Source organism: Marmota monax, unplaced genomic scaffold, assembly GCF_021218885.2.
Source record: "Marmota monax isolate L192 unplaced genomic scaffold, Marmota_monax_Labrador192_F-V1.1 WCK01_AAM20220418_F8-fsc00187, whole genome shotgun sequence".
Taxonomy (NCBI): Eukaryota; Metazoa; Chordata; class Mammalia; order Rodentia; family Sciuridae; genus Marmota; species Marmota monax.
The window spans coordinates 3,034,610-3,098,725 of NW_026694837.1; the positions used below are offsets into that span (position 1 = coordinate 3,034,610).

Consider the following 64,116-nt stretch of genomic DNA (forward strand, 5'->3'; position numbering starts at 1 on the left):
CAAGTAGAAAATTTAAATGTGAAAATTTAAATTGTGAAGATTCAGTGTAGACTTTTTGTTTGTAGACTTTTTTGGTGTGTGTATGTGTGGGGAGGTTACTGGGGATTGAACCGAGGGGTCCTTTACTACTAAGCTACATCCCCAGCCCTTTTTTATTTTGAGATGAGGCCTCACTCTCAGTTGCCCAAGCAGGCCTCAAACTTGTGATCCCCCTGCTGTAGTTTCCTAAATCGCTGGGATTACAGACATACAAACCACTCTCAGCTGTTTATATTCTTTCTTTAAAAAAAAAAAAAAAAAAAAAATATATATATATATATATATATATATATATATATATATATATATATTTTAGTTGTAGGTGGACACAATACTTTTATTTTATTTTTATGTGGTGCTGAGGATCAAACCTAGTGCCTCACACATGCTAGGTAAGCACTCTACCTCTGAACCACAACCCCAGCCCCTGTATTTTTTCTTTTTGAGATTTTTTTTTTTTTTTTTTATCAAGAGTTGAGTTTTATGTTCTTGTCTCTACTGAGATGCTGCCTTTTGTAGGGATGCTTGGCAGAAGAATGGGGATTACAAGTAAGGATCTCACAGTCCTGCATGTTCCAAAAACTAGGAGAAGAGAAAAAGTCCAATTATTTGCATTTGGGAAGAGGCTAGAATTCTTGATTCTGTGACCTTTAGCTTCACAGAGGAAATGAAAGACTTCTCTATAAAAGACAAGACATTTAGGTCTGGGGCTTGGGCTTAGTGGTAGTGCACTTGCCTGGCATGTATGAGGCACCAGGTTCAGTTCTCAGCACTGCATATAAATAAATAAAACAAAGGTCTAGCAACAACTAAAAAAATTAAAAAAAAAAAAAGATAAGACATTTTCCAGACATTTGTGGTGGTACATCTCTGTATTCACAGCTACTCAGGAGACAGAGACAGGAAGATTACATGTTCAGGACCAGGCTGGGCAACTTAACGAGACCCTGTCTCAATATTTAAAAAAATAGGAAGGCAGGCACGTAGGCTAGGATGTAGCTTGGTGGTAGAGTGAGGGAGGGAGAAAAGGAATGTAGCTTAGTGATAGGTTGCTTGCCTTGCACGTGCAAAGCCCTGGGTTCAATCTCCAGTACCTTAAAAAAAAGGTAAACATTTGCATTAGTCTGAATTCTTAAGATTAAGTTGTGTTAGTCTCGTTGACATACACTTATGAACTGGAAGAGCTATTCATATGTGTGTGTATCTTATATATGATATATAATATTTACATATACTAATACATGTAAATATATATAAAATATAATGTTTATATATTCTATTATATATACATATATATAGCTATAAATTACCTTCTAAATCTTAGTATGAAAATGAGGACGTTTCTAGTACCTTGCATCAACTTCAAGGAGCACTGACATCATCTATCAGATTTATAAGCAATATGACAAACGAATTTCACTTCTCTCTCTTTCCAGGATATGAATATATTTTTTATTAGAATATGCATACATTTTTATGCTGCAAATTATTTGGACATAGTTACTTTTATATACTCTCAGATTAAGTACACATTCCAAGTAATACTTGAGAAATCAAATCTATCTTTGTTTGGAAAACCAACATTTAAAAGCGTTTGATTTCTTCACAAGCATAGGTTGAAAGCCTCAAGGCAAAGGGTTTAGAAGGTCCTTTCCTAAAGGATTAATTCATAATTATTCCAGTCAATGCCACTAATCACAAAATATATCCCACTCAATAGTCCCAAGCAGCTAACTCTGTAACTATATACAGAGTTCTCTCAAAGGTTCATGTAATGGCAAGATGATGCTGGAAAACAAGGAAAAAATCCAACAGATTCTTGCAAGAGCCATAGATGATGTGTGATTATACAACAGTAGTTCTCTACAGATGGAGGGATGGGGTTTTTTAATATTTATTTTTAGTTGTAGGTGAACACAATATCTTTATTTTATTTTACTTTTATGTGGTGCTGAGGATCGAACCCAGTGCCTCACACATGATAGGTGAGCACTCTACCTCTGAGCCACTACCCCAGCCCAAGGGATTTTTAAGAAAGCAAATTCAGTGTCTTTCTGTTTTGTCTTTTTGTGGTGGTTTTGCTACTGGGGATTGAATCCAGTACTCTATCACTGATCCACACATTCCTACCCTCTTTTTTTTAATATTTATTTTTTAGTTTTAGGTGAACACAGTATCTTTTTTTTTTTTTAATGTGGTGCTGAGGATCGAACCCAGTGCCTCACGTGTGCTAGGCAATCACTCTACCACTGAGCCACAACCCCAGCCCTTTTTAAAATTTAAGTAATATGAACTACAGAATGCAAAGTTTTCTAGTTGGAGGGGGCATGCAGTGAGAAAGCACAAGGGTTATGAGTAACAAAGGTTTTTAAAAACCTAAAAGTATAAATAATTAAGACTGATTTTTTTCATAAACTTACCAGAACTTAGTGATTTTTCTTTCAAAATTCATTTAGGAACAAAGTTCTTGATAGTGCCTTAAAAGTCACAAGTATGCCACTATGAATTATAGCAAGTCTACAAAGACATAAAATTGGGGGGGGGTTTGTAATTGTAAAACAAACTCACTGCAAAGTTAACCTGACACAAAAAAAGGTTTATAATTTACATAACACTTTCTCACATTTTCTCATTTGTCACATATTTAATGATAGGCATAAATTGTGCTACATGCTAATTAAGCTTAATTAGTAAGGTCTTGTGAATGACTATAAATAGAGGGACTGGTTAGCTGCGAAAGAAAATTTTCAGTTCTTTTTTTTAAAGAAAAAACCTTATTAGTTACCTAGTATATATAACAGAGTGAATTTAAATCATATTCCTCATTTTCCATCATACATGTTGATCTTCATGTATGTTAAGAAAGAAACATAACAACTGTGGTTGGGTGTGGTGACACACGCCTGTAATCCCAGCGACTCCAGAGGCTGAGGCAGGAAGATTGCAAGTTCAAGGTCAGCCTGGGCAAAAGGAAAAAAATAGAAAGGGCTGGGGAAATAGCTTAGTGGCAAAACACTCCTAGGTTTAATCCCCAGTACCAAAAAAAAAAAAAAAAAAGAAAAGAAAAGAAGAACAACAAGAAGAAAGAGGCTCCTCTAAGACCTTACTCATAGGCAGCTAAGAGTCCCTTATTCCAGGACTTTTGTTGTTCCAACTTTCAAATCCTACCAATGCCCTCTTATTCTCACATCTCTCTTACTAGCACTCATCTACTAACACCTGAAGGGGACTTACATATAACATTCATTCACCAGCAAATGCTTATTGAGCATTATGTGCTAGAAATTGAGGGAGACTCTAGAAACATACATAGTGGTTGGCCAGGCAACCCTGGTCCTTACTTTCATGGAGTTCAAAGATTATGGAGGCAGGCACAACCTAGAGGTGAGCAGGAAGTTGGCAGACCCATTTGACCCTCCATTAAGCTATAACATAGCTATTATCAAATCTAAAGATATACATGAGTTTCCCTTTGCCTTTTTTTCCTCATTTGGTTCAGCACTCAGGCAGAAAAACAGCTGTCATGGACTGGTCCCTCTACCCTCCAGTAAAGGATGTAGGAGAAAGTGCTTGAGGCTTATAGCCTGATATTTAATAGATGAGGGGGAGCTGTGTTTAGGCAGGAATTGGTAAAGTGACATATAAATGAAATCATACAGTATATGTTATTTTGCATCTAGCTTCTTTCACTTAATGATTTTATGTAGCATGTATTAGTACTTCATTCCTTTTTTTGTGGCTGAATAATCTTCTGTCATACAGATATACCACATTTTGTTTATCCATTTATCAGTTGATGGGTTTTGGGTTGTTTCTACCTTTTTGTCACTGAATAGTGCTGCAATGGACACTCATATAGGAGTTTTTGTGTAGACATGTTTTCATTTCTCTTGGGTATAAACCTAAGAATAGAAGTACAAAGTGATATGGCAAACCCTATGTTTGACTTTTTGAGTAACTGCCAGACTGTTTTCTAAAGTGGTTGAACCATTTTATATTGTCACCAGCAATGTATGAGGGATCCAATTTTTCCATGTCCTTGTTAACATTTGTGTTATACAGATATACATACATACATATATATATAAATATATACACACACATACACACACATATGTACATACATGTATATATGTATATATGTGTGTATATATATGTATGTGTATAAATATGAATTTTTTTTGTACTGAGGATTGAATCCAGGGACACTACCACTGAACTACAGTTTTTTAAGCTGTAGATTGAACCCAGTGCCTCACGCATGCTAGGCAAGTGCTCTACCACTGAGTCACAACTCCCTCCTTATACTTTTAAATTTAATAAGCATTATAATTTTATGAACAAGCCATTGATTATATACAAACTATGTTTTGAGGCTTCCAGACTAAAAGTCTTGAGTTCATTAAGGAATTCATCATAGTAATAGCTATTGCTTTCATAATATTTAAGTGCCAGAAGCTGTTTGGGCATTCCACAAATATTAACTCATCTAATTCTCATAATAGTCCTATGAGGTAGAAACTGTTTCATAATACTCATTGTACAGATAAGAAAATGGAGGCAGAGGGAGGGTAAATAATTTGCCTGAAGCCGTAGGTTAAGTAGCACAGATAGTCTTCAAATTCTGGATTCTGTTGCTCTTAACTACTTGCTAGGACTGGGGATGTAGATCAGTGAAAGAGAGCCTGCCTAGCACATGCCAAACCCTGGGTTCATCCTCAGTACCACAAAAAGTGAAGCAAAATAAACAAACCACTTGCTAGACTACCAAAGGGTAATTACATCACTTCAAAAAATGCCTACCTTTCACTTTGAGATGTTTTCATGCCATCTGCACTGTAGACATTTGTCCTCTCCTTACTGACCTGGGAAACTAGAGCCATTCATCTAGGCATCTTCATTGACCCCCTGCCCTCCCAGTCTGGTGCCCACTAGGGTTCATAGGTTGGAGGTTTTAATGCTCTTTGAAGTGACTGAGAAATTGCCTACATCCCCCAGGTGGAATGGTTCTAAATTTCTGGTGTCAAATGAACACCCAGACAGCTCAGTGGGTTCAAAGCTGAGCAGTGGGTGGAGCCAGTAGAACAGAGCCCTGCAGTGGTGTCTAGTGTGAGAAGTCTGCTTCCCTAAGCAAGCTGAGCCATGAGCTGGACCTGCCCACGTTGCCAGCAACCTGTTTACTTTGGTGAGGCTGGTGAGGCTTGGGCTGAGGAGGGAAAGGATGGGGTCTATGTGAGCCACTGGGTTCACTGGGAATGTGAGGGCTGGCCATGGTATGGTTCCAGATACCCTTAAACCTGTTATGCGTGATCCCCTTCCCTCTCCTCCCCTCTGAGAGCTGTGTGGGATGCATGATGCTGGGGCAGGGTGGAGCTGGACTCCCAGAGACACTCCATAGTCTCTAAGGAGCAGGGCAGGCTGGGGTTGGGGGGTTGGTGGCGTCTGGTGCTTGGCCTGGCTCTTTGCAGTTAGTTCCACCTTGTCCCCCACAGCTGAAAAAGTGAGCTCCCTGGGCAAGAATTGGCACCGCTTCTGCCTGAAATGTGAGCGCTGCCACACTGTTCTGTCTCCTGGTGGCCATGCAGAGGTGAGGCCAGGGCCAGGGCACACAGTTCTTTCACCCACCAACCCACTTAATCCCACCCCAGCCCCCACTTTCAGCCTGTTACCCTGCCAAAGTCTACTTCAACAGGCAACCTCAGGGCTACTCATCCGGGGCATCTCATACCAGCCAGGATTTGGGGAGCCTCAGTTGTGCCATGTCTCCGTGGCTTTGAGGGGGTGGGTTATTGCCTGCTTTTGCCTCCCCCTGGACCACAATGGCAATTCTGGCCTGCCAGCCCAGCACCCACCCCTCTAAGACCCACCAGATCCGGCCAGTGGACAAACACACCTGGCAGCTTATCTTGCAGCAGGCCTGTGGGGCACGACCCCCTTGACCCTGAGTGACTCCTTCCCTCTGTGCCCAGCACAACGGGAGACCATACTGCCATAAACCATGCTATGGGGCTCTCTTTGGACCCAGAGGTAAGAAAGAGCCTAAAAGGGGCCAGGGAATTCCTTGTGGCTGGGAACCAAGCCCTGATCTTCCCTATTCCTCCTCTCTGCAGGGGTGAACATTGGTGGTGTAGGCTCCTATCTCTACAATCCTCCCACTCCCTCCCCTGCCAACATCACTTCCCTCACCCCCAGCAGCTTCAGCCCCCCCAGGCCAAGGACTGGCCTCCTCCATGGCAAAAAAAGTAAGTGAGGCTGGGCTTCAGCTATTCCTGCTCTTTGTTCTGACCCTCAGGATGCAGTAAAAGTTGAGTTTCAGGGGCAGTCTTCTACCCAGCCCTCTGCTTTACATTCCTACAACTCTGTCCTTGGAAAAATCTCTACCCATGCCCCTTTTTTGATATTCCCTCATGTCAGCTTCTGAGCTTAAGAAGTAAGTCGGGCAGATAGTATTAGCACTTTACATGTGAAGCAACTAAGGGATAGAGAGGACAAAGGACCTTGTGTAGTCACATAGCTATTGAGAGAGCCAAAGATGGCCTGGAACTCAGGCCTCTTTCCTAGGCTAGGACCATGGAAGAAAAGACCTACAAGTTGAGGGGTCATGAGGATAGAGTCATTTCCTCAGATACTTCAACTTCTCTCCTCTGGCCCCTGTTCCTTCCACCCACTCCATTGCATGGAGCAATAACACCATGCTCCCCAACACCTGACACTCCTGCCCTAGCCAATTCCTGTATGAGCTCAGGTTTCCTGAGGATTGAGTTGCTGACAAGGTTGGGCTGGTGGGCACCTGAGCCCTTGCAAGAATGACAAGGAATAATGAACACAGTGACATAGTAGTAGTCCCAGCAACTTGGGAAGCTGAGGCAGAAGGATTGCAAGTTCAAGGCCACTTTGTGAGACCCTGTCTCAAAAATTTAAAAAAGCCTAGGAATATACTAAGGTACCTCTGGATTCAATTCCCAGTGCAAAAAAAAAAAAAAAAAAGGAAGCAGCAGGTGTTCCCTAATGCAGTTAGAGATGGGGCAGAATGTGGGTCAGTTCAAGGAAGGAAGACTCACAGTGCCTGGGTGGGGGCTCTGGGGTGAGTGTGGGTTTTAGAAAAGGACAATGGCATGTGCAGGCAGGTTCTGGTGGGCCCTGCTTAGGGTCTGGCCCAAACTACAGCCCTAGCTAGGGCCTCTTCCCATTAAAGGCCCACCCCACATGAAGACATTCACTGGGGAGACCTCACAGTGCCCCGGCTGTGGGGAGCCAGTCTATTTTGGTAAGTGACAATGGAAAGTTGGGGGAGGAAAACACTAGGTTGGGCAGCAAGGGGGCAGGGAGGTGGTCCAAGGCAGGTGGGTCTCCCTGCCCTTCCCCTAGAATGGAAGAACTACCTCTTCTCCCCACTACCAGCTGAGAAGGTGATGTCTTTGGGCAGAAACTGGCACCGACCCTGTTTAAGGTGCCAGCGTTGCCGGAAGACCCTGACTGCTGGGAGTCATGCTGACGTGAGTAGGACAGGAATGGGTGGTTTGGGGAGGAAGGAGGCTGGAGCTTGAAGAGAGCCAGGCTGAGAGGGTAATCCTTCTCTCTGTGTTCTAGCATGATGGCGTCCCATACTGCCACATCCCCTGCTACGGCTACCTGTTTGGTCCCAAAGGTGGGCAGCCCCACCCCAGACAGTAGGCCTAAAGTATGGCATGTACATGGTCCGTGGGGATGTGTGGACAATGTCCCCTATGGTCAAACACACTCCAGACCCCTCCCAATTCCCTAAAGCCCTGAACCCAACACCCCCCATACCCAAGGCCGTTGGTGATAGGGCTCTCTCCCTCAGGTGTGAACATTGGCGATGTGGGCTGCTACATCTATGACCCAGTGGAGATAAAACCCAAATGAGGCGCTCACAAGAGAGGTCACCCTAACTCAGGCTTCCCACATCCCCTCCATGGTCCAACGGGAGCTACAGATTTCTCCAGTCCTGTGTGGTTGGGGGAAGGCGAGATCCTGAGGGCCTGGGCCTAGGCTCCATGGTAGGCCAGATAATCTATACCTTCTCTGCAAATTTTTCCCTTTTCCTTTCTTATCTGGTTAGGGAACACAGGCCACCCCACTTTGAATGGTGGTCTCCTGGCTTTCCTATCCCTTTCCCCAATAAATTCTGGAACTTCAAGGTCATCTTCAAACTTTTGTTTATTGAGTCTATGCCTCTGTGGCTTCTCCAATAAAATGTTGGCTCCTATGCCTTCAACCCTTCTTTGGGCATGAAGCCTAGACAACAGGTTTAGTGGAGAGTGCCTGGGATTGGGTAACATGCCCACCAGCCCCACTGGCACCAAAAGGTATCACAGGGCCGTCTCTTCTTTAGCACCATCTCTAGATAAAGCACCTCATTTCAATTTGAGCATGACAGCAGATCTTGTAAAGTCTGTTAAGAGGTTTCATTATCCATTTGGGAAATGATAAGACTGAGGCCCCGAGAAGGAAAGCTACATGCCCCGGTCATACAGAAAATCAGTGGCAAACCTGATCAGAGCCCAGGACCAACTTAGTGGCTTTCCATCAGGGGTCTTCCCAAAGCTCCTCACTGCTGCCCCAACTCAAGAGGTACCTTTATTTACAGAATTCCCCCAGCCATTAGATGGATGCCTAGAATCTCCAACAATCCACTGCATTCTGGAAAGTTGTCCTGTTGCTAGAGGCTGAATAGTCAAGACTGGATGAGCACAGGCAGAGGGGATCAGTGGCAACTTCATCCCTAGTGTTTGATGCCCCCAGCTCTGGTCACAAGAGCCTGCCCTTCTGCTTTCTCAGCCCCTGACTGTAGACCTTCTCTGGAGGGCTTGCCCCAATTCCACTCAGTTCTGGACCTGCATCTCTTCCTCCTGAAGACCGGGTTGGACACTGGGGAGGAAGGAGTCAGGAATAGTGATGGGGCTTAGTTCTGGAGCCTATCACTCCAGCCTGTCCCATCAGACTGGCCCAGGGCTCTCTCCATCTCCTGGAATACAAACACATGTACTCCCACAAGAGACTCTCACACATGCTTGTAGTGTGCACACATGTATAGACTCAACACTTTTATGCACATAAAGTGCATAGAGCATGCACCCTAAAATACATGTGCACACACTTATACATGCACCAAGTATACCTGTGCAAATGTATTCCCCTCTGAATCCTGAGCACCTGCATCCATTTGCATATGCTCACATATACACACCTCTTTCTCTCCACATCCTGGATGGTCTCTGGCAGCTGTGCTTGCCTCGTCTCTGGCAGCAGGAAGGTAGTGCAGGTAGCCAGCAGGGCAATGCCCCCATAAGCAAGCTTGGGCAATGACAGCCATACTCCATCCAGCAAAGCTGCCAGTGGGGCCAAAGAGCCCCCCAGTCGGCCCACCAGTGCAGTCAGCCCTATACCTGTTGGTCTGATCAGAGAGAGGATGAGGGAGGCAGGTTGTTCTCACACCTGCTGGGAAGCCATGCCTCACAAGGCTCCCCTCCTGAGTTAGCAAGCCCTGCTACCTTTCTAGACAGCTAAGAAAGCTAGGAGTTCCCACCCACCCAGGGGCCAGGAGCCCAGACCAGCACCCACCAGAGGATGGGGCCCCCATTTATACATGGTACCAATCAGGTACCACTAAAAGAAAAGTTATCAGAATGGGATAGACTAGTGTGGAAGAAAGAGGAAGGTCAGGTCAGCAGCTTGCACAGTCGCTGTGGTGATGTTGGAGCCGACTCAAGTCTAAGCTGGATGCTTGTAAGGCTCATTTCCCCATCTGCCAATAGCTAGCTGAAAGGGGCCCTATAATTCTGTAAAGAGAATCCCCAAGGACAGTTCTGCCTCACCAGCCATGAATGAGATGGGATGGTAGATGGGGCTTCTTTGTGATGGATTTCTTCTGAGGCACCAAGAAGTTGACTTGGCTCACGGTCACAGTTAGAAAATGCCCCACCTCTTCCTAGATTTGGGTAAACAAAGCCCTGACCAGCCCTACATTCTAGGTGTGGTGTAAAGAATCCAGAGGCGGATGGACAGTGTGCAGAAGAGTGCAAGTTAAGGCGCGTGACTAACAAGTCCCGTCCCCAGATCTGCTGCCTGGGAACCCTGCTTCCGGGCTCCCCTCACCTGAGCACTGTAGGGTACAATTCTGAAGTGAACAGGTAGGCAGTTGTGAAGGCGGCTTCACTGAAACCTTTCCCTATCACCGCCAGGGCCGTGCTCCAGGAACTCGTCTCTGAAGGAAAGGGGGGGTTCGGCAGTGAGAGGTTGGAATGCCAAAAACTCCCCGGGAATGGGAAGCCCACCGGGCAGAGCCTAACTGGCGAAGAGTCGGAGCTCCGGGGGAGGGCGGGGCTTCGTGTCCAGGAGGCGGGATCTCAGGCAGGCAGCGTCTGCCGGACAGGCTTACCCGAGGACACCAGCAATCTGATGCCGAAGGTCAAGGCCGTGCCCAGCAGTGCTCCGGCCTGCGTGAGCCGGCGCCCCGCACGGCGCACCAGCAGATAGACCACCAGCTTGGAGGGCAGCTCCACCGCCCCGAACAGCAGCTGCGTCTGGTACACGTTCAGCCTCAGCCCCGACAAGTCCAGGCTCAAGCCATAATAGGAGAAGTTTACTGAAAACCTGAAAGGAGTTACAGTGCTTCCAAGGGCCCTTATTGCACCTTTGTCCTCATCTCAGGAAGACTTGATCTTTTAGAAGGATGATCGCCGGTGCCTGGGAGCTTCCCCACCACCCATAATCCCCCAACACCGGAGGGTGCAGCATGTGCCAGTGGCCGAAAAGCCTTCACTCTAATCTTCACAGCAACCCTGAGGCATGGCAACTAACCGCAGCCGGTTTTACAAAAGGGAGCTGTCCAAGGTCACACAGGAGCTAGAACCTGAATTCAGATCCACGTGACCGCTGCTAACTTCATCTTTTGACCTACCCCAGCTTGACTGACCCTCGGCCCTCCACAGTTACACTCTTATCCGTCACTCTTCTCATACTCAGCACAGGCCTGGAGTCTGCCCCTCCCTCCACTAGCCCCGCCTCCACCAGCCCCAAGTCAGCCCCCTTACCACATCACCATGCAGCACAATGAGATGTGCCGGATCTGTGGCGTTCGGAATAGGTCTAGGTAGGAGGGTCTTGGGACCACCTGTTCCCCCGTGGACACTTTGTTCAGGGCCTGATGAGGGAAGACGTGAAGTTGTGATAGAGTTGGTCTCAACTGGGCATGGTGGGTATGTGCTACTTTCTGCTCTTGCGCTCGCTCTCACTCTCTCTCTCTCTCACTCTGTCTTTGTTTCTCCCCTCTCAGTGGTGGGGGTGGAAGTGCACATGGGAGCTGAGAAGGGGGGACCCTAAGTGAAAGATGTGACCCATCTGAGTCAGGTAGGACAGCCTAAAGAGTTTGGAAAGGGCTTTTCCTATCACATATGGTGGGCCCCCAGGGAGGGACACTTCACACAGCCCCTCTCATAAGTGTGCATGCTCACACACACTAACTTCACTCTCACCTCCTGGCTCAGGCTGTCCTCACCCACAGGCCGCCCATTGAGCCTGGCACAGTGGAGCAAATACCTTTGGGCCTCCTCCACTCGGCCCTGAGTCAGAAGCCAGCGTGCAGATTCAGGCACCCACCTAGGGGACAGGCAGGAGGCTCTTTAGCCAGAAAGTTGGTACTGTGAGCCACATCTCCCTTTTGGGAATTTTAGAGCTGTCAACCTCTAGGATGTTCACATAGTCCCCTCTGTCTGGAATGTCATCTGCTTTTCAAGCCCTCCACAATTGATGAGGCCCAGTATAAAAGTCACCTCATGCTATTTACCCAGGCCTGGAGCTCCCCCAGCCTGGGTCTCTTCCTTACTCAACTGAAATGGTCTCACCTTCAAGACCTTAGCTCTCAGCACTAGCCACCCACTTGTCCCACAGGTGGCAGGAAAGCATAGGATAAAGGAGAAAGACATACTGACATGAATGAAATACCCACCCTCCCCTCCAGTCTGAGCTCTCCCATGATGCCCAGCCCCATTCCCACTCCTTTAAGGGTCAGCCTCAACTGCTGCTTGACTCTGTCTTTGTCACTGTCTCTCCTTGCTCTTGTTTTCTCTCACTGTGTCTACCATCTGTTGCTTTGAATCTGTCTTTCAGTTCTGGGTTCTGTCAATCACTGGTTGGTTCTCTTGTCTCTAAATCTATGTTTCTCTCTGCCCTGTTCTGTTTTTCACTCTCCTGTGCCATCTTCTTTCTCTTGGTCTCTTTTTCTGTATTTCTTTCAGTGTCTCTTATTGTCTCTTGGTCACTTACTGGTTTTCTTTTCCCTTCATCCTTCTGTCTCTCTGTCTTCAAATCTTAGTCTCTGATTAATTTCTGACTTTGGCTTCCTCTATCTTCCGCTCCCCAACTGCCTCTATTCCTCACCGGATGCTGAGGATGCCTATGATACAAGGCAAAGTAACAGCCATCAGGAGCCATCGCCAGTCCCTTATCAGGTACCCAGCCAAAGCCAGCAGCAACACGCCTCCTGTCCAGAAGGTGGAGCTCAGGATGCCGGCCACTTCACGGTGTTCCACATCCAGCCACTCCAGCTCTAGGCCCAAGGCCAGACCAGAGACAGGAAGACAATAAGCAAGGGCCGCCTGGTCTGACTCACTGACAACTTCCCTCCAGCCCTCTAGGCCCTGCCTTTCCCTTGAGTGCTTTACCAAGTGGCAACACAATAATGGTGAAACCAGCCAAGGTTGAGCCAGTGAGGGTGCGGGTGATGGCAAACATGACATAGTTGACTGAGACTGCAGATGTCAGGCCCAGCACTAGGGTACTCACATAGGCCACCAGCAGTAGATGGCGCCGTCCAAACCTGCAAAGGGGTTGTACAGGGTCAGCTACCTGTGAAGCTTCCAAGACATAGGTAGACTAGACCCATACCCCCAGCTAGTGGAAGAGGGTTCCCCCCCAGCCTTCTCCTTCATTCACCCCACACCGCACTCCACCTGTCAGACAGGTATCCAAAGACCACAGCCCCCATCAGCACACCAATGAAGAACAAGGTGGATGCAACTCTGTTCAGGCCTTTCCGTTCACATACCAGATCCCACTGCAAAACAGGCAGACAAGGGTCTCATATGGGTCTAAGACCCTCTCCAGACTCTGGGGACTTCTGATAGATACCTCTATGCCAGAAAATACCCCCCTCCAACAATTCACTCCTCCTGTAGCCTCAGGGTCTTCTCATGGAGGGCCCTGACTATAACACAAGAGTCCTGAGTCCCCAGTCCCCCTAGGGAAACTCTGCTTCCATTCACCCTCCTCCTCCAGATGGATTATGTAAACCTCAGACCTAGCCAGAAAATAGGGAGGGAGGGAAACAGGAGCAAGGCCTCTGCAGTTTCTTCACCTCACTGCATCCCTTCTCAGGTCTCTGCCCCAACTTCTTGTGTTAATTAACATGAGAGATAACAGCAGCTCCTGAGGATGGGCCTCTTACTGCAGTCCATGGACCCTATCTACAGATGGGTAAACTGAGATTCTAAGAGGTAAAGGAATGTAATTTATGCCCACACAGCTACTACCCAAGGAAATGGCAATTCATCACACTCATGTCCCTTGCCCTCCGGGTTTGGATACCTCAGTTGCAATGGTGGAGGAGAATTCTGAGCGGTCGTATTCCCAGCCCTGAGAGCAGGGCACGGTTGAGGGTTCTCCTTCCAGCTCCCCAGGACTCGGTGCCTCTCTCTCCAGTGTGGTGTTGGGGAGAGTCTGGGGGTGAGCAAAGCGGAGGCAGGAGCTAAACCTGCCATCGGGCTCCCGGGGTAGGTGGGTCTCCAGCCATGCCTCCTGGTGACTGAAGTTGTCAGGGGTGCCAGGCAGGGCACAGTAGTGGGCAGGCACAGCAGCCAGGAAGATAGGCAGGAGAAAATGCAGGGGTAGTATCACTCGGGGCAGGGCCATTAGTGCCAGATTCCGCAGTTGGAAGGGTCCAAAGCCACCCACCTCATCCAGCAGTTCCTCAAAGCCCATGTTGCCCACCCACCAGACGTCCTGACACAGGCTCCCTTTGTAGTACCTAGCACAGCTCAACCTGCTCACCACATGGACCTTTGGACTATGGAGGTGGGGGTGGGTGGACTGATGTGTGGAGAGTTGACAGCCAGAATCCAGCCCTCAGAGGCTGACCCAGACCCAGGCCCTCCCGTCTACCCAGGACACTTCCTCTCTGGCCTAATTCCTGAGGGGAGGGGCTGCTGTTCATTTGCTCAGAGGTCACTGACTCTGTAGCTCTGGCACTTATACAGCAGAGCTCAAGAAAGGTAGCCTTGGGCCACTCCAGCAGGGTAGATGGGTGTGGTAGATGGGTGTGCAGAGGTGAGCCTCAGTCTCTTAGTCAGCTGAGCTCTTAAGGTTTCCTATGAAGAGGAGGACCCTGGGGCCTGGTTCCAGCTCTCCTGGGTACCCTTTGTCCTACAAAGCTTTAGGTCAGCTTTATCTCTTTGCAGCTGCAGCCACAGTCTGACCCACAGCCCAGGATTCAGGATTGAAGGCTGGGTCCTCACCAGGTGAAGTGTTCTTTCTGTTGAGCCATAGGCTTCCTCATGTCCTGACCTAAGCTGCACCTGGTACTGCACTGGGCAACGAGGCCTCTCTGTGGGTCCCAGACTCATCACACTCCTACTTCTACTCAGGAGCTCTCCCCATGCATAGGATCCCTCCTGCCTGCCCCATCCTCTTATTTCCAGGAATTTCCCAGATGACTTCTTGGAGGGGTGGGGAGCGAGGAGTTTTGCCAAGATCCTTCTGAGACCCAGGACTTGCTCAATCTGATATGCTTCCACTCAGTTCTCACTCACGGCCCCTGCAGCAAAAGGAGAAGAAGCCAGCAATGTCAGATTATTCTGATCTGATTCTCCAAACACCAATTTGGCAGGTATGGAATGTTGTTAAATTGTGTTCCAAGACTTCTAAGCTCCAGATTCTAAACAAATGAAATTCCAAAGGTGTTCTTTGAGAAAAGACACACACACACACACACACACACACAGAGTTTGAAAAACATTCATTTAATCTAGCTCCCACTTTGAACAGATGAAGAAAACACGACAGGATGGGGATCCGCTGGTGGAGGACCAGGAACTCTGACTCCATTCTAGGGCTCTTGCCTTTGACCTGAGATGCCAAATGCAGATGTTCTGGTCAGCTTCAAGTTGGCTCCTAGAAAAAGCTCTAGGAAAGGAGCTAAATCAGTGATGCTGACAGGCATGGGGGCGGGCAGTGATGGGGGGCAAGAGAAAAAGGGTGGTGGCAGTGACAGAAGGTGATAATAGTGAGAGACTCTGGAGCAGACTAGGTGTTCTGTAGAGTTCAGAGGTATCTTGGGCATGTCCCTGCCTTTAGAGAATTTATAGAAGAGTTAAGATAAGTTACACAAACCACACACACACATATGCACCCCAAAATGTGCGTTGTGAAATGCAAATCTGATCCCTGTTTAAAAAATTCCACCAGCCACTACTGCTAGAAGGTGAAAGTCCAGCCCTCAGCTTGGCCCATATTACTCCCCAAACCACCTACTCACCAGTCCATCTCTGACCCCTCCCCAGGATCCCCATTCCCTCCAGTTCTCCAAACACTAGCCAGTTGGTATCTCACACCTCAGCCCTGATCCTTGGGTAGCACTAGCTTCCTTATTATTCACCTGGTGGGTGCCTAGACTCCCTGAAGACCAGCTCAAAAGGAAATACCTTCTGTCTCTCTGACTCACACCCACTTGTGACCCTTCACACTGTTGGTTCCTCACTTATTTAATTCTATATGATCATATTATTTATACTAATTTTATAGTATAGTATAAAATACTATAACCATTTGCAACTCCTGAGAAGTTAAGGTTTTTGGCCACCTCATCTCCATGGCACATCCAGCAGCTCCACAGTGGAATAATCTAAGGTTCTTACACAGAGCAGTTAATGAGGCTAATCTTGGGCATTGGCTGTGTGCCTTAATGTACCCAGTGGGACTTTCTCTCCTCCTTTAATATCAGAAATAGCTGACAATCATACAATGGTCACCTCTCTCTTTATATTAGCTTCTAGTATACACATATAAATGTGTAGCCCCTTTCTACAGAAAACAATTTAGCAATAATTGCACCACTGGCTTTATCCCATTCCCTGACTCCACCTCATGTGGCTGGCCACTCTCTGATGTCATAGACTGAGTATGAGAGGACAGATCAACTCTGAAAAACCAGTTAAGAAGCTGGGCAAGGTGGCTCGAGCCTATAATCCCAGCAGCTCAGGAGGCTGAGACAGGAGGATTGTGAGTTCAAAGCCAGACTCAGCAAAAACAACGTTCTAAGCAACTCGGTGAGACCCTGTCTAAAATACAAAAAATAGGGCTGGGGATGTGGATCAGTGGTCAAATATCCCTGCGTTCAATTACTGGTACCAAAAACCAAAAACCAAAACAAACAAAAAACAGTTAAGAGCTGGTTTGATTGGATTTTTGACTGTTCCTCCACTCCCTTCAAACTGGGAATCCAATTTTGAATTCAGATGCCAAGTTAGAGACCTTCACATATACCTAACTGAATGAAAAGAAGCCTTGGAAAAATAATTCTTTAATTGAAATTACCTCTAGACTTGTAATATAAGTAGTAGGCTTTGGGGAAGAATAAGTTCCTGCGAGAAACAATGAAATCTGTTTGCGTTTGCTTCCTACACTTAAAGCCTTTATACTTTTGCTCCTCTCTCTCCACATTCCCATGATTGTGTCTCTTCTCCAGGGTGTCCTCCAGGGCCCCCCTCTCTACTAACAAAAACTTTTCCCAATGTCCCTGGTCTTGTGGCCCCCATGAAGACCCTGAGTGTGTAAACTTGCCCATGCTGTTGATTTCTCTGGGTGCCTGTCTTCAGACTATCTTTGATGACAGGACAGAGCAGAAATGTCTTTCTAGGGGAGAGTGGGGAGAAGGTGTGCCGAGGGCTAGGCAGGTCTTCACTGTGGGGCATTGGGCAGTCCCTGACAGCCAAGCTGGGCCTTAAAAGTGAACAGTGGCTGGGAGGTCTCAGGTTTCTTTGGGAGGGGGATGGATGGACAGTTCCTATCACCCTTGAATGCTGTTTTTCTTGGCATGGCCTGTCCAGGCCGGGCCTGGTCCTGTTCCCCCTTCACTTCCTGCTTCCCACCTGTAACCCACCACACTGCTCCCTCTGCTAGGCATTGTTTTCTCCTCTTCAGCTGCCCAACTCCTGTGTGGCCTTCGAAATTCAGTCCAAGAACATACATTGGGGTTCTTCTTTGATGCTCCAAGTTTAGGCTGGGAGTTCCTCCCTGACCTTCGGTATCAAAGCACTTACCACGTGTAAAGTGGTCATTTCTACCCACTTGCTGGAGAACATGCTGTGCTTTGTCTCAGTGCTCAGTGTCTGGCATAGCTTCTGGTGTACGTGGGTCTCAGCAATAGTCTACAAGATTAGTTGACTAAGTGGGTGAGTGAATGAATTACTGACTAATAAATAATAAACAAAGAGTCCATGGCATTCATTGATTAATCCAATCTCAGTAATAATCAAAGAAATTTTAAAATAGAATAAAATTGCCTGGCCAAGCATGGGCACATGCCTGTAAATCCAGTAGCTTGGGAGGCTGAGGCAGGAGGATCTCAAGTTCAAAACCAGCCTCAGCACTTATCAAGGCCCTAAGCAACTCAGCAAGACCCTCTCTCTAAATGAAATATTAAAAGGACTGGGGATATGGTTTAGTTTGAATGCCCCTGGGTTCAATCCCTACTACCAAGAAAAAAAAAAAAAGAACAAAATACATTTTTTTTTTTTAGTTTTAGAAGACACAATACTTTTGTTTATTTATTTTTATATAGTGCTGAGGATCAAACCCAGTGCCTCATACATGTGAAGCAAGTGCACTTAAAAGAAGGCAGTTGCAAAAGGATCATGAGTTATAAAATTTCATTTATATGAAATATCTAAAATAGGCAAATCAATTGATAAATTGATAAATAGTCACATCAATTGATGTGACTCAGTGTTACAGTGTGTGCCTGACATGCATGAGATTCCCAGTACTGCAAGAAAATAAACTGTAGATTAGTGATTGCTTAGCATTATAGGGGTTTCTGGGAGGAGATGACTACTAATGGGTAGAGTTTCTATTTGGGTTGATGGAAATGTTATTGGTCACCTGTGCTCCTTTGCTTAAGTTCTTTTCCCAGTCTTTTTGAAATACCGGGGATTGACCCCAGGACCTTAGGCATGCAAGGCAAATGCTATACCACTGAACCACATCCCTAGCCCTGGAAATGCTCTAAAATTGGTTGCATAACTCTATGAATACTAAAAAAACATTAAATAGTAATATTAACTGGTGAATTGAATGGTATGTAAGTTATATTTCAATAAGTTCACTTTAAAAAGTTGGGATAACTGGATGCTGTGGCCCATGCCTACAATCCCAGCAATTTGGGAGGCTGAGGCAGGAAAATTGCCAGTTTGAGGCCAGCCTCAATCAACTTGTGAGGACCTAAGTAACTTAGCAAGACCTTATCTCAAAATAAAAAAATAAATAAAAAGGGATGGGGATGTGATTCAGTGGTAAAACACTCACTGGATTCAATCACCAGTACCAAAAAAAAAAAAAAAAAGATAAAAGGGGAGGGGGGCCCTGTATTTCAAGACTTTGTTAGGCATAAAATCACATTTCAGAATAGTAGGTATAATATGCTTCCTTTTTATTTATAAGAAATGTTTACATATATGGATAGACAGAAGAGTTATTATAAACATAAAAAAAGATCTATAATGATATACACCAAGCTGTTCACAAGAGTTGCATTCATGGATGGGGTCTTGATATTTTATTTTATATGCTTCTGGCATTTACTACAAGTATTCCTGATTTTGACATTTTAAACAAGGAAAGTGAAAGCACAGGGGGGCCCACTGAAGACCCTAGACCCCACTAGTGACTGTGTTGGAAAAAGGCGGTCCCAGGACACCATGGTGGCCTCCTCAGAGACAGTAGGGCTTTGGAGCTTGAGCCTTCCCCCTCACTGCCATCCCAGTGCTACACAGAGCCTGGGCTTGGGACAGAAATCGTTTATGCATTCACTAGGTGAAAGTTCCACTCCTAAGTGAATTTAGCATTCAAAATGCAAAAGGTAGCACACCCAACAGTACAGCTTCCTCCCTACCTGGGTCCTCTCTTCCTGAGGTGACCAGAGACTGCTGATTCATCTCACGCTCTGTTCCACCCAAAGAATTGTACCATATCCTGTCGTCATGGAAACTGGCCCATAAGTGTATATAAAGAGCTGCCTCTTCCATTTTAGAGTCTCATAGTACCCCATGATTGGGGTCCCCATCACATGCATGGGCCATGCTCTGTTGTCCAGTCCCAATTAATGAACATTTAGGGTGCTGTGGAACGGTTATTTTATAGGTCCACAGTTTCTTATCCAAATCAGAGACAGAAATAATTTTTTAAAAAAGAAAGAAAAGGTAATTCAGTGCATATTCCCTATATTATGAAATACCCTAATAGAATCTAGAGCAGTGCCCCATAATCAAAAACATTCATATTTCCACTGAAAACATGTATGATAAGTGGAATTAATAAAGATTATAAACCATCCTGTCCTGTTTTGATATCAAGTGAGTTTGTACCAATCTAATGAAAAAATTCCCAGTTTTCAGAACTTTGGGGGTTTTGGAATTACAGGTGAGGCTCTGTGGTGCAATACAAAGAGCTTCAGTGAATAACTCTGGACACACATAATTAGTGTGTACAAGTACATCCCTAGGGTAAATTTCTAGAAGTGGAGACACTGTGTCAAAGGCTATGTTCATTTGTGATTTTGACAAGTTTTGCTATAATAACCTTGCCTGTGAGCTGCTGTACTTTGTGGTTTTCCCAACACTCTCCTTTTTGTTTGTTACATTTAGGGCAATGAAAATTCTTTCTTCCTCCCTCCCTCTTGCACAAAGCCAAGATTTAGTCTCTGGCCCTCAGCAGAGGTAACCAAGGGGCTGAGAAAGTCCAAGCTTTGCTGTCAGGAGGCTAACAGGACAGTCTCCTTCCACCTGTATGACCTGTATCCATCCTGAGCTTCCATCCTCCTCTGTAGAGACAGTGTCAGCTTCCAGTACAGTCCCTGCCCATTTGCCCACCAACCTGTCCTCTTTTCTCCTGCCCATCCCACTCCCAGGGCTTGGGTTTTGCCCTCCCTCTGCCCAAAGGGAAGAAGAGTCCAAGCCAACAGAAAGGTCCACAGGCTTTTTAATGGTGTAATGGCTACTTCCCTTCCAAGACCCTATCTAATCATGACAGCGGCTTCCAGGGTGTTGGGGCGGGGATAGATGGGTTGGAATAGGCAGAGGCCATGCAGTGACTGGGGAGGGGTGGGGGAGAGGTGTTACATTCTGTTTGGCATGTAAACATTCTTCGGTGGCTTCCCACAGTAGAGGGTGGGCAACTCCCTGTCCCTCCCCACAACACTCACAGGGCTGTTTCCTGGAGCAAACCAGGCCCCTGAAGGAGTTGGGGAGGAGGAAGCCCATGTACTTGGGGCAAGGCCTTTCTCCTGTGCCCCCTTTGCACATAGATTGACTGGGGAGGGGAGGTGTGTTCTGAGGTGAGTACACCCCACATCAGAGCCAGTGACATAGGCGGTTGTGATGGGGAGGTGTGGGGGAAGTGGGGTATGGTGGCGGTGGTAGTGTAACACTCTTATAGAGGAGGAACTCAAGACCTGGAGGGCCTGATGCAGGGGATGGATGTTCAGGGAAAAAGAGGCAGCAGCTGAGGGTGGGGGCACTGGGAGGTGTGGATCTCCCTGGATCTTTCCTAGGGAGAGAAGCAGACTCAGTCCCCTAGCCACACCCCTACCCCCCACACTGGCTCTTTCCCTCCTCCTACCTTACCTGGTAACATTCAGTGACTCAGAGGCCAGGCCTGAGGTCGGTTGGGTGCCCTAGGGAGGTCTAGGGCAGACTGGGTTTTGTCAGCCAGCTCTGGTGCTGGGAGAAGCTGGGGGTGGGATGGACCTGGGGCTCTCTCAACACCCTCTTTCTCCCAACTCCAATCCAGGGTGTTGTTGATCCTAGGGCAGAGGTGAGGCTGGGGGCCCTACATTCACAGTTCGGTTGGTAGCAAGGAGCAGGTCCAGGGCCTGGGCACCAGGGGTCATTGCCCTGGTTCCCATCTGGCAGGAGCTGATTGTCATTCAGAGAAGCTCTAGGTGGGAAGGAGTGGCCCCTCTTCCACCCCCTCTGCTGGACCCAGAGGGTGGTAGAGGGCCTTGGGAGGGCCTCAGGTTGACAAGAAGGGCTGTGTCTGAAGAGGTTTTCCTGAGTGTTCTGGAAGCTTCTGCATCAGCATGGGATGGACCTCAAAAACTGTCCACTGTGGTGTCCTCCCCTGGGCTGGTCTGCAGAGAAAGTGCCCCCTTGGCATGGAAGCAGCTGCCTGAGCCTGCTGACTCTCCATGAGGGAGTTCAACTGGCACCACCAGTCTGCTCCTGGGCCAGCTTCTTCTTAGGTGTCCTTCTGGGTGATGGTGGCTGGATGTGGCCAGACTTCTGGGGCAGGCTGAAGCCTCTTTTCCTCTTCCCCCTAATATCTTGGCTTGCTCTCTATGGCTCAGGGAAGGACAGAGGGGCCAGGCCAGGGGACAGAGTCTATAGGTGCTGAGGATGGAGGAGCCCTGCCGGGGCCCTGTCCCAGATGGGCAGGGTTGACTGTCTCTTCAGCAGCCAGTGGGCTGCTTGCCCCACAGGTAGGCAGTTGAGGCTCATGATGAGGTGGGATGAGCTATGCTGGAGCCAGAACCCAGGAGGAGGCCCCACATTCATGCTCCACGGAGCAGTGGCACTGCATGGACTGGGTTTAGGACAAGAAGGGACAGGATGAAGGGTGAGCTGGGAGGAGTGGGCATGAGCTAGAGACCCAACACACAAGTACACAATCGGAAAGTTAGAAGGGACGTTCTGCCTCCAGGGACCAACTGTCAGTCCACCAGTTCCTGCTCCCTCTGCCCTTGGGGGAGATGATGTCTGACCCAGCCTACTCCCCACAGGGAGTGACCCAACCAGAACCCAGACCTTGAATCTCCAAAGGGCCAGAGCAGAGAAGGTGATAAATAGCCACTCTCCACCTGCATGGAACTCAGGAGAGATGGGAGCTGGCTGAAACTGCAATAGGCAGGATTGAAATTAGAGGGCAGGAAGGAATTCCTGATGGGAAGGGGTCCTGAGCAGTACTATATCAGGGGAACAGGGGGAGAGAGAGTGAAACCTTTTTAAAATCTTTGTCTAAATTTCCACGGGGAAACACTTGCCCAGAAAGCAGCCCACACTCCTCCCACTGTGTCCCCATGGCCCCACCCAAGTTTAGGAGGATAGGGGTCTCTGCACTCCAAATGTACAAAGAACCCCGTCCCCTTGCAAGAATCACCTGCCCACTGCCCAGGATGGAGCTGACTTTGGGGCAGGTCAGAGCAGTCCCCTCACACCTGAGTATACCCATGGCCCCAGGGTCCCACCTTCCCAACCCCATGGGGCTGACAGCTGAGAGGCCTTCCCTGGCCACCACAGGAGACAGTGGGGAGGCTGGAGTCTCCACTTCTGGAATTTGAGGCTGTTTCGTGGAGGGAGGGAGCATTGACTGGAAGAGGGAAGGAGGGAAGATGCTGCAGGAAGGGTAAGCAGAGACCCCTGGGGAGCATGGAGAGCAGCGAGGGCCTGGTGTGTGAGTGGGGGATGGCTGAGCCTTCCCGGGCGGAGGGGTCGTCATGAGCCTGCCCGGGCAGAGGGACAGCAGGAGGAGGGGAGGACGCGGAGAGAGGAAGGAGAGACAGCTACTCCCCTCCCCTGGCCTGGCAGGGCCAGAAGGGTGCGACGTGTGCTCGCGCACGTCCTCGCAGGTGCAGGCGGGAAGCTGGGGCGCGCATAGGGCGCGTAAGGCTGTGCTGGAAGCTGTTCCAGTGTGGCCGGCTGCGGGCGGGGGCCGGGGTGAGGGTTGGGGGCCGAAGAGAGCCGCGGGCGTCATTATCTGGTCCCGGCCCGGCCCTCCGCGACCCCCGCCCGGCCTTTGGTTGTTGCGCGTTGATTCTGAAGTTTCCCTCTGGGTCCTTTCTTGGCTCCCCCGGGGGTAGGGGTGCCATCCGGCTGGGCTCGGCCCTGGAGGACACCCCGGGGTGGGGGAGGCCCAGACCGGGCCTGGTGAGAGGGGGAGGGGCTCTCTTTGCGGGACAGGGACTGGCTCCGTGGGGACGCGCTGGGATGGCGTGGGGCCGAGGTGGGGAGGCCAGGACTGCTGGGCGCGGGGGGCTTGGTGGCTTGGGCTCGCCTTGTGCCAGGACCGCGACCTGGGAGCTGTTTCGAACTGGGACGGGGGTCAGCAGCAGGGGCCGACCCTGGGGGCTTCTGCAACTGGAGCCTGTTTGAGGATCAGAGGACAGAAGGAAGGCAACAGAAAAGAAGAGGGCAAAGAAACAAAAAAGGAGAGACATTTTCAGAACGCTGGTGGCACTCGTCCCTAGAGGCTTGCATCCCTTGAGTCCTGCATCCCCAGAGCCAGATGAGACTGAAGAGACCAGACACAGAAGAGTAAAGGGAGCCCTGGTGCTCCCTCCTTCCTGGGCAGGACCCCTAAGAGTCTCACACCCCTAGGCAGGGCTCAAAGAGCCTGCTGCAGGCTTTCTTTGAGGGCCCAGTTTCATCTTTAAAATGCTCATGCTAATCTGAAATAAACTGTGTTTGTATTAATATAAAATAGTGTTTTCTCCCAACTGTTCAAAGCTCTGGGCTTTATCCTTTGCTTCAAATGCCCCAGTGGTTCACAATGTGAACCCCGCTGGTCCCCATCAACCTTTCCTAAGCCTGACCTCCCTAGCACCCTCTCCAGATGTGCTCACCATAGCTAAACTCCCTTGAGCCCAGGGACAGGACTGAACTGAATCAAAAGTGAGACAGCACAGCTGGGAAATAGTAGACTGGAAGTAAAGCTGAGGGTCCCTCCTGAATCTTCCATAGCCCAAGGTTAACCTTGGCTTTGGCTCTGGGGAAGCCCCTACTAGTAGAGGCTTCTGTGGTCACCCTCTGCCCACCCTGGGGCTGGCAGGGGTTTCTCACCTGCTGGTGATGGCTGTGTCAGATGCTGGGGCCGCACCATGGGATCTGCCTGGGGGCTGCTGGGCTGCGGCAGGTGTGGGCATGCGGATGCTGATGGGGCGGGGAATCCGGCTCCGGGTGGCAGCTGCCCTCCCGACTTTCCTAGGCAAGGCTGCTGCTGCTGCGGGCTCTGAGGCAGGCGTGTCCTCCTCGGAGCCCGTGCCTGAGAGTGTCTCAGAGGCACGACGCTGCTCCTCGCTGGAGGAGGATGAGGCCCCTGAGGCCAGCCTCAACAGCAGACGACCCTGCCTCTTCTCCATTACCAGCCGTGCCAGGTCCTGCTGTGGCCGGACCCTCTTGTTCCACCGCTCTTTGGCTGACAGCGAGCCTGAGGGTTCCGATCCTGTGTCCTCCTCAGACAGCAGGACAGGAATACGGCTCCTGGGGCGAGGGCCTGGTCTGGCATGGCGGCTGGGGGAGATGGTGGCCATTTTCTCAGGGCCTGGCTCTGGTGGGGATGATGCTAGGACTGGCCCGTCAGTAAAGGCTGGGCCATTGGGCAGTAAGTCCGTGGCCACCTCTGAGGGTGTTTCTCCTGGAGGTCCAGACAGGGCACAGCTCTCCGTCTCGGCCCCATCCAGCCCTGACAGGGCGATGCCATTCTCCAGGGGCACTGGAGCCCCCTCCTCCATAATGCCCCCCTCAGAAGGCACCTCCAGACCCAGCTCGCCCCCAGTGCTGAACTCCTCAGGCCGCAAGGCTTGTCCTCCGGAAGACATGACGTTCAGGTGGGTTTTCTCCGCAATGTGCACAAAGGTCCTCTCAACTTTGGTGAAGGGTGAGGAAGTCACTGCCACACCCGCTGTCCCTGTGGAACCAGTCCCCATTCCTGGCCCTGCTCCAGGCCCCGGGGGCTTGGGCTCAGACTTGAGGACGGAGGACAGGGTACCTGGCTCCGACACGTCAAGCTGGCTGCCAGTGGGCTGGGGCCGCTCATGCTGAGGAGTGAGGGCAGCCAGGGTGCCCAGGTCAGGGTCGGGGGCCAGTTCGGCAGTGACGGGCGACTTCTTCATGTCGCCAGGGGAGACGAGCACCAGCGTTTTGGAGCCCTCCTCAGGTTCCAGGTCCCCGTCAGCCATGGAGGCCCGGCCCCTGGACTCCTTCTGATCGTCAGCTAGTAGTGTGGACGGGGCCCCCTCCTGGCTCCGGTCGGTGCTCCTCTCGCTCCCGTCACTGCTAGAGCCACTGCGGGGCTCCAGTACCTCCTCCAGGGCCACTGCCTCCTCCTCTTCCTCCTCCTCTTCCTCCTCCTCGTCCTCTTCCTCCTCCTCCTCCTCTTCCTCCTCCTCCTCTTCTTCCTCATCTTCATCTTCCTCCTCCTCCTCCTCCTTTTCCGGCTTCCCATTAGCCTGAGGCTGAACAGGAGCCAGCGGGACATGGGGGGTGGTGAGCAGCATGTGCGAGAAGCCCACCCTCCGGACCCTGTTGAGCAACCGTGCCCGTTCTCGGTAATCGGAGAGGTCTCTCTTGAAGTCCTGGTAGGGCAAGCTCAGAGGCACAGCTCTCGGGAGGCCATTCATCTCAAACGGGGGTGCCACAGAGAACACCTGCAAAGGGCACACATAGGGACTGCTGAGATTATACACCTTCTTTTCCTGGAGAAGACTTCAACTGCATCCACAAGCTGGGAGACCCCCCCAGCCCCCAGGTGCAGCCACCAGAAAGTGAGTCTGCAGAGGGGGGCCCTGGGTCCGTTTCATTCATTGCTATATCCTCAGGCCCTAGAGTGATCTCTGGCACCTAGTAAGTGCTCAATAAATCTCTCAAGAATGATTGAGTCCAAGTTCCAGGTCCCTTTAGGTCCCAGACCCTGATCCTAATGGCTTTTCTGTCTCCCTGCCCTCTCCATTTAACCCACTCCTTCCTTCACTATGTGGATCCCAAACCCCAGAGCCAACTGTAGAGTTTAGTTGATAGCAGAAAACAAGAACCAGAAGTTACCATAGCCACAATTTACATCTACCTTCCCTTTGAGAGATGAGGAAACCAGGCCCAGAGATGGGCGGCAAGAGTCTGTGTCACTTTCTGAGAGGGGCATGCCCGTGCCGGCCATGGATGGCTAGCCCTCTCTATCCCTCCCTGGGAATAGCTTCTCTACAGCCAGATAGCTGACTGCCCATGGTCACCAGAACCTATGTTCAGTGAGGGTGAACATAAAGCTGTACTCTGTCACTCAAAAATGCAGGCTGGGCCTCTGGAGCACCAATCCTCTTCCCTCCTGCGCTGGCCTGACCTGTCAGCCAGGAATTTGTCCAGCCCTCATAGATAGATTTCAACTCAACTAAGTTTTTCACTTTGAAGTCTCATGCAGAGCCCTTGGCAAAGTAATGGCCAAACCTCTTTTTGGATTTTTAGATGCCGGCCACATCCTCCCTTGGTCTGCTTCCTTCCAGACTAGAAAGTCCACCTTATCAGGACCTGCTGTGTCTCCTTCACCTCCTGGGTCCCATTCACCCCACAAATCTATCGTGGACTTACTCAGTCCACAAACATCTCTAGTGCCCACAGTGCACTGGGCCCATTGTGGCTGACAGGGCTTTGTTCCCCACTGGGATGTTGTTGACAGTGGCTGGCACTTTGTTAGCCTTTTTGAATATACTGGGCCTCTGTCTTCCTGAACTAACAGAACACAGCCCATCCAGACCAGAAGCCCCTGCTTCTGGTCTATCCACAATCCCTCTGAATCATCGCTATGTCTGCTCCCCGCAGCCCGTGAGCACCACTGATCCTGCCTGTGGTTCCCCAGCCTGCTCTCTCCATCCTGAACTCTCTCTGCCCTGCCATCCGTCCTTCTTGGAGCTGCCTGAGTATCTTCCTGGAACTCAGATCTGACTCTCTCAATCTCTATAGCAAACCTGCATTGGATCCCACAGTCCTCAGAAGACAGATCCCATCCTTGGCTTGACACAACCCCAGCCCCACCCACTCTGGCTCCCAACTTCTCTCCAGCCTCACTTACTGCAGTCCCCTGCCATGTGGCCCAGCTATTCTGATGCTGCCAGAACTTCTCTAGACACATCAAACGTTTCACACTTTGCCCAGGCAGTTTCTTCTGTCCCGGGGTCCCTCAAATCCTCTCTGTTCATGTGATAAAATCCTCCTCTTTTTTCAGCCATTCTTCCTCCACAAAGCTTTCCTGTCCACCCATCAATCAGACTTCATGATTCTCTCCTTCCTTCTTGTATACCCACATCTTCTATCTGCGTGTGTTCACATGGTTCTTTCTCTTATAAACAGAGCCCCTGGAGGGCTCGCTCGTCCGTCCGTCCTTCCTTCCTTCCTTCCTTCCTTCCTTCCTTCCCCCCTCCTTCTTTTTTTTTTATATATTTGTAGATGGACAGCATGCCTTTATTTTATTTGTTTATTTTTATGTGGTGCTGAGGATCAAACCCAGTGTCTCACACGTTCTAGGCAAGTGCTCTGCCACTGAGTCCCAGCCCCAGCCCTGGAGGGTTTTTTCATTCATTCACTCATTTAAGAAGTGGTCCTCGAAGCTGGACACGGTGGCTCACACCTATAATCCCAGCAGCTCAGGAGGCTGAGGCAGAAGGATTGCAAGTTCAAAGCCAGCCTCAGCAAAATTAACGAGGCCCTAAGCAACTTCGCGAGACCCTGTCTCTAAATAAAAAATAAAAGGGGCTGGGCGTGTGGCTCAGTGGTTAAGTGCCCCTGGGTTCAATCCTTAGAACCAAGAAAAAAAGTGGTCCTTGAATGTGTGCTGTCCTGTTTACCATGTTATAGGCTAGGAATCTGTGGATCAAATGTTAAACAAGATAGATATGGTTCTTGGTTTCATGATGAATGCGATGTCTACATCAGAAAAAGAAATGAGATGATGGACACTCCACAAAGGTTGTGATCCTATATATGCTTATATGAACCAGTTTGTATAGCAGTGGGCCTCCGGATAACTCAGTAAATGTCAGCTCTTCCTATTCCCTACTCTACTCTGTCTGGTTTGTAATCACTGTCCTTTCCCCAACTTCAGAAAAGTGGGACCCCACACCTATGGGGGTGGGGTGGAAACAGGAGAAGCTCTGCCACTGGGGCTCCTATGCCAATACCAAAGCTGGTGGAGGGTGAGGCAGGAAGCTCCAAGGCCAAGCATCTACCAAGGTTGTGTCTTCTCCTGCCCAAATGCCACCATCTTCCTTGTAATCCACGCCTTTGTCTTTGAGGACTTAATTGGGGAGGGGGAGTAATTCAAGACAAGGTAGTCCTGGGCCCTGCGGGACCCCAGCACACCATGAAGGGCCAGGCAAGGAACATCCTTGGAACTTTATCCTGTCCACATCCAGGCTGGAAGTCCCCAGAAATTGTTTTCTTTATCCATCCCCTTCATTCATTCTCACTCATCCATTCACTCGGTTAGCAGACGTTAAGTACTGACTCTGTGCCAGGTCTCATGTTGGGGCATCTTGCCCCATTCACTTATGGATGTTAAAGCTAGAGAAAATGGCTGGCGGAGGGGAAGGAGGCTATTGTAAGTTCCTGGGTAAGTGGGAGGCGATGGCACTAAGAACCAGGGACAGACGGACATGCAGAGCTCTGGTCATGTTTCTCTCTTGCCTAGCTTGGAATTTGCCCTCCTAGCACCAGACACATCCCACCCAACAGGAGTGTCCTTTGGCTGCACCTGGTCACACTTTCTGTGAAGAACCTCTCTGTTTGCTCTATCCCATGGCTGAATTCTTGGACATCATTGTTAGAACTATCCTTTCCACTGCCAGCTGACCAAGCCCTGGATTGCTGTGGAGAAGTCCCGTCCAGAGGATGGGACCCTCACACACAGTGCCCACAGTAGATGATTGCAGGTTGAACCCTCTCTCCTTCATCTCAAGGCCGTCCCCTCCTACTGCCTGGGAGAGAGGAAGAACAAGAACTGAAATCAGTTGCTTGTCATAAAACCAGACCAGGTCACCAAGACCTGATGAGAGGAATTGATTTGGATACTGTTCCAAATCAGGAAGCCTACTGACCAGGTGGCCCAGGACCTAGAACTCTTTCCAGTGCTTCAGTGGCCTCCCACCCCATCCCTTGGCAGGGGAATTGAGACCTTCTGCCCTTTGGGAGAAATGACTGTGACTTCAGGATCAGTACCTCTCCACAGCAGTCTAGACAAGCTGGATTTTCTATTTCAAAGCCCCCCTGCTTTGCTTCCAAGCTGGGGAAGGACAGAGGCCTGGCTCGGGCTCCTCCCTCCTCAGTTAGCCTAGCCCTCTCCCTACCTTCCCTGGGTGCCCAGAGAGCTCTTGCCCCTTGATCTTGTTGTGTTCATTCACTCAGTCAGTCACCTCTGGATGTCCTCTGTATACTTGGCCCCAGAAGCCTGAGGACACCACGGGAAGGGCACGGTTATGACACTGCTCTACCCCACCTGTGCTGGGTACTAGCAAAGGCCAGTCAGCTCTGGCCAGTCTCAGACCTTCTTACTCTCTTTCTAGGGCAGTGAAAGAATTTGCATCATGTGGCTCCCAGGCCTGGCCTGGAACAGCATTTCTGTTTTTTGTTTGTTTTTTTTTTAAGTGCAGAGCCCACTGGGCACAGTGGCATACACCTGTAATCCCAGAGGCTCAGGAGGCTGAGGCAGGTGGATCAAAAGGTCAAAATCAGCCTCAACAACTTAACAAGGCCCTAGGCAACTTAGTGAGGCCCTGTCTCCAAATAAAAAGTAAAACATGCTAGGGAGGTGGCTCAGTGGTTGAGGGCCCCAGGTTCAATCCCCAGTACAAAAAATAAAAAATTAAAGTGCAGAGCCCGAGGTCCCACCCCCAAATCTGTGAGTCAGCATTGAGGCCCAGAACTCCTGCTGTTTTAAAACTCCCTGGTGATTTGGACTGAGTTCAGCAAAAGGCAGAATTGGCAAGGGTTGGATAATGGGGGAGAAGGAGCAGGCCATTCAAGCAGAGACCCTTGAAGAGGGTAAACGCCCCAGTCCCATCTTTCCCTCCACTGAGCCCAGTTGAGAGGACTGAGGTCTGGGCCCCGCCAGCTTCAGGGTCCAGCCAAGTCCATGTTGACTTCTGTAACACTGACACTGGGGACAGTTACTCCACATACCTGCATCCCAGTGCCCACACAGGGTGCATAGGGCAGCTCTTGTCTGGACCCCGGCCGGGCCCAGACAGTGTAGCACATTAGCCCAAAGTCCCAAGGTTGAAGGGGAAGGACCTGAGAGGGGTTGACCTCAGAAACTGGCTATCACACACAGTCTGCCTCCCCACCTCCACTCTGGAAGACAAAACTGCTGAGAGAACCACCCCCTACCTCCCCACCATGCTGGAGTCCTCTGGTCTGAGAAGAAAGGCAAGTAGCCTCTGGCAGCTCTTTGGCCACATGGCTGTTTTACCCAAATTCTTCCCCTGTTTTTCTGCCCTCTCTTCACTCTAAACCCACTTCTGCCAAGCCAAGAGTCCTTCTTCCACTCTGCCACCCACACCCAGAAGAGTCACCCAGCCCAGGTGGGCACTCTGGACAGGGAAGGCAAAGGTGGGAATATAGCTGCTCATGCTGGGGCCCCACAGGCTTCACACCCTTGACCTCCAGGCCTCAGTCTCTCCAACCTTCCTCCTGGCCCAGGGCCAGGAGCTGACAGGTGTGTCCCTGTGTGGGGGGTGTCTTCAAAATGCCCTGAGGGTTGTGAATACAGCCCTGGCTGGTCCTTCAAGCAGATGGAAGCACCATGCTTGCTTTGGTTCCAAAGAGGAGAGGTACTTTCTTCTTTTGCAGTGTTCCTGGTGGTGGGGGGACAGAAAAGGAGAGTCCCTCTGGCTCCTTCAGCCTGTCTCTACAGTCTGTCTCCTGTTCTCTCCTCCTTAGTGTTCCACAGCTGTCATTCATTGCCTTAGTCTTCCTTCTACCCACATTCCATCCCTGCAGCTGCAGCCGCTGCACAATCCCTGTACTAGGTGCTCTCTCCTACCAAGTGTTCCCCCTTCTCCCAGGCAGGAGAGGGGACAAAGCAGTGGGGGAATCCAGTAGATCTCACATCACAGCAGGACTCCTCAGGGAATTTGGAGTTGGACCTAGAGACCAGTCTATGCACTACCTCCCCCCCATGAAAGAAGACAGTCGGGTAACTCAATTCCAAGTAGACCCTGCCCGCCTCCCTCGGCGGGTGTTGGAGATCCACAGACCTGGAACTTGGCCCGACCCCACCAGTCCCTGAGTCAACAACATACCAGCCGCTGCCCTCTGCCCAGCGGGCGCCCCCAGAATTGAGGTCTGCATTGACTAGGAGGGAAGGAAGAGTTGGGTGAAAGAAAGCAGGCCAAGGCGCAGGTTCCTGGAAGGCGTCTTTAATAAGGATTTGGTAGTACACAAGCTCTCCGGATTGTCTGCATGAACATACCAGGGACTTAAAAAGGCACAAGATCCCTCGCACAGCGACGCGTGACTACGGGGCGCCCCCACCCCCGCCCGTGCGCGGCCGTGTGCGCGTGGGTACGTGTCCGTGTCCCACCCCTGTGGCGGCGCCGCGCGTGTGCGTGTCGGTTTCAAGTGTTGGATTTGTACAGTACTCGCAATCTAGGGGCAGGGGTGCTCAGTGCATGCTTTTCTACCCGGGCCCGGGGGGGGGGGGGTCTCCCCCCCCCCCCCGACGCCGCTATGTACACTAAGGAGGACGCACCCCGGAGAGAAAGAGGAAGAGGAAAGAAAAAAATAAAATAAAATAAAGCGTCCCATCTTCGTGTGTGTGTGGTTTTGAGTTTCTCGTGCATGCTTATGCTGGCCGGGTCGGGAATAGTGCAAGCGTATATTACAGTTTTATTGCAGTACAAAAAGGGGGGTCGGGGAAGGATTTATGATGGGAGGGGGAGGCTCAGGAATAAACCGGCTGGGACTTGGGACCTCCGGGAAGGTCCTCTCGCCAGCCCCTTTCTCATCCCTCGCTCCTCCCCCCACCCGAATTATCTCCCGACGCCGAGAAGGGGATACCCGGGTCCCTGGAGGGAGGGAGCTCAGCTGGGCCCCGGGACTGAACTTCCCCATCCCGCCAGTCTCACTTTTCATGGGGCAGGGGACAGCCCCTCTCCTCGCTCAATATTGTCAACTCTTAAGGGCCCGGAAGCCCGCCCCTCCCCCACAGAAGCCCCTCCACGTCGGGGGAGGGGTCGACGGAGCAAGTGCAAAGGAAGCAGATGTTGGTCCCTGAGTTTTATTTTGGGGGATGGGGTTGGGGGAAGAGCTGGAAGTGGGGGTGTGTTTGGGGACCCCCAGGGCCCTTAGTTTGTGGATGGGGTGGGGCAGAGGACGCAGACTGGGGCGTGGACAAAAAGGGGGTGTCGGGTGGCTCTGAGAGACCTAGGCTCAAAGCTTTGCTCCCTCTCAACTCTGGGCTCTTTGGCATCCAATTGCAAGGCCAGTTGTGGGAGCCGGCAGCCCTGTGGGCGGCGAGGTAACGGGACCTGGGGTGGGGCGACGGGCCTGCCAGCAGCCCTGGCAGGACGAGGGGCGAGTCCCGACTGCTCCCCGCCTGGCCCGGGGCCAGGGACGCGGGGCCGGGACTGGCCGAGGGGAAACGGAAACGGAACGGAGCGCGGGAACAGGGCGGCGGGGAGCGCTAACCCAGGTTAAGTACTTAGCAGCAGGCAGCTCGGCGGGCGCGGGGGCCGGCACCAAGTCCCCGCCAGGCGGGGCGCGGGGCTGGGACTGAGGCCGGGCTGTACTCTGGTCACGCCGCGTAGCAGCTGGTTAAAAAGACCGAACGTACATTCTTGGTGCGACGGCCACGAGGGTAGAGGCAGGGGCCAGGCGGAGTGGGGAGTAGGGCGGGTCCCCAGGGAGGGGACCGAGCTGGATGTGGCTGTAGGAGTCCCTTTACAGTTAGAAACCTGCAAGAGGGGCCCGGAAGCGCTCCGGACGGGGCTGCTAGGGTGCTGTTGGGAGAGTGGATGAGTGGATGAAGTGTGTGTGCAGCTTCAGAATGAATGTGTGTGTGCGTGTGTGCGCGCGTGTGTGAGACCAGCTGACCCCCACTCCCCCAGCCTATTCAGGATGGGAGGACAAAGGGTGGGACTGCCGGCAACAGGGAGTAGGAGAGGAGATCTAGAAAGGTTCCCACAGTACTTGGGGCTTCATTCCTCCCCCCACCTCTACTTAGGGGAAGGGGGCACTTAGAATCAGGGGCATCCTAGGCTAGGAAGCCCAGAAGGTGGTACATGAGAAACAATAGGGATATGGCCTTCAGACTGGGAGCCTTTCCCTTAGTGAGAAGGATGCTTTAAGCTTTCAGAGGCTGACTATGGGGGTAGGCTGGCTCCTGCCCCTGGGGTTGGGAGTGTCCCAGATCTAAGTGGAGTTTGGGGTTCAGTGGGGTGGAGTGGCATCAGGTCCTCCTTAGGGGTCCATGCTTCCATCCCTAGGTACCAAATCAATCCCGGAACAGCAGAGGACACAACATTATGTGTGTCCCCATAGCGAGAGCACCCCCATCCAGAATCAGAGCCACATCCTCCCTTAAGCATGATCCCTTCCCCTGACCACCCCATTCAGATAAATTGACATAGCTCCTTTTGTCTGCCTCAGTGACTCCGGCTCCTCCCACTCCACTGCAGAGACAGCACCCAACCTCCCCAGATAAAGGAACCTAGGCAGGGAAGAGGAGACACACAGTAAGAAGGGTACTGGGACCAGCCTGGCTCAGAGGTGCCACTATTCTGCCACCCATTTGACAGGGCTGGGTGGGTCTTTTTTCCCCCAAATTGAAAATGCAAAGGGAGAGTGTGGAGTTCAGGATATTGGGGTGGGGGCAAGAGTGCTGAGTGGTTATTGCTATGACAAGCTGCCTTGAGTGCATGTGGGGTTGTGTATTAGTTATTGAGAATTTAATAGAACATTTTTCACTGACCCAGAGTCCTCACAACACACTCTCTCCCACTGAAAAAATACCGGTTCCACTAGGTGGTCCTATTCTGATCACCACAAACAAGACCCGTGGCCCCACACACTCAGGCATGTCCACGTGACACGTATACACCACACACACCACACAGTCCTGCTGGCTGAGAACTGCCTTCTCTAAGAAGCCCAGCTGGTTTGAGTTCCTGGGAAGAATGCTGCCCCTTCTACTGCAGCCCTGGCTGTATGTGCATTGGGGAGACCTTCAGGCTCCTGGGGCTTATGAGCTTGGGTAATCTCTTCCTGGAAACTGGTTTTGTTAGGCTCACACACAGATTTTTCTTTTTTCTTTAAAAAAAAAAAAAACAACTGTTCTGTGGTCTGTGTGTAAATGTGTATGTGAGTGTGTGTTTTAAATTATATGCCAACAATTCAAAATTGGGAGATTTCACATAAAAATTGGAAGACAGTGACAACTGGTCTGAGGATAGTGGCCAGGGTGGAGGCTTCCTGTTTACCACAGACCCCAAACCTGTCATTTCCATCACACTCCTGTATAAGTTGGTAACACTGGCTCAGAGTCCCCTGATCAGTGCTTAGCAATGCCAGTATCTCCCTGGCTGTGAGCCCGACCTCTAGAACTCCACCAGTACCAAGGTCAGGATTCAGAGCACCTGTTTTCTCACCGAACTTAATCTACCCATCTAATTCCCAGGACTGCTATGGGATATTTGGGGCCATGTGGGATTGAGGGGGAGGGGTCCTGGAAAAACAGGGTCCAGCCATTTCAACTGACCCCAGTGCTCTGAAGTAACCTGCATCTGGAAAGAATGGCTCAGAGACAACTTGTCTCTTCCTATATAGCTGAGGAAGGACCAACCAGAAAGGACCATAAATAAGTAAACTACTATGCAGACAAAAACATTTAAAAAGTCCTACAGAACATGATCTTAGTTATTCAGCATTGGCAGGCTTTCCTATAGGTTTGTGTAAATGAAATGTTCTTATTAATTCATTAAATGCAGTAATACTGGGATCTACCTCATAGGCCTATATGAGGTTCAAATGAGTTAATATTGTAAAGTGCTCAGATCATTTCCTGGCACATGATAATAAGCATTGTGTGCCAGTGACTATTAAATAAAAAAATAATTGGAAGACACCAATATACGCAGGGTTTGAGTACACCGTATGAGAACATCGTTTTCAAAGTACAACAAAGTGCTATTTGAGCTGGCCACAGTGGTGCATGCCTGTAATCCCAGATACTTGGGAGGCTGAGGCAGAAGGATTGCAAGTTCAAAGCCACCCTGGGCAACTTAGCCAGTTGCAAAGATAAAAAAATAAAAAGGGCTGGGGGTGTAGCTCAATGGTAGAGTGCCCCTGGGTTAAATCCCCAGTACGGGGCTAGGTAGAGGACTGTCTGTTTTCAAAGCTAACCATGGGAGGCTGCATGCTTTCCCCAAGCAGGGTACCGTTTCTGGAAACATTCTGACCTGCTTTTTTGGAAAATCCTATAGAGAAAAAGAATCTGACAACACCGGAGGCTCATAGCACCCCTATCTAGCCTGGGAACCTGAGATGGCTGCTCAGCCCTTAACCAGGAAGGGGCTCTACCCAGCTCTACATGGACGTGAACTCTAGTGAATAACTCTAGTGATTAAAATGACCTTAGAATTTCCAAAAGTCAAAGCCATCCTGAAAAGATAGTGTTATCAAGACCATCTCCTGTTAGCTCAGAGCTTTATGGCTTACAAACACTCCTCTAACACAGAGGATATGCAAAAGGATGTCCCCCAAAGGACAAAATATTTTGAATCATGGCCTTGCTTTAAAGGACACAAACTCTCTCACAAGGGTCAGTTCAGGGTGTGGGAGTTTGAAAACTCAGCCCACCTTAGGATGCTTAGCAGGTCCTCCACCCCCAAAGGCTTTGGAAACAGTAACATATACTTAACGCTAAAACAAGGCTGGAGCCCATGCCATCATCTTTGATAAGTCACAAGGCACTTTGGGATCTTAGAGTACCTCAAGGTCACCGAGATGAAGATCTGCTCAGGGTTGGGTGGTAGAACTTTCTGGAAGGGAATGCCAGATAACAGAGTGCTTGGTTTGGGGGAGCCCCCGTGCTCCACCTATGGAGTGGAGAGTGGGCACACTCCCCTCAAATCACCCCCTGCCACCACTTGGGGAGGATGGGAAGCAGGCCAGGGGGGAGAGGAAAGAGAGGGGGGCAGTGCGGGGAGGAGGAGAGTAGGGATGCAGTTCATCCCACCCCCTCACCTTTGTGCTTTTTGTTTTCTGTTCTTTCTCAAAGGGTCTACCAGGACCCCTCCCCTAACTTCTGGGCAGGCTGTGGAGCCATCCAGAACAGCCCTGGGATGACAGAGGCTTGTGTCTGGGGAAGTTCAAAGTGAGCAGTCAGAATGGAGGTGGGGATGAGACTTAAGTATTAGGACCCAAGTCTGGCTTTTGTTGCCAGATGAAAAAAATGCTCTTGGCCCAGCCATTCTCATTTTAAAAAAATAACAATTAAAAAAAAAGATTTTTCAAATTAAGTGGGTGCTATGGAAGATGATCATAGCCACTGGGCCATATCACAATGCTGGCCATCTGTAAGGACAGCTAGGCTCCAAGACACTGCCCACCACACTTACAGCACCCCCCTGGCTGAAGCAGGGGCCTTAACTCTACTCTAACCAGAGACATCTGGGGAGTTGATGGATCATGGAGTTGGGAGAGAAGGAGAGATCAGAGGGAAAAGAGGGTAAAGAGAGGAGCCAGGATGAGGGTAAGTGCATAGGAAACTATCAAGAACCACACAGACATCTTTCTGGCTCTCTCTCTCTCTCTCTCTCTCTCTCTCTCTCTCTCTCACACACACACACACACACACACACACACACACAAACACACACACCTGTAACACTGTCTGACTTCAATGGGTGCCAGTCACATTGTGGTCTATGCAAATGACACTCTCTGGAACCGTGCAGGGCACAGCCTGAGCATCCATCGATGGCAGTCTTGCCACAGGTACAAACACCCATGACAAGCACACTCACACTCACAAGTGTGCATGCATGCACACAAGCACACACACAGGATCTCACTGAAATAAACATTTTTGCAAATCTTCAGGTCTCTTCCCCTCCTTAAACAGGTACTACCTTTTCTGGCACCCTCTTAACTACAACCCCATTCCCCAAGGAACAGAGCTGCTGCTGGCATGGGCAGAAATGAAGAAAGGGAAACTTGGAATCCCTGCAGTGACAGGTTCAGGGCTGAGAAATGGGCAAAAAGGGCATGAGCAATCAATCATTTTGATCCACATTCATCTCTAGATCCCACTGATCTGCCTACCTCTACTCTGTCTTCACCACCACCCTGGGGACCAATCAGCTTGGCTGAGCACCTATAGGAAGAAGTCACCTCCTAAGAGGGACAGAGGTGAGCTGCTCCTCCCTGGGATTGGTCCTGAGATACCAGTGTTGCTATGAGCACAGAGGTCTCCCCAGGTAGCTCCTCATCCTTAACAATCCCCTTATCTGCACTCTTGTCTAGACAGGTCCCCTCACTGTTGGGTTCCATTCTGCCTTTAGGAACAGATCTCTGACCCTGACCCTGCTGCACCATCCGTGGCTCCTGAAGAGCTGGAGCTAGACAACCAATCCTAGCAGTGAGTGACAGCACATAAGTCTTGGGGGAGGGGCAGCTGACCCAGGACTGAGCCCTGGGCCTTCTGGGATAAGATGTGTGAGGAAAGTGACTGGCCTCCGTGATGATGGCGTGGGACAGGCTCATCAGATCACAGGGTTACCCCCTCCCCATCACTGAGTATAGAGACACCTCCTCACCACACCCCAAGCTTGGCCTCAGGCCGCTATCCCATCCACAAGGCCACGCACCCTGCCCCACGCCGATAAAAGACACCAAACACAAGCCCACTGCCAGCCATTCAAAAGTGGGTCAGACCCAGCCATGCCCAGAGATCGCGATTAAACGGAACAAACCCCAGGCCAGAGTGACTCTGGCCCTGTACACCTCATCTCTGACAACCTGGTTTCCACTGGACCCCAGACCCAGTGCCCCTGCCCTGTCCTCAAAACTGCACCGCCAGCCCCACCCCTTCCAGCACCATTTGGCTGGCACCTAGCAAAGGGAGACGGTGGGGGGTGGGACGGAGACTGGGGGGCAGGAGTATTACAGTACCTTGGGCCAACGTTCTAGGGGGAGCTGTATTGCACGGTGGGGTGGGACGGGGTGTGTGTGGTGTGATTATTGCGTCCTGGGAAGGAACCGTGGTCTCTGCCTGCTCCCCACCCCCCCCACCTGCCCCCTCCAGGAGGGGGGGGGCCCAGCCTAGGTCTTGTGGGTGAACCGGGCCCACACCTGCTGCAGCTGGGACCGCGAGATGCGGAGCACCGAGGGCACGAGTCTGTGGTTGCCGGCGGCGAGGGGCGCGTGGCGCCGGTGGGGCGCCCGCACGGGGCTGCTCTCGGCCGAGCGGCTGCGCTGAATGAGGGAACCGGAGGAGCCCGAGGAGCCGCCGCCGCTGGGGTGAGGGTAATGCTCGGTCTCCAGCGTGGAGGAGGAGAACACGGAGGACGCCAGTCGTCGCAGGGGGCTGTACCGCGGGAGGGAGTGCCCCGAGAGTCTGTCCTCCTCCAACTGAAAGAGACCAAGAGAGTGGAGGGAAAAGAGGCGTCAGGCACAGACTCGACAGCTGGGCCACCCACCGCTCACAGCCCCTGCGGCGCTGGCCTCCAGCGCCCTGTCCTGAGTCTCCTCTGGGCACTTTTCACACCATGGTCTCCCAGCAGAGACCTTGGTCACTCACCTGCTCTGAGAAGCTTTCTTGACTTAGCCCCTGTCTAGCTGGGTTCCCTCCACCAGGGGAACCTCCCCCTCAGGAAGGCCCTCTGCCTCTGTCCTAGCCACCTTGGCAGGGTGCTGCCTCTCCCCCCACCAGGCATACCTTCCTTGCATACTTGGCACCCCAGACCCATCACAGGACAGGATCAAACTCTCAGTGACAGCGATTGGACTCTGGAGTCCAACGACTCATGTTTTAATGTCAGCTCTATCACTTACTCTACCTGAATGACCTCAATTTATTTGTCCCTCTGTGCCTCAGCTTCCTCTTCTGTAAAATGGGATAAGAATCCAGGTGCAAAAAAACCAAAAACCCAGGTGCAGTGGCACACACCTATAATTCCAGTGACTCAGGAGGCTAATGAAGGAATATCACAAGTTTAAGGCCAGCCTCCTCCCAACTTAGCCATGCCATCTCAAGATAAAAACAACTGGGGATATAGCTCAGTAGTAAAGGTACCCCTGGGTTCAGTCCCCAGTACCAAAAAAAAAAAAGGTGGGTGGAGAAGAATGGTCCACACCTCATAGGGTGTGGGGGCCAGGTGTGTACACTGGTAGCACTTAGATAGTGCCTGCCAGAGAGTGAGTGCTGTATTCCTGAGCCACCTTAGAATCCTTTAAGCCATTCTTGAGAATGAGGACAGGAGTCAGGAGGAGGGGCAAATCCAACTCTAACTCTCTCTGCTCTCCCCAAGGAGCCTCCAGGCAGGCAGCAGTGGAAGGAGCAGCTGCCTCCTCAGCATCAGGAAGAGTCCTGCCCTTGAGCTTCTTGCCCTCAGAGGGAAAGAAGTATCCCAGGTGCATGGAGTTGGAAATGGTGACCTGGGTGTCACAGACCTTTCCCATGCTGACCCCTAGTCCTCCTGGGACTAAGGTCAGGTACTTAGCTTGTATTGTGGCAGTTAGGACTGACAAGGCAGCTCTAGGGGTGAAGGAGGAGGGTACTGGGGACACCCAGCCCCATCTGAGACCCATCTGCCCTTGCTGGTGTCAAATAGGGACACAAGAGACTTGGCATGGGACCTCCTGCAGAGCAGGGAGAAAGAGTATCAACTGCCCTACCTGCTTCCTCTGCCAGTTTCTTCTAGGCCAAGTCCCATATGCAGTAAGGTTAGGAGCCAAGGCCCACCTGGAGAGACTGAGGGGCAGAGGCACCCACAGGCCCCTTCTCACAGCACATGTGGGTGCCTTGAGTTGAAAATCCCAGCCAGAATTTGTCAACTGCCAGGGAGATTTTCAAAGCTGACAATGAGTCCCAGCAAGCTGCAGCCCTTCAGGCCAGGCACTCCTGGGGCCGTCTACCTATCCTCAACTCTCCATTGAAAAATCACCCCTGTGACAACACCTCAGCTTCCCACATCCCTGTCCTAGCAGATGTGAGTTCTCCATTCTCCTCCTGATGACCCTGATTATAAATGTCCACCTCTAGACCTTTGCACCCCGTTTGACTGAGCTCTGTAAGCACAGGACTGTGAATGAAGCCTCATTCATCTTTGTCCCCTAGTCCCTAGATCACTGCCCAGCTCATGATGGGGAAATATTTTGGTGGCTTCCCAGCAAATGTCTGTGTACTCTGGGAAAGCTGACCAGCTGTTATCAGTCACACCCATCAAAGGTGGTAAACAGCTCTCTCCCAAATCACACGCTTGCTGGCTGTGTACCCTCTGCCCTAGTTGTCTCGGCCCTTTCTAACTTCCACCTGAAATTCCCTGAAGAAGAAAGCCAGGTGTGTGTAAAGAAATCTCTCTGAAGTACCGCATCACGCACACCGAAGAACAACAGGTGCTTAACGGTACACCTGGTCCCACAGGATTGTCCTCCAGCCCTCCACAGGGGTAGGGGATGGAGCTGCAGTGTTTGCCAGCTCTAGGGAGGGATTCCTTACAGAAAAATGGCAGGCGGCGGGGTGGGGGTGGGAGGCTGTCCCTATAGAAACTTCTAGTTACCCTGGAGGTGGAGAGTCCCACCAGCTGACCTCCAGTGTGCTGTGAGGATAGGAGCCTCCACCCAGCCCCAAGCCAGGCTCAACAGTCCACTCAGGGTCCCAAGGGAAGAAGGAAAAATGTCTGCCAGTCCAGTTCTCCCCCTTCCTCTGCCCTTGAAGTAGGGTCTTGCTTGTCAGGTAGAACATGCCCTTCCCACCTTTCCAGCCACACACAGAGGCGACTGTGCACTCAGCCGTGCCCACAGGCACATCTGCCCACAGGGCCAGCCAGCTGGCATGCACAGATGTGTGTATGCATACACACACACACACACACACACAGGTGCCAGGCACCCACTCTCTGACCCTGAGCAGACTGTTTCCCCATCCTGTGTTGCTTCTCTGCTTGCTCAACAAACAGACCTGGACTCAGCCACCTGGGTCCAAGTCCTGGTCCTACCATGTATCAGCTGGTGACACTATGCTAAAAACAGCTGCCACGAGCCTTACTTACAGGGTTGCCTGTTCAGGGTGTGGTTGTGAGGAATGCACATAGAAAATGTGACAATGCCTAGTGTCAAGTGCCAGCTGTTATTGTCTTCAGAATTATTATTCTCGTTGTTGTTATCCTTCCTGCTCTGACATGCCAGGCGTCCAGGCATCCCTACACACTCACAGCCCCCTACACTCCCCACGAACCTGCCAATGCGTGTGCTCACCAGGCGCACATCCACCTTCTAACCCACTCCCACGCTCAGCCGACACAGAAATATATACATACACGGTGACAGAATGCCACCAACCTCAGTTCTGCCCACCAATACCTCATCCCACAGACACATCATGGCCCCTTCCATGCTGAGAGCAAGACCTGAGCCCAGGCTGGCTGCATAACAGACCTATGCCTACTCCCCCGAATCTCTCTCTCACTCCCTTAGCCAGAAGTCCCCAAAGTGAAGATGGTTCCCAGAAATCAGGGAAAATCTGAAGATGAGAAAAACTTCAGAGATAGCTCAGCTCCCTCGCTGTGGGATCCAGAAGGGGACAGTGGTGACTGTTCCATGGTCACCAGTAAAGATGAGCAGAGCCAGGTACAGACCGAGGCCTCTGACTTTACTTTGGGCTTCCTCCCGACACCTGCTGTCATTTTTTTTTTTTTTTTTGGTACTAGGGTTTGAACCCAGGGACGCTTAACCACTGAGCCACATCCCCAGTGGGGATATTTTCTATTTTAAGACAAGGCCTCACTAAGTTGCTAAGGCTGGCCTCAAACTTGTGATCCACCTGCTGGAATTACCAGCATGTGTCCCCATGCCTGGCTGCATGACTGTTTGGGGAGCTTCCTTGACTTCCTGGTGGCACAACCTATGATCACACCTGTCTGCTCTGCCGCCTCTGCTTCCTGGCATATGACAAGAGCTCAGGGAGTGGGGAATGAGGAAACAGGGGAGTCGGAGGCATCAAACAGACCTTGATCCTCTCCTGCTTTCCTGGTGCCAGCCCTGATGGGAAAAATGACCAAGTCCCAACACAGCTGGGCCAGTCCACATCCTGCCAGGGCCAAGCCTCCAACTCAAGCCAGCTGGTCCCCATTTTGAGCCCCCACTGTACAGGGAAAGGTTGGGGGGTATACTCCCCAGGATCCTGGTTCAGAGATCCTCTCTTCTAGCCAGGACCTCCACACAGGGATGATCCCATGCCCACAGCTGCCCTTCCCAGGGGACCCATGTGATCTCAAACCAGGCCTGCCATCTGAGCAAGGGGAAGAACTGGCCTTCAGCCCTGTACCTGAGGTGCACGCCCTTTCATGGACCATCCAGTGGAATAGGGCACCGCCCCCGAGCCCTTCCAGCATCACTTTCATGGCTCTCCCCAGCCCTTCTGAGGAGTTGTAGAGTCCATTTGGCACACAGTATAAGAGTTTATGTCTACTTTCCAGGTCAGAAGTCAGCCTCCACCCACCACACAGAAGCATGGCCAGGCCAGTGGCTTCTTACCTATTCTGAAGCCCTGTCCTTGTCAGAAAAAAATAACCACAATACCATGAGACATGCTCAGACCCTCATCCTAGCATTTGAGATTTGACCGCCATCTGGCCCCTCCCTGCCCTTGCCATCTTGTCCCTCAGTCCACCCACACAAGAAGGTAACACCACAGTAAGGCTGGGCCCTCCCAGAGACCTCAAACACACCCACCTCTGTGCCCGATCTAGAACCGCCTCCACTGTCCCCACTGTCCCCTGGCTCTTGGGGCTGTTCCCTGCAGTGAAAGCTGCACTGATAGTAGAAACAGCCTCCTCTCCACTCCTTGTCAGCCCTCCCTTTCCTGATTTTGGTGACCCTCTGCCCCTCATGCTCCACCCATGCTCTGTCCCCTCTTCCTGGTGATTATTATTAGTATTTGTCATTATTAAGGGCTCCCTTCTTCTCAGTCATCTAGATGTGTTTCCTAGCTTCTGTCCTCATGCTTGGGTCTCCCCACCCTGTGCAGTCCTCTTGGGTGACATCACCCATTCCTATGGTTCTCAGAACCTGAACTCTGAATCTCCAGGTAAAGAGCTTCCAGGTGAGCCTCAGGTGCCTCCAGGCAGACATCCTTCAGATATTGGGAGCTTGTTATGTCAAACTCTGAACTCCCTTAAGAGGCACTCCATCACGGCACGGCAGCCCCCCCAGAGCCCTGGGCATCCGCCAAGACACCCCTCCCCATCTTCTGCTCCATCACGGCCCTTCTGTCCTCTCCCCAATGCCTCTTGGCTCTGTCCACCTTGCCCCATGTCCACAGTGCCCACCCTTGTCCAGGCTGCCAGTGTCTCTCCTGCTACTGCCTGTCAGGTGGCCTTCCTGCCTCTAGAACCCATTTTCCACACAGAAGCCCAAGAGATCATTCAAAAGTACCAAAGTGATCATGCCACGCTCCTGTTTAAAAGCCTCAGCTGGCTCACCACCCCTCCATGGTGCCCACAGACCCTGTCTCAGAGCCCAGCTGCTGCCACGTGCATCAATCAGTGCGGTGCATTCTGACTGCTACCTCCAGGCCTTTGCACATGCAGTCCCCTGGACCTGGGAGGCCTTTCTCCTGCTTTGTCACCTGGTTATACTGCTCACAACACAAGACTCAACTCAGAACTTGGAGGGCACTTCCTCTAGAAGCCTTGCCTGCCCCAGAGGCATGGTCTCGGGCCCTTACACCTGTTTATCTCATCACACCTGAGACTGCTGGGTTCCCTGGCAGCAGGGGCTGCACATAGAGCACTCCAGGCCTACACCCCAGGACTCGAATCTGGGGACAGGAAGTGGGGTGCAAGCCCAACCTTACCTGTCTCTGTGGGCCTGTGGGATCCGACTCTCTCCGTCGAGGGCGGGGTCCCGAGTGCAGGGGCGAGTGGGAAGGGCTGCCAGGCGTTGGGGGCTGTGATGTCTCTGACCGGCCATCAGCCTGGCTCAGCTGAGGTGGTGGGGGCTGAGGCGGCATCTGCCGCAGGTCCTCCTCAGCTAGTGTCTGCATACTGCGTCCCCGGGGCCGAACAGTAGGCTCTGTCCCCGGCCGCCGCTGCTCCTCGCCCTCCTCGGGCAGTGGCCGCAGCTCCTCAGGCTCCTCGTCTGTGGTGCCCGATGTGCTGGGCTCAGCCCCAGGAGGGAAGTCCTTGAGCTCTGTCTCCTTGTCAATGATGACCCACTCCTTGCTGTCAAAGTCCTCCTCCTCGGCCAAGGGCACCGAGCGGAAGGCGTTGCTCAGGGCCTCCTGCTCCACGGAGGCTGACACGTCCATTCGGCCACTGGCCTGCCGGTCAGCATGGCCCGTGTCCACTGAGAGCATCTGAGCCGGCTGTGAGGAGCAGGCCTGGCGCGAAGGTGATCCAGGCAAATCCATTCGGGACCTGTGGAGCACCCACATAAAACTCAGTGCCAGGCCTCTCTGGAGCCCCAAGGATCCCAAGCAGGTGACAGGGTGGAGTAGGACTCCTACTCCTGACCACAGCACCTCTTCCCCTCTGGGCCAGGCCCAGTCACCTCCTGCACTGCCACCCTCCACCCTCACTTCCTAAAAAGACTTCATTAGTTCCTTTGTTCATTCATTTAGCAAATACCTCTGAATGGTTACTATGATCCAGGAATGTACACATGCAGAAAATCAGCTCTGGTTCCTGTACCTAAGGAACACTGGCTGTTCTCCAGGCCTCCCAAGGGAATCTAACCTTCCTAAAACCAGCTGATCCAGTGCTCCTGCTGTATCCAGGGCAAACACAAACAACGGGCTCTTGAGTCTACAGACAGCTTTGGAGCCTTTCTACTGCTCCGCTGCAGGCCTGCCTGGCTGCTTCCGCTCACTCCAGGAAGGGCCTGTTAGCCCAGCTTAACAAACTCCTCAGCCCCAAGAACCAAGTCTGCCTTCCTTAGCCTGGCACTCAGGGCCCTCCCAACCAGGCTAGGCCTCAGTTTCTCCATTCTCTAGCCAGATCCATCTCAGATTCACTTACTTTTCCTAAACTGCCCACACTCTCATACCTCTATAACCTTACATATGCTGCTCCCTGCACACAGCCTGGACTCCACTTGGCCTCCCTCCCACATAGCCTGTCCCTCTACCTTTTTTTCTGTGTTTGGATGCACCTTTATAGGGAGCCTTTCCCATCCTGTAGGGAGGGTTATTTGCCTCCAGAGCACCCTGAGCCCCCCTCACTACTGGACTTCAACTATCTGCCTTCCCATAAGGCTGTGAACTCTCAGGCATGGACAGACTCCCTCCAACCTATTACCTCTGGGGCACGATCCAGCCTTGGGACATCTCTTTGTTATTACTTTGAACTGTGCTGTGAATCTGTGAGTTCTTCCAGAGCTTCTCAGTTTGGGGTGATGCCAGCCCCAAGATGAGGATACTTCTGGTTATACAGTAGTGTGTGTGGAGCGACAGGATGCTATGCAAGAAAGAACTGGCATCTGCTGAATGCCGGGATACCCCTTTGAAGACCTCAAGGTATAACTCAACTGGGGTCTGGACCCTCTTCTCATATTTGGCTGTGGGCAGAGGGCTGACTTTAATTCTCCCCCAGCACCGAGACTGTGTGTGGTTCAATGGCTCTTTAGCTGCAGAGGAAGGGTGCAAAACAGGACCACCCGCAGCCTTTCTCAATATACTCCTGCCCAGCCTGCATAGAAACTGCCGGATCCAATTCTACTCCATATTTTTTATCAATCTGTTAGTGAGACTTAAAATAAAACACCACCCAGTGTCTCATATTTATATACCCCTGTCAATGGCGGCCATCACTTCTTTTCTTGAGAGCATAATTTGTTTTGATGGACATAAAGGAAAAAGATGGCATCAAAGGAAATGAGGTCTGATCCGTGTGTGCGTGCACACATGTGTGTTTTGAAGACGGGGCCAGAGAGATAGGCAATCCAAACCTCATCTTCTCCATACTTTCTCCTGCTTCCAGTGCCCCAAAAGCAGCCCACCCTCTGCCGAATGAGATCCTAAACCTTTCTGTCCAGAAACTCTCTCCTCAGCCCTCTTCTTCCCACTATTCCTAAAAGTAGGGCTCACTATGACCCAAACCAGCTTGCCCATTGCTGGCCAGAAGCAGGCAGTTCGCCAGCACTGTCTTGCTCAGGGCTCCTCCCCCAACTCCACTCACAACCCTTCCAACTGCCCTTGCTCGTGTCCCCATGTCCAGAACTCTCCATGCTGAAGGACTTCAGGCTGAATAGCATTGAAAAGTGGTCTTTAGAGCCTAGCAGGTCAGCCCGTGAGAGAGTGTGAATGAGGACTAACTTGGGCAAGTCCACACCCCACAGAGGTTCTGTGCATCTTCCTGGAGGTGGAGTACATGTAGGGGCAAGTCCAGGAGGGACTATGGCTGAGATGGGTGACAAGAAAAGATGCTGAGTGTGTGTCAGAAGGTCATCCTCCTCCACAGAAGGAGTGAGTCCTGATATGGAGATGGTCCAGGGCCTACTGTGGGGCAGAGCCCACTCTGAGGCCCCAGAAAGGCAGGAAGCATCTCACCTGGTGTTGTCCCATCTACTAACAACTCTGGTGGGGATCCAGCCCTGGCCCCCCACAAGCCACCTCACACACAAAGTCAGCCCCCAACACTCCCTCCTACCAGCCATGTTCCTGCTGGTCCCACCCTCACTCTGACTTCAGATCCCTCAGGCCTAACCCCCCAAACTGGCCTGTCCTCTCCTCCAGCTGTTCCATGAACCCTTCTTCCAGGACCCCTACCTTCAGCTGCTCTTGAGGAATTTGTAATTAGTGATTAGGAAAGTTCTGGAAGCGTGCCCACCCACCAACCCTCCCCACATTCCTCATGGACCCAACCTAGCATGAGCTGAGACCTCTCTGGATGTCCCACGCCCTCTCCCAGGCCACCACTGACCCCAGGCTGAGTCTGAACCCAGGCAGAGCATAACTGTCAACACTTCCCAGGGACCCCTCCCACCCCGCCTCTGCCTCACACCTGACCTTTCCTGCAGACCAGCCATGTGAAGGTGCAGGAGATCACGGGGACCCTTAACCACCCCCTCCAGTGGCAGACCCACCTCCTCTCATGTAGCTCCACCCGCCCATCCGCCGTGGAAAGCCTCTCCGACTCGGGGCTGTTGACCCTCCGGTAGCGTAGAGAACGCACTGGGGTTGTTGGGGAATCTGGGGGGGCACGCACAGGGGAGCTGGGGACTCCCACACCTCGGCTCTGCTCCTCCTCCACACAGGGGGTCTGCAGGAGGGGGATACAGTGAGTTGGGGCTGACAGGTGGCTTTCTCAGGGTGAAAGGGATAAAAGGATGATGAAGCTGATGGATCAAGGTCAGGGTGGTGGAGGGGACCAGGAAATGCAGGCAGGGCAAGAGGGCCAGGACTGGGCAGAGGGCACTGTGGAGGAACAATGTGGGGGACCCAAGAGTTGGGAATCGGGGTGAGGGAGGCCACCTCGCCCTTCTCCCTGGCTGCAGTTACTTTGCCGATGTTGATGCGGAGTTTGTTGCGGTTGACATCCGTCTCCTCCCAGACTTCAGCCTCAGGACCCCCAGGGTGGGGGACAAGGTGGGGGCTAGGGCCCAGACCCTCAGGGGGCCTCCCAGGCAGGATTGGGGGTGCATTCTCCTGGTCACTCAGGTGCTCGCCCTGCAGCACGTCCTCCGTGTTCTCCCGGAGCAGGTCTCCAGGCACTGGGGTCACATTGACCACCCTGGAAAGGCCAGGACGGGGCCATGGGCAAGGTTGGCAGGGGTGCCCTCTTCTCCCAAGGCCCCTCCTACCAGAACAGGCCCTGGAGACCCCCGAGCGTGGGCACAAAGGAGGCCTAGCGAGGAGGCATCCTAGGCTCATCACCATCCCTGGCCCACAAGTCCTCTGAGACCATATCACTCAAGTTGGCAGGGTCATCAAGGAGACCACTGGAGACTGGCATGTCCCAGTTCTATTTACTCGAGAGATCCTGTGGTTTTCAGAATTTCTAATGGCCCTCAGTGCCCGGCTTCCTTTAGACCTAGGAACAGGCCTCAAAACAACCACCTTGGAGCTCCTCAAGCAGCCTGGTTACCGAACCGTACACCATAGTGTGCTGGCAAATCTATGGAGTCTCCCTCCTAAATGTGGCCCTGGGTTAGCCATTCTAGTCCAGCCCCTCCCCAGACCTCCTGACTCTGTGCCTGTCATGTGGTCCTGAAATTGCTGACCCAGCCGTCACTAACATCCAGCAGGAGCACTTTGAAGGAAGTCATGGGCTGACTTCTCTCTTAGTCCCTATGGGGCCCCCAAGGCATGCTATGCAAATTAACGAGTGATGAGAAGGGAAACTATGGGGCTCTGGACATTTCACTTAGGATTCCTTGTTCCCCAGGGATCTAAGGTCAAAAACTCCAAATGAGGAGATCACCCACTCTGCTTTCAGATCAAGGACTAGAGTTGTGACAAAATTTCCTGAAGCTCCAGAACTCTGCTTGTGAGTACCAAGAATTGGAGAGACAACTGAGCTTGTCCAGGTAGGAAGAGGAGGAGAGGGCTGGCTTCTCGGCAGTGGCTCCAGGCAAGAGCTGGCCTGCTGCCCACCTGCCATCACCCTTCCTGAGACTTACCCAAACATGGCTGCTGTCTGCCTGGTGTTCTGCTGGGGCGGGGTGGAGGTGCTCGTGGACAGGAGGGCATCCGTACCCGCCTTCTCCCAGTCAAAGGCCTCATTCTCAGCAATGCCTCTCTCCTTCATGCTGTTCTCAAACACCGACATGATCAACTGCAGGGGGTGGGGGTGGTGGGAGGACAGAGAGGTGACCTGGGGGCTAGCCAGGTAGAAGGGGCAGTTGCTGGGATCATAGGGAGAAGAGAGGGGACTTCCAGGACAGGATGGGCCTACAGGGGGCATTGGAAGGAGAAGGGCACATTGATTTTAAATGAAAACATGCACAAGATATGCAAATGAGCATGCAAATTATCATCTTGGATTAAGCCCCACCAGCTGGACACAAGTCCTCTGAGATCTTTCCCTGATGACCATCCCCAAATGCCTCTGTCATTTCCACTGTCTCAGCAGGAAAATTAGCAGCCCTGAAGCACTAGGAGTTTCCGCATGGAGTCATGCTTGGCACAGGCTGTCCCCCTTGCTGGGTGCTTCTCCCAACATCCTCTTCCTGCCATCTCACTTCCCTCCCACACAGCTTCCCCTCTAATCACTGGACAGGGGGCATCCACCTGAATCGCTCACACATCTATTTACCCGTTCCAGCAGCAGGCCCAGAGCCCAGCAGGAGATGTTCACAAATGTACAGTCTGGAGGACCCATGAGGCTGAGTCAGGGTCAGGGGACAACTCTGTCAGCAACAGGGGCTCTGGACTCAGGAAGTAGCAGGTAGCTACAGACCCTCTGAGGCCCCCAGATCATTCTACTTCTGACTTAGGTCTCTTAAGAGTTCAGGGAGTTGCTCTCTGCAGATAATACCCACTTGCTCAAGGCCTATTGTGTGATCCACAGTGTCTGGGCTCCCCACAGGGTGCAGCACTGTCCCCGGCCCACAGTACTTTCCTGACAGCACGGCTGACACATCCTGCATCTCCCAATCAGGGTCAGTGGGTCCTATGGTGCACAGTGAGGGTGCCTCAGAAAGAGCACTGGACTTGGAGTCAGATGCACAGTCATGCAATGCATAATGGCGTTTTGTTCAACAACAGGCTGCATATGTGATAATGGCCCCATAAGATTACAGTGGAGTTGAAAATTTCCTGTCACCTGGTAAGTCATAGTTTTCATAAGGTCACAGTGCAAAGCATTACTCAGTATCTGTGGAAATGCTGGTGTAAATAAGCCTACTACACTGCCAGTGGTATACAAATATAACACACATAAGCCAGGTGCCTGAAACTCTAGAGACTCAGGAGGCTAAGGCAGGAGGACTGCAATTTTGAGGCCAGCCTGGGCAAATTAGTGAGACCCTGCTACAAAATAAAACATAAAAAGGGCTGGGGATGTAGCTCAATGGTAGAGCGCCCCTGGCTTCCATCCCCAGTACTGGAAAAAAAATACAATTATGTTCTGTACCTAATATATACTTTTTATAATTATGTTATGGTGTACTCCCGCAACTTACAAAAAAAAAAAATGTTTCCTACGAAACAATATGCTGAGCACCACAGCAGCAGCTCCCCTCAGGTTTGCTGTGTCACTTGTTTGCATCATTTTCTCTTGAATTTGATATAATCTCATATTGTTCACCATGGCCCTTGAAAAAATAGGCTGTATCATGTATACATGCACACCATCCAGCCTGGGTGTGCAGTAGATACACCCTCTAGGCCTGTGTAACTGCACTCTATGATATTCTCAATGACAAATTAAGAACAGATTTCTCTCAGAATGCATCCTTGCCATTGAACAATGCACAACTGTATCTGAGCCCAGGCCTCCTCCTAACCATGATACCACCTCAATTTTACACCTCAGAAATGGGAACACTCATCCCATGTGGCTTCCTGCAATTTTGGTATAAAGTACTTGAGAGCACATGGCTTCAGGAATTGTTATGTATTGGAATAACATTGTCCAATTGTCATCAAAGGCTTCTTTTGAAGCTTGAATGGCACTAAGAACAGGGCCAGCTCTTGATCCATCTAAGCTGTTACTACTGTTTACAAGGGAGGGTACAGAGCAGTTTGGTGCAGTTAGAAGACCAGGGTAAGCGCTTAGAGTCAGCTCCAGGCCTTGATGAGAATGGGCTCTGCTGAATGATGGTCACCCCCAGAGTGGTGTCCAGGGCTGCAGGAGCAAGCCCAGGCTCCCACCTGGTAATCAGGCTTGGTGAAGTAGTCGAGGCTGGCGATGTGGTCCAGGAAGAGGTGGAACTCTGAGGGCATATGCTTCAGCAGCATTCGATGCTCGTACTTTTCCTTGATCATTCCCACCTGTTCCTGGAGGCAAGAAGAGGGTGGAGAGATGGAACCCCAGCTGCCCCCACCCCTGCCTCCTTGGACCCAGCTGTGTGGGTCTCACCTTGTCCTTGATCTTCCTCCATGGCAGCTGGCCCACTGCAAACTCCACCAGCATGTAGAAGAGGGACCACAGGTCATCGTGGCGGCCCATCTCCTGTGGGGGTGGGAAAGGAGTGATTTGTAAGGGGAACAGAAGGCCAGGAATCTCTGAAGGAAAGGCAGAGGGTAACATCTGGGGGAGCCAACACGGCCTCCAGCAGGGTAGATTCATCCAGCCCCTGCCCCGCTCCTCTCTCTACCCTGACACCAGCGGCCCACCTACTCCCTATCCTGGCTGCGCACTTTGCCCCAACCTTGCCCATTCTGCCCCCATCCCACAGCACAGCCTCTGTCACTCACCCGGTTCTTGTGGGCATTGACTGATGCATAGCGAACAGTCCCCCGAAACCCGGCCACATTCCGAGGCTGCAGAGGAGAGACCACAACCAGGACAACCACAACCCTTAGCCCCTGACCTCAGCCACATCTCAGCCCTGCCACCAATCGGACCCTGACCCATTGCCTGCCTCCACCTGCCAGAGAGCAGGAAGGTTACAGAGTGTGGCTGTGACATCTGACAAGGGCCCAGGCAGGGGCAGAGGGACGGGACGGGCTGACCCAAGAGCTGGGGGTGCTATGCTGAAGATGAGGCCAGGCCAGCTTAAGCAGTTGCAAGAAAAGTTGGTGAAGGGTCCCCACATGGGGGGGGCAGTGTGTCACTGTCCTGACAGCCCAGAACTCTGTGCGCAGTGGTACTCACCGGTCGGACATCCCCCGTGGTGTTGGTGTACTGCCGGGCCAGCCCAAAGTCCAGCATGTAGCACTTCCTGTAGGTGGAAGGCAGCCTGCCCATGGCAAAGTTGGACTGGAAAAAGACGAGCTATGAGCCCCGGGGGCTCCTACCCCCAGGACTCCCCAAGAAATAGCTCTCCATCGAAGGAAGGACCCCAGCCCCACCTACTCTCACACCCAAGGGGACAAACTCTATTTACATGGGTGCCACAGGTGTGATTGTCCTCATTTTAGAGATGAGGAAGCTGAAGGTCAAAGAGGTGAGTGGGCTTCTCTGATATCACACAGCAAGTGACAACCCAGCTAGGCTTCAAACCCCAATCTGCTCAGCCCTATGTCCTCGCACTCCCCGGCAAGGCAGCGTGGTTTGGTGTAACTGTCCTGCTCTAAGGTAGCAGATCTACATTGTTCTTGCTGTGTGTCCTTGGGCCATTCAATTAACCTTTTGGGGCCTCAGTTTTCATCCCTTTACATAGGATTTTTTTTTTTTCTAGCACCAAGATTCAAGTTACCACAAAACTGGTTTCCTGGAATTCCTTACCAAGCCCCCACCCTCCGTCTCCTTCCTTCATCTGTTTGTCCTCTCCCAACCCTGTCACCTTTCTAGGTTCAAGGGATACTCAGGTCAGGGGTGAGGAATTAAGAGGAGCAGAATTCAGAGGTGGGGGCTGGGCAGATTGTGTGCTCATGGGCAGCAGGGAGAGGAGATGGGGCTTGGGGTAGAGAGCAGGAGGGGTTTGGGTACAAGAGGCTGACCCAGCCCAACCACTGTCATAAAGAAGAAACCAGCGCCCAGAGGTGGAGAGGAGGAGCGGGGCAGGCTCACCGGCTTGATGTCACGGTGCAGAAAGCCCACGGAGTGAATGGCTTCAATGGACTCCAGGATCTGCTTGCCCAGCCGCAGCGTGGTGCTCAGCGTGAAGGTACCTCGTGGCTGGCTGCGACGCAGGTCAGCCAGGTTCCGGCCCTGGGGGTTTAGGGGCGCAGACCCGCCTCAGCTGCACCCCAACCACCACCACTGTGATGCTCTGCCCAGCCTTGCCCCGTGTGCTGTTCCCATCCCGGGCTCATTTCCCAAGGGGCCATGGTCTCCCCTCCCTGCTCCCTTCCCTGAGGTGCAGCCCCAGATCTTGGGAGGGAGGTTGGAGGATGCGCTGGGAGGGCTCACCTGCAGCTGCATCACGACATAGTTAAACTTCTCGTTCCTGCCACAGCCAATGAACCTGCATACGTGGTCCTTCCCTAAGGGGACAGACAGGACCTCCCAACTCCTGCTCTTTCCTCCTCACTTCCAGCCCTAAGTGGGTGCCTGGGGCATTCTGGCTCCCACCTCCCCACTCCCTGGCAAGTGGAGGCCTCTGCCATCTCATCCCCCTGCCCCCAGCCCCATCTTCTCTCCTACACTCTGGCTCCATCTCCTTCTAGAAGCCACAGACCCGTCTCCCTCCTTCATCACCAACGCAGCCTCGCCCCATCACTCTCTGAGACTCGGATCCCACCTCTCTCAGCCCTGAGCTCCATCACCTCTGCCCCATCCCCGTGCCCTGGGTCCATACCTTGTAATTTTTTGAGCACAGCCACCTCCATCTTGAGAACCTGCTTGGGCTGCTGGGCTGACTCCACCTTGAGGGCCACGTTCTCCCTGGTCAGCAGGTCCATGGCCTCGTAGATCTCGCCAAAGCCCCCGCCCCCGATCTTTTTCAGCTGTGAGAGGAGGGAGAGGAGTCCTCAAGGATCCAGCTGAGCACATGTTCATTCCACTTCTGTGCATTGGGTCCTCCATTGATGGGGAAGGGGATATACTTGAAGGGAGGACCCCATATTTCCTGCTGTTTCCCATCAGTGTCCCCAACCTCCTCTTCTCTCCTAGTGCCTCCAGACAGACAGCTCAGCCCATAGATATACAACTACACACACACACACACACACACACACACACAAGACCAGAGGTCAGAATGGAAAAAGTTATGAAATCTGTGATTCTACACAGACACAAAGATAAGCCTGTCTATATAGAGTTCTAGAGAGATCAGCAGCCACTCTGATTCTCATCTTCTCTAAGACAACAAAGACCATGGTCTCCCCATGCTGAGCCCTCAAACAGAAGGAAAAATAATTCCAGAACCTCTAAGCCTCAGGATGGGAGCTGATACTTCCTGGGACTGTCAGTCTCCTGAAAGATGTCAACAGAGGGAGAGAATATCTGGGGGAGGGATTCAGTGAAGGGTGTCCATGACCCATGCCCACTGGAGAAGCCCACACCACACCTGAGGTTGGTCAGGTGCCCAAAGTCTCCTCTCCAGGGAAGGGGGTGCTGTTGAAGAAGGGTGGGAATGAACTCTGGAGAAGAATATAACCCCATGATCTGACCCTTGAGGCCCTCCCAGCCTCCCAGAGCAGGTGGTGAGAAGAGCAGAAGAGAACTGTGATGAAGAACTGGCAGGGGAGATGAGGAGAGTTATGGAGAGGGATTAAAAATAATTTTGGGGGCTGGGGTTGTGGCTCAGTGGTGGAGTGCTTGCCTAGCACATGAGAGGCCCTGGGTTCGATCCTCAGCACCACATAAAAATAAATAAATAAAATAAAGGTATTGTGTCCAACTACGACAAAAAAATAAAAACATTAAAAAAATAATTTTGGCTTCACATCTGTGATCCCAGATTCTCTAGCTACTCAGGAGGCTGAGATAGGAGGGTCACAAGTGTGAGGCCAACCTGAGCAACTTAGCAAGACCCTGTCTCAAGATATAGCTCAGTGGTAGAATGCCCTGGGTTTGATCCCCAGCATAGCAGGGGGAAATATTTTCACCTGAGAGGTCCAGGGGTCTTGGATGGGTGAAGACACTGTTGGCAGTGAAGAGGGAACAGGAAGAAGGCACTGAGTTCTATGTTTGGCTTTAAAAAGATGTACAGCCAGGCACGGTGGCAAATGCCTATAATTCCAGTGGCTTGGGGGGCTGAGGCAGCAGGATCGCCAGTTCAAAGCCAGCCTCAGCAAAAATGAGGCACTAAGCAACTCAATGAGACCCTGTCTACCTGTCTATACATAAAAAGTACAAAAAGGCTGGGGATTTGGCACAGTGGTCTAGTGCCCCCGAGTTCAATCCATGGTACCCTCCCCCACCAAAAAAAAGAAAAAGAAAGATGTACAGCTGGCTGGGCATGGTAGCACACACCTGTAATCCCAGTGGCTCAGCAGTCTGAGGCAGGAGGATTGGGAGTTCAAAGCCAGCCTCAGCAACTTAACAAGGCCCTAAGCAAGTCAGCAAGACCCTGTCTCTACATACAATATTAAAAAGGGCTGGGATGTGGCTCAGTGGTAAAGCACCCCTGGGTTCAATCTCTGGTACCAAAAAAAAAAAATACAGTGGATTCTCACCTCTTCAGGGAGCCTGCCCACATGGGTGGCCTGCCCTCCCTAAGTCCTCTGTGTCCTGTTAGCTCTACCTCTCCAGTGTAGCTGGGCTCTGACAGTTCAGCAGGTAAACTCCTGAGTCTCTGCCACCTCTGCTCCTGGGACTCCAAGAATGACTGCTGAATAGTGGTTGAAACGGAGTGGAAGAAGGAAGAGCCCAGGGCAGAGCCAGCTGGAGGACTGGAATGGGAGTTCCAGAAAGTTAAAAGTGAAATCACTCCAGAGAGAAAAGGGTGAAGGAAAGATTGAGAAGACAAAGCCGAAGTGGGAACACGAGGAAAGGGAAGGACCTTGAGAGAGCAGAGTAGCTTTCTGCTTGTGATGAGTTAGTCTGACTGGGAGAATTTCAGAACCAGAGGGGACTGAAGCAAACTCAAGGGACACTGTGGCATGGTTTCCTCTGGGAACTTCCAACGCCAGGGAAACACTAATGTCTTCCAGATTCCTCTATGATTAGCTGTGTGTGAGAACCAGGAAAGGCAGGGGAAGGAGTGGCAAGGCATCCCCAGTTCACAGACAGCGGATCCCCAAGGCTTCATTGGAGAAGCAGCAGCGAGAAAGGTTACATGAGTCCCTGTTGTGTACAAAGGGAAAATAGACACAGGGAGGACAGTCGCTCACCTGGGGCCACACTGCTAGTAACTAGCAAAGCTGGGTTTCAAAGAACCCAAGCAACTGGAGGGAGAATCCACACTGGCATAGAATCCACTGCATTGTGAGGAGCCCTGAACCGTATCAGTTTAACAGTGTGAGGGTTGAGATTCAAGCCGGGGCTGCTAGCCTCCCAAATGCTTGCTAGGGAAAAGAAAGGCAAGCTCAAAGCAGCAGAGATAGTTCTGACACCTACTCCCCAATTTCCCAGGGTGCCCAAGGGTGCTTCTGTACTGCCTTCATTCCAGACAGAGCCTATTTCTCCTTCCTTGGTTCTTTTCTTACTCCTATCCTGTCAGAGAAACCCCCTCTGGTAGGGAGCTGGCAGGGAGCACTCAATCAGCACCCCATCTCCACCTGCCCGATGACTAGGGCCCACTTTTCTTTTCTCTATTTTTTGGGGGGTATACCAGAGATTGAACACTTAACCACTGAGCCACATCCCCAGCCCTTTCTTATATTTTATTTAGGGACAGGGTCTCGCTGAGTTGCTTAGGGCCTCACTAAGTTGCTGAGGCTGGCTTTGAACTGGCAATTCTCCTGCCTCAGACGCCCAAGCCCTAGAAATTATAGGCATGCACCATCATGCCTAAGAATAATAATAGTATCAGTGACTAAGCCCCTGATACTATTTGAGATTCATGAAAATGTTTTATTTCAAAGTCAGAAGGAAAAAAATAAATGTTTAGGTCAAGGAGAAAAATTTGATATGCTATATGATTGTACTGCTTTTATTTATTTTTATTTACTTATTTTTTGTGGTGCTGGGATTGAACCCAGGGCCTTGTGCATACAAGGCAAGCACTCTACCAACTGAGCTATATCCCCAGCCCCTGATTATATTCCTTTTATATGAATATAGTTATAAAAATAGAATTCTTAGTGCTTTATTATGGAAGAAGGAGTCATGAAGGTAAGAGTGGTGCAGGTTCATGAAAGTCATAATACAGCCCTGCTTACAGCCCCTGACCACGAATATTCTCTCAATCCCCCTTTGCCAGACGTGTTCCTCCCCTCCTCCTACATTTTTTCATGATCTCAACCGCTGATGAAGAAGCTCCCTAAACTGGAAAAGAAATTTACTTGGGAAGAAGGAGACCCGGGTTCTTGGTCCAACTCTGGAGGAATTGGGTGAATTTCTTAAACTTTTTGAGTCTCCATTTTACCTCCTTTATAAAATGAAGAGAATCACACTACAATTGATCACAAATATCCCTTCAACTCTGTGGATGGGCTGATTTTTGGTGACTCTGTTGACCCAGCAGTCAGACAGAGCTGGTCAGGAATTTAGCAACTGCTAATCTCTAGGGCTCAGTTTCCACACCTGTGAAATGGGAGGAATAGCAGTATCTCCTGCATAAGTAGTTGAAGAAACTATGTAAGGCATTTTGCACAGCACCTGACAACAGTAAATGAGCAAAACAAATAAATACTAAGTTTTTATTGCTGTTTGTATTCTGATTCTGATGAACACCCCCAACAAGGACAAAATGTTCTCATTTTTAAATGCTCCATCTAGTGCCACTGACCCTCATATTCTCCTGGCCATAGCCCATTTCTAGGCAGTTTTTTCTTGGTTCCAGAGTTCTGACTCCCATCTCAGTGACATCCCTCACTAAGGAGTGCACCTGGCTCCTCAACCTCTCCAGTTCTTCAGGGGCTGGGAAGTGGGGTAAGGAGAAACCCTGGGCCTGACAAAAGAGTATACTTGCTCTTCCCCAGCTTCCCCTTATCATTTCTTGCCCCACTCATACCCCATTCCCTCCCTCACAAAGCACAAGGAAGTCCTAGCCTAAACTCAGCATGTGAACTCTTTTTACTCAGTGCAAATGCCATTCTGCTTCCCATGTTCCATACACTAAGCTCTTGTGCTAGGGACCCGGGGGTCTTGGAGGAACACTCCTTACTTTACCAGACCCTCTTCCCTTTTATGACTGTCCTGTTACTTTTCCTCTCGGGAAGTCTCCCTGAGGACATAGCTTCTTCTCTTTATCTCTCCGGGCTCTAGTAGTTTCCTCCTCTCCTCCTCTTCAGTCCCCACCCCCACCCTTTGCCTCTTTCCTGGACCTCCAGGGGACCTGAGCCGCCGGGTGACTGTTGCTATGGAGACCCGCCTGCACCCAGACCCCACCCTCCCCTCCAAAAACCAAACCCTGGGTGAGCTGATCCACCCTCCCACCAAAGCATGCCGGTGCGCACGCGCGAACAGTCACACACACACACACACACACACACACACACACACACGTGTAAACCTGAACTCTGTCATTCTCCTTTCCTTCCTCCAGGCTTCCCACTCCCCTGCAGAACCACAAGCTCACACACTAGTTTCTCCCACTCTACCGCCCCATATCATCTCGCCTCTATAATGATGAGGACACCAAAGCGCTCTTAAATGACTTAAATGGGACAGGGGCTAATTTACCGTAGGTTCTCCTTCCCCAGACACTGCCATCCCCCCAACCCTCACGTTGCTCCCTCCCACCCAGGCTCAAGAAGGCTCGGACTACAACTCCCAGCAGGCCGAGCAGCCTGAAGTCCTGGGCTGGATGAGCAAGGCACGCTGGGAAATGGAGTCTCGGCGTGTTGCACCTGCCGCAGGAACCGGCGAGGGGAGGAGGGTGGATGGAGAAGATGGAGTGCAGATGCGGTGGGAGCTGCCCGCAAGGCCTCTTTTCCCAAACCCAGGCCTTTCTATCTTCCGCGGAAGCGGAGGAACACATGTCCATTCACTGCCCTTCTCCAAGGTCCGGCAGAGAAAGAGGTCCCTCCCCCACACCTCCCTCCTCCGCACCCTGGGTTCTGCAGCTCCTGCCCAGACATCCAACCAGGAGTTGTTCCAGGCAGGGCCGGAGCAACGTGACCTGGCCAGGAAAGGGGTGAGAGAGGGCGGGGTTGGAGAGAGTTACTGGGAAAAAGCGATTGTCCACACGTGTGGGCAAAACAATGACCTGCAAGCAGTATGCAAATAAGCCCAGGGACACCTCCCTCTTAGGGTAGAAGCTCCAAGGGCACCTGTCTTAACAAGTCTCCAGGTTCTCGCCTCCCTCTCCCCACCCCTCTCTCTGCCCCACCGGGTCACTCACCACCTTCCAGCGATCCTTGACCACGTAGTTGGCCGGCAGGATGTCGGCCTGCTCCCCTCCCCCACTCATGTTGGTTTCGTCCTTAAGAGCGGCCGCTAGGCACTGCATCCGCCAGCCCGAGGGAGGGGTGTCCGCAGGGCCTGCCCTGGTGGGGCCATCTACCTGGGGGAATGGGGGAGTGACCGTGAGCGGGGCAGGCTGGTGACCCAGAACTACCTGGCAGATTTGGAGAAGAGCTCAACTGGCAGACATCCTTCCTGGCCCGCAGGGCAGATGCTATAGAGCTCACTGGGGAAGCACTCCTCCATGATGGAGGTCAGTGAAGGGAGATACAAACTACAAACTACAGCAACAGGACACATATGTTGATGAAACAAGGAGAGGACAATGATATGTGAACAGGCAGTGGGAAAACCGTTTTACCAAAGAGACATGCTTACTAACGTGGAGAAGACTCATCAACCAAGGGATCATACTAAACTGGGACTTATACTTGTGTAGGGGACAACTAAGCCAAGAAGGACCAGTCTGAGTGGTCCATTGGTGATCCCCAGTACCCATATCTCCCCTGTGCCACATCATGCCCAAAGAGCTGTGCATCAGAGGCTTAGTAAAAAGGGAAGATCTTCTGACCAAGGGGCGACCAATGGGAAACCCAAACCAGAGTGACCTGCTAACCAACATGGAGATATGATCATCAAGGAAATGAGGAGATACATGACAGGCCCATGAGTGAAGAAGATGCAGCTGCTGAGGGGCATTCACCTTTAGTAGTGAGAGACCCACACAGCCCTGGGCTGGAAAGCCAGCATGTGAGCTGGGTCCTGGGTGAACACAAGATGATGGGCTCAAGACATGGATTTCAGAGGGATGCCAGCCCTGTGGCCATTCAGAAGAGACAAAGCCAGACTCAATTGGGGAGAACAGGACAGTGGGGAGCAGCCTAGCAGAAGGCAGGAGTGACAGAAAGTAGCAGATAGGTGGGCATGAGGTGAGAGAGCCTCTGACCACATCTCTCTGGGTCTGCTCATATATCAACTAGAAAGAATACAGAAGGCATTAGAATGAGTAAAAGGTGAATATCAGGGAGAGTGTCCCAACTGTGAGGGATGGGAAAGCCAGGCACATATTACCCAGAAAAATATGTGAGTATGTGTGTGTCTCTGCATGTCTGACTGTCTGTATTGTACAGGTGTGTAGGCATGCACTTTCCAGGGATAATTTCCAGGGGTCCTGTTTCTAGACATCATAATAAGGGGACAGGGTGGGAAATCCTTCAACAGGTCACGGTGTGCTGTAGCAGACATGAAAGAAGAGAATCTTCATGGGGAGCTACACAGTCATTCTTTTTCTTAAAATGACTAAATTCAGTTGTTTCCTCTAATCCACACTCTTTCCTCCGGCTGAAGTGGGATACAGAGCATCAGGAATTTGGAGGGCAGTGAGGGCAATGGAAGATGAGGTTCTGCAATAAAGGTGGAGGAGACAGACTGAGGACAAGACTGAAGAAATAATTGAACTGGTGAGGAGAGGGCCTTAAAAAGTTGAACTTGGGCTAGAGGTGTAACTCAGTGATTGGGAGCATGGTTAGCATGTTCAAAGCTCTGGGTTCAATATCCAGCAACATCAAAAAATAAAGAGATGTTGAGAGCTGGGGGCATAGCACAATGTTGGAGTGCTTCCCTAGCATGTATGATACTCTGAGTTTCATCCCAAGCACCACAAAAAAGAAAAAGAAAAAAGAAAGAAGTTGAACTGGGTGAACTCTGGTGGACCTTCCAGTCCTGTGATGGTGGAATATGTAGGGTGGATAAGGAAAATTTGTGTCCTGCTCCCATATAGATGGGCAAACTTAAAAGGTGAGGTGGAAAAAGGGAGACCTGCTGCTCCCTCTCCACTGTCCTTCCCATTCCTGTCTACCTCAGGAGGACTACATTCAGCTTCCATGAGGGTAAAAGACACAACATAAGAAACGTGGCTGCCCCATTCCTGCGCTTCAGGCCCCTCTGGACGTGTAGTGAGAAAGAGGATTTCTAATGTCTCTCAGAGTGTGCATGTATGGGACCAGCAATGTGGTGTGTGTGTGTGTTTTCTAAGTGCTTGGGAGTGCATCGTGGTATGTGAATATAAGTGTTGATGTGTAACTATGAAAGATGTGAACCAAGTGTGGGTGGGTATTTGGGAGCCCAGGTATAAGAGGCCATGAATCAGACAGAGCCGTGAGGGGTAATGGGAACAGGTGGAAAAAGGTGTAGAAGAGAGCAGAGGGGAATGGAAGGGATCTGGAGTGACAGGATAAGAGGAGGGGGTTGGTAAGATAGAGACAAGTGAGAGATCATGATGACAGGTGAGAGATCATGATGACAGTTGAAGAAGTGACAGGACCCTAAGAGCGTTTGGGGGCAGAGTTGACGGCTGGAGAAGTAGGTAAAGGAGAATAGTAGGAGGAATGGAAGGACCAAGGACCAGGGAGAGAGGGTCTGCAGACAGCTGAATGACTTGTCAGAGGTGACAGGAGAGTCAGGCGTGAAGCCATAGGGACAAGGGACTGAGGTGAGTAGAGAGGGGTAAAACCCCAAGGGGACAGGCTGGAGAGGGTGGGTCTGTGTGCGGGGGCAGGGAGCGGTTCCAGGCCTCGGGCTGCGGCCCAGGCTGTGTAGGCCAGCGTCCCAGCTCGGGCAGCGGCGACGGCAGCGGGGAGGGGGAGTCGGAGCCGGCTGCGCTGGGAGGAGAGCCAGGCCCGAGGCCCGATGAGCCCCCCAGAAGGAGCCCCCGCCCGGACCCCCGGCCGCCCGCCCGGCCCCGCCCCGCCCCGCCTCACCTGCTCTGTGCCCGCTGCGGCTGCGGCTGCGGCGGCGGCGGAGGCAGCGGCTCGGGGCGGCGCATCCCCCGTGGCCGGGGCGGGGCGGGGGCGGCTCAGTGCGGCGCTGGGCGGCCCGCTCCCTCCGGTGGCGGCGGCGGCGGTCTCCGGAACCGGACCATCCCGGCCCGGCCCGGCCCCGATCCTCCTCGGGCGACCGCAGCGGCGGCGGCGGCAGAGCGGGGAGCTGCCCACAATGCACTGCGCCGCCAGCATCAGCACCAGCCCTGACATCACCGCCCCACCGCCCGGCCTTTACATCACCGCCCTTTCTCTGACATCACGTTCCACCCTGCCCCTCTCTACATTCCTCCAGCCCTAGGACTCTCTTAGATGGATCCGCTCCAGCAAATACTCCTAACTGGTCTCTACCATTCACATGACCCCACGCCCCTGGAGGGCCCCATCACTCTTTACCTGTCCCCATAAAACTTACCTGTCTCCATCACTCTTTATCTTTCCACTTTCAGAATGTCCCGGTCACTCTGCCTCATCTAACTACCCCACTTCATCTTCCAGAGGTTCTTATTACTTTTCTCTAAAACCATTTTCCCTAATCTCCCATAAATCTCCATCACCCACCTCTTCTAAGCATCCCAAACTTGAACCCTCCAACCCTTACCTGTAATTCTCAACTCACGTCAGATATGCCTCATCTCCTGACTTAACCTCTATTTCTTTGGCACCTTCTCCCATATGTTGACAAACTCTGCTATTGTGTCTAATTGCTTACCAAATAAGATACACACTCTTTACTGTGACATTAAAAACTCTTCCCAACATGTGCCCATAAGGCTACTACTCCCCTTCTGACAGATGGGATTACTCAATATTCTCTGAATATACTCTGCACTCCGTCTTGTCAATTCCTCCTTCCTTCCATTGTTTATGCCTTCCACAAATGCATACTGAGTATCTCCTGCAACAACAACAATAATATCAGCGGCCATTTATTTCTGCCAGACACTGATTAACTTTACACATATTAGCTCATTTATTCGTTTTAACCTCCCTATGACATAAGAGTAACTATTGTTACCTCCTATTTTATAAATGAGAAAATTAAGATACAGAGAAGTTAAGTAATTTGCATTAGTTTACCTAGCTAGCAAGTGATAGAACTTGGATACAAACCCAGCTCCATAGTCCATGGGCCTAAGCCCCATGCTCGGGGAAAGGATCACTGAGTCAGGGCAATCTTCTCAGAGGAGGCACTTTCAATTGTAATTTGAAGAATGAGTGGGAGTTTGCCTACAGATAAATGGAACCAGGGCAGAGGGAGGGACCAACTTCCAGGAGAAGACAGCATGAGGCTAGGGATGGACATGCAAGATCATGAAAGGCCTGTGTATCATGATAACATGATTGGATTTTCTTCATTTGGGTTTTGGAAGTGAAGTGAATACTGTGATGAGATATCCATATTCCCATTAAAAAAATCTAGGTATTCAGAGTATAACTTAGTGGTAAAACACCTGCTAGCATGTGTAACACCCTGGGTTCAAACCGCAATGCTGAAAAAATATCTGGGTATAATTTCCCCAGCTACTTGAAGTATGGATGGGGCTGGTTGCTCTGGAATGATTCCCTCTCTGGGAATTGGAATCATTCAAGATCATGCTCCTTTCCTGGAGTATCCCACATTCAACTTATTATCCTCTGAGCATAAAGACCTTGTCTCTTCATCCTAAATTGGGACTGCTGTCTGAAATTTTTCAAAACTATGATAGGAACAACTGAGGCTTCTTTTTTTTAAAAAAATATATTTGTTCTTTTTAGATACACATGACAGTAGAATGTATTTTGACATACTATATATACAGGAAGTATAACTTCCCATTCTTGTGGTTGTACATGATGTGGAGTTACACTGGTCAGGTATTCATATATGAACCTAGGAAAATTCTGTCCAGTTCATTCTACTGTCTTTCCCATTCCCATCCACCCTCCACTGAGGCTTCTACTGAGACTGTATCAGAATTTAACTCCCTCCTCTGTTCAATATCGCTT

General features: G+C 51.3%; 3 protein-coding genes and 1 long non-coding RNA gene across 9 annotated transcripts; 2 read left to right on the plus strand and 2 right to left on the minus strand.

Annotated features, from left to right (window-relative positions):
- Positions 1-921: 921 nt before the first annotated feature.
- Positions 922-14,080, minus strand: Slc22a7 (solute carrier family 22 member 7). Of its 5 annotated transcripts, none has more exons than XM_058573194.1 (11): positions 13,648-14,080; positions 13,014-13,117; positions 12,726-12,880; positions 12,442-12,610; positions 11,538-11,661; positions 11,097-11,206; positions 10,442-10,656; positions 10,159-10,267; positions 9,251-9,457; positions 2,460-2,556; positions 922-1,133 (listed from the first exon to the last, which is right to left on the minus strand). In XM_058573194.1, exons 1-10 carry the CDS (start codon positions 14,038-14,040, stop codon positions 2,481-2,483), a joined length of 1,662 nt encoding a protein of 553 aa, XP_058429177.1. In that variant the 5' UTR covers positions 14,041-14,080; the 3' UTR covers positions 922-1,133; positions 2,460-2,480. The 5 variants fall into 5 exon arrangements, with proteins under 5 accessions (XP_058429177.1, XP_046282106.1, XP_046282105.1 ...); XM_046426150.2 differs by lacking the exon at positions 922-1,133 and adding an exon at positions 1,469-1,827; XM_046426149.2 differs by lacking the exon at positions 922-1,133 and having other exon boundaries at positions 1,469-2,556.
- Positions 5,182-8,196, plus strand: Crip3 (cysteine rich protein 3). Its single transcript, XM_046426116.2, has 7 exons — positions 5,182-5,233; positions 5,532-5,626; positions 6,009-6,066; positions 6,150-6,281; positions 7,235-7,306; positions 7,441-7,535; positions 7,630-8,196. The coding sequence occupies exons 1-7, from the start codon at positions 5,182-5,184 to the stop codon at positions 7,711-7,713; spliced, it is 588 nt and encodes a 195-aa protein (XP_046282072.1). The 3' UTR covers positions 7,714-8,196.
- Positions 14,081-18,761: 4,681 nt separating the features above from the next.
- On the minus strand, positions 18,762-59,405 carry Ttbk1 (tau tubulin kinase 1). The gene is made up of 14 exons (XM_046426152.2): positions 59,247-59,405; positions 53,652-53,799; positions 53,264-53,337; positions 52,922-53,062; positions 52,064-52,168; positions 51,664-51,729; positions 51,326-51,418; positions 51,118-51,243; positions 48,924-49,078; positions 47,803-48,034; positions 47,388-47,563; positions 44,161-44,722; positions 24,165-25,750; positions 18,762-23,469 (listed from the first exon to the last, which is right to left on the minus strand). Exons 1-14 carry the CDS (start codon positions 59,352-59,354, stop codon positions 23,079-23,081), a joined length of 3,963 nt encoding a protein of 1,320 aa, XP_046282108.1. The 5' UTR covers positions 59,355-59,405; the 3' UTR covers positions 18,762-23,078.
- On the plus strand, positions 32,531-52,981 carry LOC124080285 (uncharacterized). 2 transcript variants are annotated; one of them, XR_006847653.2, is made up of 6 exons: positions 32,531-32,601; positions 37,388-37,493; positions 37,646-37,722; positions 48,689-48,790; positions 50,011-50,071; positions 52,590-52,981. It is a non-coding gene; the product is annotated as an uncharacterized LOC124080285 (long non-coding RNA). The 2 variants fall into 2 exon arrangements; XR_006847651.2 differs by lacking the exon at positions 32,531-32,601 and adding an exon at positions 32,617-32,775.
- Positions 59,406-64,116: the final 4,711 nt, after the last annotated feature.

What these genes read in the sequence shown, in the direction of transcription:
- Crip3 (XM_046426116.2), top strand. Translation starts at nt 5,182, where the DNA reads ATGAGCTGGACCTGCCCACGTTGCCAGCAACCTGTTTACTTTGGTGAG. An exon ending in GGCTCTCTTTGGACCCAGAG is followed by an intron (nt 6,067 to 6,149) that starts GTAAGAAAGAGC and finishes TCCTCTCTGCAG; the next exon opens with GGGTGAACATTGGTGGTGTA. An exon ending in TGGGGAGCCAGTCTATTTTG is followed by an intron (nt 7,307 to 7,440) that starts GTAAGTGACAAT and finishes CCCCACTACCAG; the next exon opens with CTGAGAAGGTGATGTCTTTG.
- Slc22a7 (XM_058573193.1), bottom strand. Translation starts at nt 14,040, where the DNA reads ATGGGCTTTGAGGAACTGCTGGATGAGGTGGGTGGCTTTGGACCCTTC. An exon ending in CATTATTGTGTTGCCACTTG is followed by an intron (nt 12,611 to 12,725) that starts GTAAAGCACTCA and finishes CCTTGGGCCTAG; the next exon opens with AGCTGGAGTGGCTGGATGTG. An exon ending in TTGTACCCTACAGTGCTCAG is followed by an intron (nt 9,458 to 10,158) that starts GTGAGGGGAGCC and finishes CTCTCTGATCAG; the next exon opens with ACCAACAGGTATAGGGCTGA.
- Ttbk1 (XM_046426152.2), bottom strand. Translation starts at nt 59,354, where the DNA reads ATGCAGTGCCTAGCGGCCGCTCTTAAGGACGAAACCAACATGAGTGGG. An exon ending in CAGACAGCAGCCATGTTTGG is followed by an intron (nt 48,035 to 48,923) that starts GTAAGTCTCAGG and finishes TGGCCTTTCCAG; the next exon opens with GGTGGTCAATGTGACCCCAG. An exon ending in TCCGCATCAACATCGGCAAA is followed by an intron (nt 47,564 to 47,802) that starts GTAACTGCAGCC and finishes CCCCTCCTGCAG; the next exon opens with ACCCCCTGTGTGGAGGAGGA.